We start from the raw sequence: 61,151 nt of genomic DNA on the forward strand, positions 1-61,151 counted from the left end.
TCCGCAACCAGCATACACTTTGGAATTAACAGCACTTGTGAAACTGTCAATTCCAAAGTTAAAGTACGGGGAGGATGGGGTTTATGCCATGTGATAGGCAATGAACGGACACGACTCAGCCCTGACAGTGAATGTGCTGAACTGCGAAATGAGGGTTATACTGTCAGGCCAAAGGTCAAAATACTAAAAAAAAAAATTAAAAAACACCAATAGAAGCATTGAGGCTTTACTCCATCTGCCTGTCCTCACATGACAAGTCTTTACTAACTGAGGACTGACTGAGACAAATGAATCAGTGAGCCTTATCTTAAAAGCAAGGAGCCCAGCAGTGCCTCGGACACTCACCTCCCCCACTGCTGAAGGCCTCGCACATGCTCATCAGTACGGGTGTGTGATGCTGTGCTGAGCAGAGCTCCAAAACTCCCTCTGTTTGTTCAGCTGTTTTAGGCCTGCCACAGAAGCCCTGGGAGGCCGGACAGAATTCATAACCCCTGCTCGGCACATGAAAGAACGAAGAAAACTCAGAGAGAGGGAGGAGGACGACAGGAAGATGGAGGAAAGAGGGAAGATGTTTTGTTTGATGGCAGAATAAGAGATGTGGCAGGGAAAAAAAAGGAAGACAAAAATATTGTAGATAAACAGTCTCTGCATGGAAACTATATCAGACCGGGCCATTCATAAAAGAATTTATGTTGGGTTCGGGTACAAAAGTCAACAAGTGCTGCTTCTAATAAAAACAGCACTTATCAAGTATAAATAGATTAAGTCTGGTTCTTAAAAATGTTTTTCATCAGTTCTTAATCCACGCTTAATATTAATCAGTGGCAGACCACTTTGCTGCTAAAATAAAAAACAGTCACCCCTACAAGACTTTTATATTACCGCACCTATAAGACTTTTATAGACCAGTGTTTTTAAAGCCTACTTTACCAATATGTCCAATATGTCACCACCTGCTGAAAAAAATACATCGGATTTATGTGTCGCTTTTTCTAGCAATAATGACAGATACATGTTTTAATAAGTGCTTAGAAGGCAATCTGTGTTTGGAAAAATGAGTCAGTGGATCCACTGAGTGTTGTTTTCTTTCTATGCTCTGAACCTTTCCCCAGTCAACCTGAAGGCCCATCCACAATCTTTCTCCATCCTGTTGTTGTCCATCCTCAAAAGCCAAGAGCGCTGCCTTACATAAGTGACTTGTCAGCAGTACTCACTTCCCAAAACATTTCCTTGTGCAAACATGATGGGATGGCTGACCCCAGATCAGGAAGAAATCACCTGGAGTCAGACGTTAATCACATCCATCTGCATGGCACACAGCTCTCAAACCAGCTCAGACCAGTCCACAAACCAGCCAACCACAAGGGGCAGTTTATACAGTTATGCGCCGTTTTCTGACTAATACATTTATATAAGCACATCATGTGGCATCAAGGCCGAAGTGTGAGTCTGCCCGAGTAATGGAGCAATAAAAAAAAAATCGCAAAATAAGGCGGGAAAACCCACATAGCGCAGTTGTTTCTCGAGAGCCAAATCATTTATTGGCCTCGATTTGTGAAGGGGTGAAATTTCAGCCTCTCTGAGCGTGGAAACTCGAACCCTGGGTCCAGCTGTCCGCAGGCTGCTGTCCCAGAGAGCGTGGCCGTTCTGCTCGCCCTCTCCTTCCACGCGCACATCCATCGGTCCTCTCCGCTCTCTGCCATCAAGGCAGGTGATCGATTGAAAGGCACACCCAAACAAAACACGGCCCTGACTGTTGGCCAGTTTGCCCAGGTCCTCATATTTCCCTCAACTCTTCCTGAACAGGCAGTTGTGACAAGCTGCCTCCACCAAACAAATCTGTCATCGAGGAGGAGAGCCCTGCTTGAGTCCCGCGACACCGAATGGAGGTCTTACACCACATGGTAATGCACACTAACATCTGTGGTGTTAGGTATTAGTGCAGTGCTCCAACAGTGGCATCAGGTAACTCTTCATTGCAGTAACTAAAAATCAACCAATCCCGACCATTACCATGGGAAGGCATGCAGGCACGATACTCTTGTACTGCCTAGAACCAAAGACCCCCCCGCGTGCACCACACCAAATGGACGGGCTAAAAAGAAGCAGCTATGTTTCCAGCGGCGCACAGAAGCAGAGTGCACGTATGCACCAAGGACAAGTGGCAGCCAAAAATGTACCACTTTGTCATTAGTGGAGTGCGCAGTTCCGAGTCAGCTGAGAAATTGGCGCATACTGACTCGCGGCTAATGTCACTAGTCACACTGATGTTATTATAGTGCCAAAACACTCAGCATCAACAAATAGTGTGCTTTCCATGAAACAACACTGCCGTGCAGAAGGCAAGGGTAAGCAGCAAATTATTGCAGGAGTGTGACATAAAACAAGGGGGAGAGTGAGGAAGAGAGGGAGGAAGGGAGAGAATGAACGAGGGAAAGTGAGGGGGAGGAAGAAAGAGTATATAGCGCTTTACCAAGCTAGTGTCTGTCATCTGCAGAAGCTGTTATGGCAGGTTTAGTGTGCACACATCTGTGTCTTGCATCCGTTTCCTCTTTCGTGTGCATATCATGGGTAACAGAACCCACTGCAGCATGGCTAAAATATCTCATACGAAACAGTTCGGGCTCCTCTAGCGCCTTAATGAATGTGGCCTTTTATACGCCGGGTTATTCTGACACAGAGTTAACTATGACAGAAATGAGGGCAACCGCAAATTAACCAAGATGCTGGAAAATATGGAAACTTTTGTTTCCAAAAAAGAAAAGAACAGAATCACACGCATGCCCTCTCTTTCTGTCTTCTTTATAGTGAACTCCAGGCTGGGAGAAGCATACAGTAGCTGCCTTATCAAGCAGTTAACTGGATTCTCACACTGCCCTCCCCTCTGTCACACGCACTGAATTAGGGACCTTGAGCAGGACAATGAGGAATTGTCTCTGAAGGTTTGGAATTGTCTGCAAAACCACTTGACAGTGAATCTCATCTGAGAGGCCAGAGTGAAAGAAAAAAAAAAAAAGAGAAGTGTTGATGGCAAAGACTTATCTAATCTTTAAGTGTGTGTGTGTGTGTGTGCATGACAGAGACACTAAATTTACTTATGACGTACATGAAAGACACCATATTTTTTCCACACTTTTTCATCAGCGTAGCATGACGACTAAAGCTGTCACTGGCATGACACACACACACACACACACACACACACACACACACACACACACACACACACACACACACACACACAAACATACTTTGAGACTCCCTCTCTCGTGTCTGAGCAGGGGCTCTTTCTCATGGTGGCTGGGTTTCTGTGATGCCCGACTGGCCACATTGCGAGAGGCCGGAGGACAGCAGAGATGAGAACCAGCAGATGTTTCAGTTTTAGGTTTGGCTGGAAAGGGCAATTAGGAAGGACTCTTAAACCTGCCGCCCCATAAACCTGGATCGGTGGAAGAGCTGCTCATTAGGGCGGCCTATGAAGAAAATAATAATAATATTAAATACTGCAACGTCTCCACATGCCCCATCATCACAGCAACAAGAAGCACAGGTCTGTGGAAGCTCTGAATACACAGGTCCTTGTGTGTGTGTGTGTGTGTGTGTGTGTGTGTGTGTGTGTGTGTGTGTGTGTGTGTGTGTGTGTGTGTGTGTGTGTGTGTGATTCAATTGGCAACTGTGGTATGATGCTGATGCAGATTTTCCACTCTGCAGGTCCTTGCATGAGGATACGGGTGTGTGTGTGTGTGTGTGTGTGTGTGTGTGCGTGTGTGTGTCTAGGCCAGACCAAAGCAAGGGAGAGAGAGAGGAAGAGATAGCAGCTGATGGGGGTACTGTGGACCTGGGCACATTTAAAAAACAGTTAAGAGCCCTAGACATCCTGTAACTTCCCCGTCTGATTTTCCTACCTGATACCGTACGGTCTATATTGTTCTCATCGGGTGTCTTAAACCCCTATTTAATGACTACGGCACCGGGCCGAGAGCAGGGCGCTGATCCGACTACCTCTGGAAGGATCTCTGGAGATGGCAGTTCCAATAAAACCCTGGGCAGTTCACAGGGCCCTTGCTTGGACCCTCTCTGACCATAAACCCACCCACCCACCCCCTTTCAGGCCTGAGTCCAGTCATTCTGGGTTAAACCGCTGGCACACAGGGGCTCTTGGCGTAGCTTTGGCTATTGAGTTTTCACGAAAGTGGGTCACTGCAAAGCTCCTGTTGGACGAGTGTGTGAGGAACAGAAAATAAACGAGCAGTTGACTGAGGGAAGAGTTGCGCTGCTGCGCCGTGGGGAGAGAAGACCCGAGCAGCTTTCTGTCCGCGGGACAGGATGTCGTGTGCTATCATAATATCCCTCTTATATACATCTGTAAGCTCTCTCTGACACTGAATAACATGCTTTTCTCAGTGCTTTACCGATTACTGATCGTGTTCACCCTACAGGTGGCCATACTTGGGATTAAAGCTTAGACTGCAAGGGCTGCACAATCTAGAATTTGTTGATCGTTATCTCATATCACAGAAAGTTCAACAGTGCAGTTGTCACGGCCCGAGTGCCGCAGGCCGTGGAGCAGGACGCACAGACTCCCTTGATGATATGAAACATTTAATGACAGGAAGCATAAAGGACACTCATGGCACATAATAACACTAATAGACAGGAACACACAAACAGTATAAACAGTGACAACGACAGCATAAAATGATACAAATGTGGGGTTATATTAACAGTGGCTGCACACTCCTTGACACTAACATTACAATAACAAGAACAATGAGGCTCACACTGACAGGGGTTTAAATAAACAGACATACGCAACGTTAACCCCCGTGCAGGTGCGTGCCATCATGCAGGGCGTGGCAACAAACCTAAAGTCCCCTGCACGAGGCGGGCCATACCACGTGACTCGTGGGGGGGAGCATTCCGTGATAGCAACTGAGTCTCTAAAATAATAATACATTTTTCTGTGCTCTGAGAATCCTTAGAATCCTGTGATTCCAAAACACATCAAAACCATTTAAAAATTCACAATATAGTGTTTCTAGATCTACTGTGAAACCCTTTGTCAAGTTTTCAATCAAATTGTGATAGTAATTGCTTTCAGTATCATGTAGTATTAAAGGTCTAATGGCCACCTGTAGAGTTGCGTGGTAGAGTTGAGGATTTTGAGCTCTCATCCAAGGTCATGGACTCCCTCATCAATGTTCCATGGCTCTGGTTCGACGTAATACTAGGAGCCTATTCAAATGCGTCTTTATAATGACCCTTTCGAAAGTGCTGATTAGCTTTAATCTGAAGATGTCAAATGTTTGAGTGTACTTAACACACTGCACATGTGAGCTGGGCTTTTGGCTTTTTTGTTTTTTTTGTTTTTTGATGAATGAGAATTAAGACCAAACGTTCTGCTCAACGTGTTTCTTGCGCAGATGCGTTCTTTTTGATGCGCTTGCTGAGGACAGATTTGTTGACTGTGAAACAGCAGTGCTTGATAAATTCATACCTACTGACAAACACAACTATGCATGCATGGTGCGAACATGCTCACACACACACACACACACACACACGCAATAACCTCCAGTTAAGAGGCCACTAGCAGTTAGCTCCTTGTTTTAGAGCCCTGGCAAGTGGAATTTTAGTTGAGCCCTTTCTAAAACTGAATGGCCTAGTCAGGCAGTTATACCAAACACAATCTGAGAGTTAAGCAGCGAGACACATGCCTACCACATGTCCAAGCGAAAAAGAATGAAAGGAGCCAAAAAGGCGTGATATATCTGCGAAAGCATTTTCATCACAGTCCAACACGGAACACGTGTCGTTCTACTGGTGTGGTTTATATAACACTTAATTTTCCTCTGTGTGATCTCGGCAGTGTGTGGAAGGTTTCCTAAATCACTCAGCAGTGATCAACAGGCCCCTGACGCAACATACTACTAACAGAATAAAGGTGCCGGGCAGGGCTAAGCAGCGGACTGAAGGCATTTCATCAAGCGCCACAGAAGGGCTATCTCCATGACATCCCACAATTCCCTTGTCAAGGCCATGACAGCAAACACGACGGCAGGGTTTGGTAATCAGGTGATGGCTGACATTATAACTAGCAGAACTGGATAGCACGTCGCCTTCGCCGAAAGCCGAGACCTGTGAAGAGAAGTGGAGGACCGCAAAAAGGTGCATGTGCAGATATTAATCGGATTATTTGATTACATCAAGACGTGAGCGCCGAACTGGATACAGCCTACTGTCAGCCTCACCCCACCGTGCCTCCCGTCCCAGGACAGATGGGCAGAGGGAGAAAACAGTGTTTTACATGACAGCTCCGTGGGCTTAGATTACACAGCACACACATGCTAACAGGTGTGCTAGATAATACAGTACAGAGATTCAATTATGTACTGGGCATGTGTACATACCCCAGTCCCAATCCCAAGCGTTCAAACGCATTTCTGACACAGAGACACTTGTTCTAGGCACTCATAACTATATACAGAAATTATGCATGTTGAAACAAGGTGTCCATCATAGTTTCAGTTCAACTGCAAAAAAAACCAAATACATATGAGCATTTGAACACATTTCTATCTGCACTCACGTAAATGATCATTTCCCCCTGCGCCTGCATGCACAAAAATAGGCCTCGATCTGAGCAGAGGAAGATCGCAGGCTGGTTGGGCGCTTGATTTAGAGCCGAAAAAAAAAAAAAAAATCCCCCAACCTTCACATGATTAAGGTTATGCACATAACATGAACACATGCCCTCTTAGCAAGGCACGTGTGCACATGTCGCGTGTTTGCCACTCTTGCTTAGCAGACAGGACTACCCATTAAATGGAGAGAGAGAGAGAGAGAGAGAGAGAGAGAGAGAGAGAGAGAGAGAGAGAGAGAGGGAGAGGGAGAGAGAGAGAGAGAGAGAGAGAGAGGGAGAGAGAGAGAGAGAGAGAGAGAGAGAGAGAGAGAGGGAGAGAGAGAGAGAGAGGGAGAGGGAGAGGGAGAGAGAGAGAGAGAGAGAGAGAGAGAGAGAGAGAGAGAGAGAGAGAGAGAGAGAGAGAGAGGGAGAGAGAGACAAACAGTGAGAAATTACAGCGCAATCTGTCCAGTTGAGTAAGGCATGAATAATAGGCAAAATCTGCACACCTACAGTAAAACTGCACCGGCCGAGTGTTCAAAACAAGCCCTCATCATTGTGACAGGGTACAAAAAGAAGAAGAGAAAGAAGAAGTGTGGTGACAGTGTGTCTGGTAGAAGGAAGTGAGAAAAGCACAGCACATCTGCTGCTTGACAAACCCGTCCAATCACTAACCTCTCTGTCTCTTCATCGAGAAGGCCAAAACAAGTAAACGCACACACACAAACATGCACAAACAAAAAAAAAACAAAAACACGTGTATTATTCACACGCACACGCCTACACACACACAAACACACACACACACTCATGGAAATGCACACTCATAGTGGGGTAAGTTAATAAGTAAATAGGCTAGACTCCATATCTGATTTGGCATCGGTGTGCCCTGCCTCGCAGAGAATAATAAATGGGAGTGACACAAATCAATATTATCTTTTCATTCACAGCAGAGAAGAAAAGAACTAAAGAGAGGCCACAAAAAGAGTGAGAAAGAGTGAAGCAAAGAGCGAGAGAGAGAGAGAGTAAGGGAGGGAGGGAGAGGACGCCCCCTTCGGACTCCCTCTAACCCATACACATCTCCCCTGCTTTGCCTGAACTCTAACTCTTGCTTGGCAACTGAAGGTCTCTCACAAAGAATGTCCGCGTTCAGCCAAACGCAAAGCCCAAAGGAGGGCCCCACCTTTGACGGATGACCGGTTGCCCCTGGAGACAGGGGTCCAATAGATTTCACCAGTTCTCTGATTGGGGTACACTATGCAAAATATTTGATGACTATATGAAGTGCTGATTAACGTTTAAGTTTAAATATGTGGACTGAGAATGAATGTGTGTGTATAAGTGTGGTTTTCAGTCACTAATGCTAATGGAGACTAAGATGCTTAAAAGGGCTCTATTGAGCACATTCATGTCCTCAGCTCATTAGTAGTCACAAAATCCCCTACTCCCGCTGCAGTGCTTTATATTCTACACACTCTCTGTTCCTCTCTCTCTCTCTCTCTCCCTCTCTCACACAAACATAGACACACACAGACACACATGCACACACTGACAGGATGAAGACAGATTCAAACAGATTCGACCTGGACTGCCTAAAGTGTACAGGCACAGAAACATCAGAGATTTACACACACACACACACACCTTTACGCAGACACATAGAGAGTGCTGCAGTGCTCACACTTTGTCTGTATTACCTAATAAAAATGATTGCTAAGGAGAAAAAAAAAACAAAGCGATATTTTATTCAAATGTGTGAGAAATCACAGGTTAATAAAGAGCTTACACTGGACATAGAGGGCTGCTGGATTGGTTAGCTGCCAAGCAGGCAGATATGCCCAACAGGCGAACCCTCGGGGCTGTGCTCCAGGGCAGGAGCCTTGAGTCCATTCACCTCTAAACAAGAGCATGCCACTTTGCCCAATTCAGAGCCAATCATACATATTCCACTGGCCAGTGCTGGCCCTGTGCCGGGGCAAAGCCGCAGCGGTGCGGGCGAACCCGATAGTTGTGGAAGCCGTGGCTCCCTCTCTCTCCCACATGGAATGCGTTTCTGCACCGCATTTCTGTTCCAGAACGATCAGCTTCCGTGTTCATTTGAACAAAACTGAGCAAACACCCACCCACACCCTCAAAACTGAGCAACCTCAGCAGATTGAATTAGCTGTAAAAAGTGACCGCACACTTGCAGAAGTCCACTGTTTTCAGATTTCTGACTTTCAGTTCTGCAAATCCTGGCAGTCTTACATTTCGAGAAAACAATTATGCTCACCTTACTTCTCTGTTCCATGAATGCAGTTTTTAAAATTAACCTTTATATAATTTTTTTTTTTTTTTACTATTTACTGCATAATATTCACAAAAAGCGTATTATCTACAGACCCTCACAGTACCTTTGCAATGGTCAAACAGTCGCCATGCTGATAACGAGGTACTGTGCGGCAGTTACACTACATACTTGCTTCATTATTTCACGATTAGCTACGGAAGAAACTTCCCTGTGATAGAGTGGATGCCCCAGTTATGACTAGCTTCTGCAGAAACTAGATTTACTGACGTTTCTCAGTGAAAGTGATCTGATATGCCCTCAACTGGCCATAGCCTCTAGCTGGGATGGCTGGAGAGCACTATCTATACCATATTTAGGTGAAACGTGAGGTGTTGCAAGAAGATTTGCTGAGGGATTCAAAAATGTCACATGTTGTGACAAATTTGCTCACTATTAATATTAAATTTATGTATGTAAGATGAAATGGACTTAGACCATCATCTGTATCACTATTGCAATGGTTCTGTCACAAAACATCTTAGTGTGCCACATGCTGTGAGTGTTTAATTCTCATTAATGGACCTTCAGTGTAGGACAGACTGATGGAGTTCACACACTGTGATATAGTGAGCTATAGGCCACTGTTGCTTCCCTAGTCCTTGTGAACTGACTAATCTGTGACTGTGTCTTACTCATACAGAGCCTGAAAACCCACTAATTTAGACTGACTGAAAACTAGTATGAAGACACTCCAATTATAATAATGTTGCTGTATGTAGGGAGAGGCACTGTGGACCCACAACTCTGCTTCACACATCCAATGCTCTATATCCATGACCAGAGGTTGGAGAGCTTGTGTGAAATATGTTCAGCCTCAGAATGCGTTTGGTGACACGTACGAGCAGCAAGCCAAATCCTCTTCTGACGGCTGTGGTGAAGTGAGTCCTGTGGTAGTTGTCCGCAGTGCCAGTACTGGAGGCCCGAGGCACTGCTGCCATTTCCTGCACTGCACTTTCTCCAGTTTCCTGGTTCTAGCACACCTGACTCAGCCCTTGTGCGGTTTAATAATTACCTGATGAGTTGAATCAGGGCTGGGAAGGCACAAAAATATGTAGCACACACCACTGGCCTGTCAAGAGTAACTCATTTCAAGTCCCTCAGGGAACCATCATACTGCCCCCTGCTGGAGGAATGGAGCTTAATTACTCCAGACAGAAGTCTTTCACCCTTTCCCTGAGTTCACTTTTATTACATTCTACCTGCTGAGTCTAATAACAATGTATTTCCCCCATTTCAATAAGTTGGAAAGTTAGTTGAAAACCTCTGAAGATTGTGTACCCTAGTTTCTCTATTAAAAGACAAAACTCTCTCACTGATAGATCGTTTTTCTATTTAATTATATTAACTCATTATAAAGGTAATAGAATATTTTAATGGGACAAAGAAAACACACATGGCTAGACCTGCATAAGAGATAAGAGATTATGATCAATGCATTGTTTTCCCTTTAAGTTCCCTTCACAGTTTGCTGAATATCCCGTTCAGGCTTTCCCTCGCTGTATATTTCACACCCTCGTTTTCCTCCGTCGCTGGCGAGGTAAACATGTGTAACGTACGCTACTCCCAGTTAAACTTTCACATTTTGACTCCTGACAGCAGTGGAGGGCAATGTTCATCATCGCATCATAAGACCAGGATAAATACAATTATCATAACAATATGGGGTAGAGCCATAGCAAGATAACCATTACCCAAATTATCTTAATTACCTCTCACAATTCTCAAATTTCCTTCAAGGCATAAAATATTGAAAGGTACTGTATCCAAAACATGAAAATCCAGTGACAAACCAATAGTCACATTTCTGCCTTTTGGGAAAGATGTGGCAACTTCACTCGCTGGCTGCTTGTTCTTACAATAGAAATGCTTTGTTTGTGCTTGCCAGTTAAGTGTTCTGTCTACATCCATGTCAAAAGAGAAGGCTACACCAGCCTGGGAGCAAGAAATCCATTATGGAATATACATTTTCCCCACCTAAATGAGCGCTACAGCTGGGGGAAAAAGGAAAAAAAAACTTCAATTCTTCATCATAAGCAAACAAATGTTCACATGAGAGGACTTAAATGGCTGATTTGAAGCGAGGTCAGAAGCATACATGTCCAGAAACCAAAGCATTTCAGCGGGGCTGTACTCCAGACTAACTGTCCAAAGGCTTATTGCACACGCCAGCTTTCATGGGCTGAGACGAATGTCAGGTTATGAAGCTGAGATGGGACGAAGACAGGGATTATGGAATTCTGTACTCTGGAAAAGTGGTCCTTTGCTGGCAGCTCTCCGCACTGGAGATCTCACCCTTTTTGAAAGTCTGGCTTCGTGCAGTTTACTGCCTGAAGCTCCAGTACATAAAGCTCAGAAGCAAACCCTCCGCAGGTCCTGCAGCTCTGTATAGAGACAAACTAATAGTAAAGGTTTTACAGGTCTAATTAAGAGCCATTAGGTAGGGGTAGAGGCTGTTACATGAGAGTCCCTATTTAGACTGGCTTCAACAGGAAACAGCGGAAAAACGAGCCCAGAGTCTGTTGGGGATTTTTCCCCCCTCTTAATATTGCATTCAGAAAGAAACATTATTACTGGCAAGTGTTGTGGAAAAGGCAATCACTAAGCTTTCTAACAAGCTAGCTTTTTCCCTCTTTAAACCCATATGTTTGTCAGCAGTAACTTGCTCGGAAGCGACCAAAGGCAGGTCCCCGGATGGCGCTCTCACACGAGCTGTGCGGATGACGATGTCGTTTGGCTTGATGGCTTTCTTGTTGAAAAGACGATAGGCGGCAGCGGAACCCTGGCAGTTTAGGTGGAAAGCGCTCGGAGACTTGTTTACCCCAAACTCTCCGAGTAGTGCTCATTCAGACAGTGAGCTGTTGCTCACAAAGACAAAATATTCTGTAAGACAGTCACAACAGATCAGGGGGGCAGGCGTGAGAAAATAAGTGAACTGGGAAAAAATTGTTGGTGAGATGAATGTTGTGTCTCGTCAAACAGAAAGGCCCATTTGAGCTACCTGCCAGACTGGGGTGCCATCTGAGACCATTAAGTCATCAGCCACAAACCCATAACCCTGTAGCACCCACATGCTACAGTACATAAAATGAGTGTATGTCTGTGTGTGTATGTGTGTGTGTGTGTGTGTGTGTGTGTGTGTGTGTGTGTGTGTGTGTGTGTGTGTGTGTGTGTGTGTGTGCGTGTGCGTGAGTTTGTAGGTTTTCCTGTGTTCACAGATGTCTTTTGGACTGTGACAGTCGTAGAATGCAAGCGCCGACAGGTTACACATTGACCATAATGAAATGGCACGCCTATTAAACATGCCAACTGAGGGTGTTATCTATGAGGCACACTGCCTCCACTACTGCCACTCACATCTGACACCTGCTCCAGGCGTCAATAAAGACTCCCATATACAAGTCAGGCATCGCAGCCGTCTGAAATCAGCAGCAGCTACTGCCATAGACCTTGACCTCTACGGGCTAATAGAGTGTGGTTCTAAAGTCCTTTAACTCTTTAAATAACAGACTGGGAAAGCACACTCATGCTCCTGAGGCCCTTTGCCATTGACCTATATTCCCCTGCAGAAATACAGTGTGCCGATTGGGCAATTTTGTGTGCCATTGTATTGTGACTAAAGCATGACAATGACTAGTGTACAATGCTCTTTTGCACAAACAATTAGGCCTAGCGTATTTTGTGTCCTGGATTTGTGTGCTTGTGTGCACGTGTGTGTGTGTGTGTGTGTGTGTGTGTAAAGAGAGAGAGAGCGAGATACTCCACTTTACAAGCTGATCTTATCTCTCTGCTGTGAGTTTGGTATTACATCAGGGTGTGTTTGTGTTTATCCTGACTCATACAGTCACACACACTGGTCAGTGCTTAGCGTCCTACTCGTTTTCAAAACTATAATCAGTGCTCACCATCATAACAGGCCTTTTACAGCTAACCTCAAAAATAAGCACTAAAAACCCTAATGTCTGGAACCCTAAACAGGATGAAACGAGGTCCTGAACTCTTTAATGAGGAGCAAGGGAATATTGTATGTCTGACACAGCTTTCTTTATCCAGACAGGAGATATTAGATAGCACAGATACAGTGTCCATAGTGTTATAGGGATCTGGCCACACACACATACACACATACACACAATATGTACCGTTCTGGCTGTGGAACGCAGTAGGTTAAAGGGAGTCCAGATGGGCCTCCGAGCAGAGGGCGAGGGGTGTAAGGGTGAGGCGCGCGGATCAGAGAGAGACCTGGACGGATGTCGCGGGAAAGCCGGGTGGTCCGAGACACGGGGCAAGGAATGCACGGATCGCAGAGGGAACAGACGGGCCAAATGTCAGGGAAACCGAGGAGCCAACATCAAATGTGCTAGCCAGGCTGGCCTGGTGCGTCGGGGCGACCCCGTATACTGCGTGCGTGCGTGTGTTTGCATGTGTGCGTGTGCTCAAGCTGCCGTCGCCAGGACAGATCCAAGCGATCGCGTCTCGGATCTGTTACAGGCTGTCAGGGGGACCCGCACACTGCCCGCACACAGAGCCGCAGTGCAGGCCAACCCCGCTTCTTCTATCTTGAGCAGAGCAGGAACCGGTGGCTCCACGGTGAACGAACGCTGAGGACATTCAAGGGAAAGACTGAGGGATGACTGATGCAAAGCTGACCGACTTCATTTAGCCTTGTAATAAATATGCACAAATATGCACGTCCGTCTCAGAAACTGGGTCAGTCACAGGCCTAACCGCGTCCAACTGGTTTCAGCCATATTCATTTTCGAGCTGCTTTGAGTTGACAAAGAGATGCATATTTACAGAGAGTGCGCAGTGAAAAGGAGGTGGTTTAAAACAATGGAGCTGATGACGGAATGACAGACTGTGATTATTCTGGCTTTAGTCCAGTATTGGTTAAAGCTTTTAAACTGTCAGCTCAGCCTAGTTACCTTTCATTGCCACTGAGCATAAGAGAAGCTGTGGGTGTCTTCATGTGTGTGCGTGTGTGTGTGTGTGGGTGTGTGTGTGTGTGTGTGTTTACACTCTCTAATACTTTAGTGACAATTGAAAGAAGGCTGAAACTGCGGAGACGGGGCCCTAGGGTAGTCCACTGAAAGACACGTCTCTGACATTACAATACTCGTGAACTCTGCCTTGTATCTGGTGATTGGCTCCCAGCCAATCAAAACAGAGCAGGACAAACCCTGTTGGGCAGGATAGAGCTCAAGGTATTATAGTTCAGATAGTGTGGAGGCCTAACCAGTGTCTTTTACAAGGGCAGAAGAGCTGAAAAGATATGTGTAGTTACCCGTTTTATTATCTCCTTTTCATATCATATACTGATCTGTTGTGAATTTCTCCATTATATACTTTATGGGCTTTGAGATTATACAACATCTGCAGACTAGTAACAAAGATTTTATCCTAATTTGTGGTGTGTGGACACTTTCTCCTGCAAAGCGGTGACTTACTCTCATCTCTGTTTGCTTCGCTTGAGTTCCATTTGAATATCTAAAGTCCCTTCCAGTTTTTATTGAATGATTTAAAAATCACTAGCTGAATGATGCATAATATGGATTGCTTTGCTCAGAACAAACCTGCCTCCAGAAAACATTTATTAGGCTAGACTTCTTTTCTAGTCCTGACTTTCTTGATTCCAGGCAACATGAAAATCTAATTACCAGTTTTGAAGGACCCAACCTGAGTAGCAGTTGTCAATGCAACTGTCACACAAACATCTGCAGGCTTATGTGACGGTACGAACAAACAGCGGTGCTTTCTATTGGATGCCTGTTGCTGCCTTGCTGTTCCTGACTGAGACACTATTCGGTCTCTACTGTTGTCTTATCAGATAATAAGACATAAGCACATAATCCATAATAAAAGGTTTTTAGAACCTAATGGAGAAGAGAAAATTGACTTTGGACTTTTTTTTACCATGTATACTAATGCCTTTCCTTTTGCCATCACACCTAATGTCAGGCAAACAAGATACATTATTTTAGGTATGAGTATATATATTTTTGGTACATTGCAGTCAAATACATGTAATTTTGTAATATTCTCAATTCTACCTATTGGCTTTTAGTGGGGCAAACACAGAAGAAAACCCTAGACATCCCAGATCAGACAATTTTTACATTTCATTATTCTATATTACACAACAGATCTGTCATAAGCAAAGGGAGTTCAGTGGGACCAAGTTGCTAATAAATCAATAAGATGTGAGTGCAACTCACAGGGCTCCCGCTCTAAGCCAAATGTCAAATTCCCTGGGTTTTCCCTGAATTTCCATGACATATAAAGTACAGACCAGCAGACAGCATTTGTTAAATGGGCACAAAAAATTAAGTATCCATAACAACCACTCAATACAGTAAATGTGTGAAAATATTTTGATAAATGGCAACTAAAATTTTAAAATGTTATAAACTAAAACTTGGCCAAATTTTTATTTTTTTTTAAATCAAGATCCCTGACTTTCCAGGTCTGGAATAGAGTTTTTAAAATTCCATGATATTCCAGAAATTCCATGACCAGTGGGAACCCGTCAATCCATAAGCACCCCTCTGCCTCAATTCAGTAAGTACCCATCGGCCAAACCACCTTAACAAATGTGGTTATCTGCACTGTTCCCATACATTAAAACTTCTTCACATCCTAACCTTGGAGTGCAAACCACGACTTTCTTAATGACCAGGATAGAGGTCGGGAGTTGCTGAAATGTTTCGGAGTGTGGATATGATGCAAAATGACTTGTTCATGAGAAGCAGAGCAGCAAAGGTGAAAGATCCTCCCCAGAGGACAATAAGCCGACCTGGGGCCAGTTCAGAGTTCAGATCCAAAGACAAACATGCCAAATATCCCCACTAAAGTGTATTTTTTACTATCCGACTCTTTTTATAGAAAGCCAAATGGCCTAGCTCTTAGGCTTATGTGGCCGTGTTAGCTTTTACAGGTCCTCAGAGAACACTATGAGCTCTTTGTTGTGCACTTGGATTCAGGGGCCCTGGGGACAAAATTTCGCAGACCGTATGGGAATTGGCCATGGTCTTGTTTTGCTGTCAAATATGCTTCGTTCTATATTCATACACTGACGATTTGTCCTTCCTGATATATTGCAATCCTATGTGGGTCATTCCGATATCGGGGGTGCATACAATGTTTTAGTCATACATTTACCAGTGAATGAGATGTTCATTCGCTTACATAGACACCCTTTAAAAAGATATAAGCTTAGTTTAAAGATATCGTGTGTATCTCATGTGTGACTTGGTGTTGATCACAAATCACACTGGTGACAAAAGCTATGAGTAAGCATATATTTCTTTAAATAAAGTCCTATATCTTTTACTACTCTCTCTCCTTCTCTCTACAGGAAATCACACTGTTTTTCTAAAACCTCAAAAGGCCACTCTAACACCATCCAAGCGGTTGAGAAAATAAAGGTAGTGAATGTCTCGCATATTTCATAATCAGACGTAATATGCACACACACCTGTAATAACACAGGTCACACTGTACTGTACACCCCAGTGGAGTGCTGTTTCACCAAACACCATGGCCAGGGCAGACATACAGAAATACACTCCTCAACCCTCAAGATCTGCGACTGCTTAACTGAAAATCTGGCTTAAATCAGGCACTAATCAGCACGACCAGTGGAATAATGCAACAGCAGGGCTCCGCCTGGGCTCCACCAGGGCATTGACACTGACGCACAGCTTAATAAACAGAGTGCACAACAGAGCTAATGAAATACATGCTGGGTCAGTTTAGTCCATTATATTTAAATATAAATATGTCTTACATATAGTAAGTCATTCTAGTTTCCAGAAACCCCCTCATGCATGCAAGGTCTCACACACACACACACACACACACACACACACACAAAGATAGCACTCACTAATAATAAAGCTCATGCACCTGTCACTGCATGGCCCTTGTCTCACAACACTTCATTCATAAGTACATTCATATGGCTACATTACATCATAAGCACATTACACAACATACATAACAAATAACACTGGAATGAGGCTTTGCTTTGTAAAATCCAATACTGGTGAGTATAATAAGTGTAAAACCATTCCACAAATCACTAACATACAATGACCACAGAGGCTGCTTCAGTCTGATTTAAATGTTAACTTTAGCCAACTGCACAAAACAAAAGCAAGAAATTTAGATGCAAAGCACCAACAGTGGGCTGAATTCCTATAGCTGCACCTTGGACAAACAAAGAAAGAACTCTGGCAGCAAAATCCTACTGTTTGGCCAGCCTCTGCCCTGCTCTGCCTTATAGACTGCCAATGACAAACAGAATAAAGTAATATGATTTGCAGCCCTCAATCCCACAGTCGCAGTAATGATGGTCTAACTGGACACAGGCCTTGTGGCTTGAATCAGTCATGAAAGCGAGAGAAGTGGAGTGTGACAAGAGCTGGAAATGGGAGGAAGAAAGGGGCATTTGTGAAAGACCAAAGAGTATGTCTCAAAAGGCCAGGAAGGCAGGTCCACCCAGCACGCTGGCCTTTTGGGCTTTCACAGGCAGCTATGACATCAGGCCGTGCTAGGTTTCCCACTTCACAGGGCACAGCCAGAGGGGAAGCTTCGGAACTGAGATGGGTCTGTCTGCAGCCCAGAGGACCTTGTTAATGATGGAGGCAAAGGAGGCTGAATCACTGTCAAGTGCTTCATGATGCCAATTCACAGGCCAAAGCATGCAAAGGAACGTCCAGCAAAGGAGGGCTGTGAAATGTAACTGGAAGACAAGCGTGCGCGCACACACACACGCACACACACACACACACACACACACACACACACACGCACGCACGCATGCACACGCATGCGCACGCACACTCACACTCACACACACACACTCACACACACACTCACACTCACACACACACACACACACACACATGCTGAAGGAGGTACTGGTGAGGGGGGTCTCGGAGGTCTGGCTACCCAGGCCTCTCCTCCCCTCCCTGGGGTCTGGACCGCAAGACGAGCAGCAAGCATTAATTTTAATAACGGCACTTATTTTCTCTCCTGCCAGGAACCATTACCATTATTCACACTCGGCACAGTACCTGGCTGCGGTGGGGTTTAAGGAACTGGATCTGATGCTGAAAGGGAGAACGGAAAGTAATGAGGGGCGTGAGCTCCAGCGGAAAGCCTCAACGTTGGGCTGAAGATAGTGAAAGTATTAGAATGGAAGTTCAGTGGAGACAGTTCAACCCAAGCCAGTGAAAGCTTTTCCATGAAGCTTAGGCCTTTGAAAATAGTTGTGTGAGATAACGCTTAGAACCACGTTTCCCTGTATCGCAGAGAGCACAGATAAAGTATGGTTTGCATTCCTGCTTATCCCCATCCCCACACACACACACACACACACACACACTCACTCACACGCACAGTGATACATCCTGGATTCCACATCTGCAGTCCTGGCATGGGACAGCTCCAACAGATCTCCACCACGCTATGCCTTCTGTGCTGAAATGCTCAAAGACACCCAGATGGGAGAAAATGGAGAGAAAACCAGCTCCTCCTCTCGAGGCCAGTGATAGGATGACCCACCGCTCAAACGCTCCTGTTAAAATGCAAAGCAGTGTGGGAAACCTCCATGGTACGTTATGCAAAGCCGGCTGAGAGATAAGCTGCAGCAGTTTACATAACGGCAATGGGCTACCCAGTCGGGAGGTACAGCTGGCCACTGGTTAAAAACTGTCATAACACATATGCAGGCTCATGTTTGTTTTGGCTTTCAAAATGAAGATCGTTGAGGAAGCGTGCTGCTACCGTGTGCGAAGAGGCAGAGAACATACCAATAAACCTATCAGTTAGATATCATCAGGAGACAGATTGAGGACCCAAATCATAAAATCAAAACGGAACGTAAAGAGACATGTTCCTGTTGGGTAGGTTGTTTACATTCTTAGGCCAAGGACCATCAATTCAGCCACAATCAGAGGTACAGGAACATTAACATAGCTAGTAGTCCCAACTTTGACAATATACTCAAGAAAGACAGTGAGTCTTAATGGTCCCCTAAAGATCACAGACAGAGATTAACATTCACATTTAGAGCATTTAGCAGATGCTCTTGTCCAGACTTACCTACCATAGCGCTTCGTTGTCTCCAGGGAAGAAACACTTATGTTAATACATTAGGCCAGAGTCTAAGGACACCACTAAGCTAGAATCCTGTCTGGGTAAATGCACACAGTGAAAACACATACAAGGCTTTTTGTTTTGTTTTGACTTTAATGTTCAGATATGTAAGGATGTGAGTGAAGGATTGGTGGTCATTCAAGTGCTTCTTGAAGAGATGAGCCTTCAGTGGATGTTTGAAGACAGTTGTATGGACAGGAGAGTCTTGAGGTGTCTTCCCTGTCTCCAGAGGGAACACGATTCAAGACATGCTTCCCTTGGGTGTGAGATATAGTGCGGAGTGAGACAAGAGCTTTCAGGTAGGAGGGGGAAGGACCATTTTGGACTTTCTGTGCAAGTGCCAAGGGTTTTAAATGTGATGCAAGCAACTAGAGGATGCCAGTGGAGGAAACGCAGCAGTTGAGAGAGGTGTGGGAGCTTGGGAAGACTGAGTCATCCAGCTGCATTCTGGATCTATTGACGTGTGCAGGGAAGCCTTGCCAACAGTGAGCTCCAGTAGTCCAGTCTAGAGGAAAGACTAGGCGGACCGGACGAGCAACCGAGCGGCATCTCTGCAAAGGACTGGCCGAGTCCTCTGATGTTATATAAATGAAACCTGCCTGTCCGGGTCATGTTAGTAACATGGGCAGAGAAAAGATTAAAGAACAAACAGTTAATCACACACAAAGTAAGATCCGTACCTAAAATCAGAGACGACGTGGCTGTGTTACTGTATTAGTCCTGTGACTTGCACGTACATTGATTGTAGCCCCATGTACGCATAGTGGAGTATTTATAGGTCTGCTCCAGGCGATCGCCTGCAGGCCCAGTCAGAGCACTGCGCTCAAGCTTCTCCCGCCAGTGAGCCCTTATGCAGCGCACTCCCTCAGTGGAACATCCAGGACAGCATAACAACACCTGCACTCTCCCTGCATGGGTCCAGCGCTCCACTCAGAGCCTGTTGTGCAGAGGGGGCATTTTGTAGGAGGGACATGGGCATCGGGGAGTCCCGGTACTTGCACAGCCTCTTCTGGCTTCCCGGGTGCCCGCGCCTCTGGGCGTCTGCCCCCTCGTCACATCACTTTTACCTCTTTGTGTGTTGGTCTTCTTGCCCGTTTTGTCTTTTTAAACTGCTTTCTGGGAGGCCATTCAGAGGCTCTGGGCCTTGACGCGAGGGGCTTTCACCTCGGCCTGCTCGACACTCCCTTCAAATGCAGCATGACGCCATCCTTTGCTCGGTCGCTTTGCATTGACAGCACAGCAGCTCTGATGGCTGACGCGTTTGAAGGCTGCCGTGCACTGCTGTGCCTAGTCCAGCCCCAAACCAAAGACGCAGATGCAGCCTGTTCCCATGTGCCTCCATTCTCCTCATTCATGCAGTCCAAACCCCTTGTGGTCAGGGAGAAAAGTACCCTGTTAGTGCCGGGTTGGCTGTAGCAGGGGTCTCCAATTGTGTTTCACTGCTGCTTCATTAAGTTGGAATGGATTCAATGAAAGCATAGAAATCAGAGAGGAAACAAAAAAACTACAAAGAAGACACGCACGCGCACACACACACACACACAAACACGCACACACACACTTTTGTTTTTGGAAAACAAAAAGTCCCCCTCTGGGAATGATCTCTATGATTCAAGAGTTGTTGGATTACAAGAAAGTAGCCTGTCCATATTTGGAGCACAGGCACCTGATAGGTTGTCACACACCACAGGAAATGGGTGGGGCCTATGTAGTCTTCACAGGTGCTGTGGTGTACTGTACTGAGAGCCACGCCCACAATCAGGTGAGCTCATAGGAGTGGACTCACTGCCATGAAGCAATGAGAAAAAAAAAAAAAGCACTGTGACAAGTAATAAAGGATTTGAGGTAATAAATGAACCAGATCATACTGATAAGAGAGGAAGGAATTGAGCTACTGAAAATGGGGAAAAGAGAATGATTAATAAGAATTAGAGGCTGTTTAAATATCTAGATATAAATATCTGAAGGTTTATTAAATGAATATGGGAAGAGACTCTTAGGCAGAAGCTAAAATGGGTTAATAATGTGTAACATCGACGTTTACCTTTACACGATGGTCCATCTACGATGTATATAAATGTTATAAAGTGAAATAAAAGTTCTTTCAATAGATAGATAGATAGATAGATAGATAGATAGATAGATAGATAGATAGATAGATAGATAGATAGATAGATAATCTATCTATCGTGAATAGATTCAAAGGCGCTTAAATAGTTCATTTCCAAGGCGAGCTGAGCGCCCTGCCTGACTCTGGGGTTTGGTGGTGAGCTAAGGACACCTAGTGGACAAATGACAGTGGTGCAGCCTAAAAAGCTCCAGTTATCCAAAAAAGATTTTTCGCCCCAAAAATGCCCAAGTGAAAAAAAACTAACAGTTAGACGTGATACACCTAATACACTTACACTTAAATGGGAATGTCCAGCACGCTACTCAGTCAGCCTACACCACGAACGCGTTAACAGGACTTCAAGAAAAGGTCATCTTTAAAAATGGCTCCTTGCCAAATAATTATGCGCATACAATCACGTGGTAATATCTTTATTTAACTACTAATTTGATCTTTGCAATGTGGTTTAAGAAAAGAGGGTTTTTAAGTAAATTGTTTTTTTTTTAATTTTGCAAATGTTTAGCACTGTAAAGCTGATATATGACGTGCTTATTGTCCGGTCCTGGTCGAATCTGAAATCAGCAAGGGTTATTTTTTTCTGTGCACGGTGCTCTTGGAGTACTAATGGGTCACGGGTATGGGTGCAGCATGGGTGTAGTAGTTAGGCTGGAGGTTGTGTTGGGGAAAATGCAACGATAGCCCACACAGCCTCCAAGTGGTTTTTAATCCAGAGACTGCAATTCAGATGGAGATTGTATCATTGACTGTATCATATCATATTTATCCTATTTGCACAAGTAATACGTTTAGTGTCGTGGGAGATTTGAAAGAATTCCAAGAAGAATTTTGAGAGGCAGTGGACAAACAGTACAAAACACTGATGATAAAGAGGCGTCTAAAATGTATCACTTGATCTGCTGCTAAGGGGGCCACAAAATCCTGTGATCTCATCACGCAGGACACAACTGTCCAGCAGGTGGCAGTAAATTGCATACATAACAGCCACGTTAATTAACAGCTCTTATTCGAGGACACCGTTTTGAATAAATGACACGTGCACACGTACACTCTTTTTGTTGTTGCGGCTAACAGGTCACAGATAGGCACGTGGTGCCAAATAAACGACCTAGCATATCAAACTGGTGCAAAGTTTTTATTTAACACATTGGGGGATTCTGATACAAAATTGAGCATCAGACACTTTCATCATAATCAACTGTTCCAAGCTTTCTGGTATTAGCAACCATAATGTTTTATCATGCACTTGCCAAGTCTTTAATGAATGGTTAGAACAGGTACTTGTTAACTGAAGAGTTCTCCACATGTTTACACTGTTCATTGTAGCCACTGCCACAGTATTTTTCTAAGTATCAGTTTATTTTCCATTTGTGGGACTGAAGGTGTCTGGACCCTTCTCCATCCATGCAGAGATATTTGTTTGTTTGTTTGTGTGTGTGTGTGTGGTCAGGGTGATAACTTAGCACCAGATCACATTTTTCCATGCTTCTTTCACCACACTCTCCTGTGTACTTACAGGATTTTTTTTGTCCCATATATCTAATGATCATCAGTATAAGTGAAAACTATACAGTACTCTGTTGAGTGTTAGTTTATGTGGTTGGATTAAAACAGAATACAGAATACATTTCAGATCTGCCTTTTTATGAAAAAACCTGGAAGACACTCTTTTCATGCAAGTTCAAGCACTGGGATCTTTTATATCAGTATAAAAACACTAGATTCAAGTACAATGCATTGCTTTAGGGCACAGTATACAGTATTCTCTAAGCCTATACTATACTTAAGTTACTTATCTAACTTCAGATAAATATTAATAAATAACGCAAACTTCAAAAGGTAAGTTCATATTTCATAAGTTATTTTCTCTTGCTACTACACACTGTTGACTTTGTTAATATGCTAAAACAAAGCCTAAACTTTTTAATAGCTTTTCATGTTTTCTGTGAACATATTCTTTTTAAGATATCATTTCCTCGGCTCAACACCCTGTTTTATTCTCTCCTTCCTCCATCACCTCGTTGTCTGAGCTGGACGGGCTGGTCTGGGAGGTAATGATACAGTGACGCGTGACTCCACTTGCCCCAACACACTCCTCTCATCAATCATCTCTCGACAAGACTGCAGCTGGAGGAGGCACGCCAGGCCCGGGGCACTATTGGCGACACCGCACACTCCTCTGGGTGAGCAGAGGACTACGGTCAGATGGGCAGATAAAACCGCACAACTCTTCGTGGTTGTATTCCTTGTTGGAGTGGTTTTTAATTTTTTTTTTATTTTTTTTTTATTTTTTTTTTAAGTTTTGGTTTGTTTTTCTTCATTGATCCACACCACCTGTGTTTGAAAGAAATCTCTCTGCTAGAGAGCAGGGCAGAAGAGAGCTGGAGAGAAGTGTGGGGACAGAGTCAGGGTAAAAGAGGAAAGATAAAGGGGAAACACACCTTCCACACCGAAAAGAAGGGGGGGCTGGACATCATTCTTAACTCAGTCCACCTTCACGTAGCCATTAGCGTTGGTGGCCACTGCTCTGGCTCCTCTCCCCCTCCACGCACCTTCACCCCCCTCTCCCCTGCCAGCGTAGGCGTCCTCCCCGCCCCGCCCAGGCTCCGCCCCCTCGTCAAAGCGCAGCCGCAGCGTGTTCCGGATCACAAGGCGCTCCACGATGAAGGAGGCGCAGAACCAGGGCACGGCGTACTCGGCGGTGATCAGCCCCATGAAATTGTACCTGAAGCCGGAGTAGTCCCAGGGGCAAGCGTCGAACTGCCGCAAGAGGAGGCCCGTGCCGAACTCCCACAGGTAGGTCCACAGCGTGTAGATGGTGCAGCGCAGCAGCACCCTACAGCGGCGCCGCAGCAGCAGGTACATGCGCTCCACGATGAGGATGCACGTGCCGTAGATGAAGAGCGCCCACACGCTGGTCACGCCCGGGAACTTCCAGTTGCAGTGCACCACGAACTCCCACGCCGCCGTGAACATGACCTCGCAGAAGTAGCCGTGGATGGCGTACAGGTACCACCGCGACAGGGCGGTAAGCGGCTCGGGGGGCATGCCGGGCACTGCTCTTACGAGCGGTGGGCTTGGGAGATGCGGGGGTTGGCTGAAGAGGAGGGAAAAATTGGACAATGTTTATGTAGGTTGCGTGTGTGGAACCTTAAACACATTAATAAAGGGCTTTTTTCAGCTCAAATGATACTACATTTTATACAGGCAGTTTTGTAAATCCACATTAGGCATAAAATTAGATTAAAAGGAATTTCCAATGTTGCAAGTTACACCAAGACCAGGTTTAATCCATGAACAGGAAACCGATCCTCAGTGATTAGGAAATACGAGTCTATCAAGGTAAAGAATCTTAAAAGAAAGACAGAAAACATTTTTGATACATGCCTGAGACTGAGTAAAGGATTAGAATTCTGCTTTGAGACTGAAAACTGACTCGTTATCTGTAAATCACTTCCATACGCACATCTACACACACGCACGCACGCGCACACCCCTGCACACACACCCCTACACACACACCCCTACACGCACGCACGCGCACACCCCTACACGCACGCACGCGCACACCCTTACACACACACACACACACACACACACACACCCCTCTACACACACGCACACCCACGCACACCCCTACACACACGCACACCCACGCACACCCCACACACACACACACTGAACATACTGTGTGTCAGAAGACCAATAGAGGGCTGTGTACTTCAAACAGCTCAAAGCAGAAAGGAACAGCGAGGCCCTTTATAGACTGTCAGTCAATTCTAATTGAATCTCAAAAGACAATTAAGGATTCGGCTGTGTCAGGAGAAGTCTGGCGAACTGCATTAGGGCTGAATGTGGTAGCGGGATCGCGTTCCACACTACCAGTTGCGTCTAGAAATGTAACTGTGCCCTGTGCCTGCTTCTTTTACCTCCCTTTTTCGAGAACAAAAAACTTCTTCAGCCGGCTAGAAGAGGCATCGGGCCAGATCACGGAGTACTGGCCCCTTTCTCTAAACCAAGGCAGAAGAGTTTCCTATGAGTAGCCAAGCCAAGAGCCTGGCCACCATAACCATCTGCCAGCCTGAGCACCCTCAGCACTGGGCGGAGGCGCCGCAGTTGGGCTGCGTTCGGAGAGAAGATGGAAAGCAGCAGTTACTGCAGTAGTTTTAATTAAAGTGGACTGTATTTACAAAGATGTTCTTGCTCTGCTGTGTAAAAAAAAAAAAAAAAAAAGCTACAAGCAGCTGACTAGATGTCATAACCTCATTCATTGATTTATTTCTGAAGCAATATTTTGTTTTGCCTCCCATTTCAGTGAAAGTTATGTCGAAGCTGCAAAAAAAACCTATCGTCAGGGGAAAAAAAAGAAATTATTTCAGCCAGTTTAACAAAAATAAAAATGTGCAACTAATCTTGTTTTACCAAATTACAAACTGACCCAATAATGGCTATCATGCCTATTCACTCATTCACAAAAAAAGAAAAACTATTTTATAGGTCATACACAGTAGATATATCAGATTTCGTACAGAATCATAATGTCAAGGGAACCCAGAATTTGACACAACAATTTCAGAAATACCCAGGACTTCCTTCTTTTGTTTTTTATGCAGAGGGTGAACTGTAACATCAAATTACATTAATGTATGTCACATAATTACAACCACCACCCACCTGACTACATTCTACCTACAATCAATGACCACTTTATAGATCCCCTATCTTATAGAGGCATTTTATTCAATGACAAATTGTATCTCATCTGTTGTTATGCACAATTTGTCCATCACCCCCGACCCCAGAGGCATGCTGTGGTATCAACACAGCAGTGAGACTGACATAAATCTTGCGCTGGTACAAATATTAAGCACAGCATTCCTGCTGCAGTTTACAGATGTCAAAGTTACTGATGGTCTCAGAGTGGTCTAACAGTGATCACATGGTCAAGAGGAAGGCTAACAAGCTACATGGCAACAGACACAAAGTGTATCCAAATAATAAATACTTCTAATAAAAATGGATAGTGAGCAAAAATTATAGTTGGAAGAAAATATTGCATCCTTGTGAACCCCTGAGTTCACAAGGATGCAGAAAACAAAAGTTAAGTCTTTTATTAAGTCTTTAACAAAAGTCTCACATATGTGATGTGACTAATGAACAGTTTTAACAAAAGGTTGTCTGTGGCTAAAGTATGGGAGTTTCTTCTGGTACTGGCAGTAACTTCAACCATAAGCTTGAGAAAAAGATAATTGCTCCTGTTCAGCAGTTGTGACACAGCAACGCACATGATCTGATCTTTCTGGAACATGCACACCTAGGCAGAAGAGCAACAGTCTACCTGACTGTGAACTGATGGATGTTTACTTCTGTTGAACGCCTTTTGAAATTTATTCTGGTGTTCTTAACTTCAACAACAGCAGAATATTGCACACATCAGAACAGAAGTCTGTAGTGAAGAGCTGGAAACTAAAGCCGTGTGGCAGAGCAGATCAAATGCATGCCTGAACCAAATGGAACACCTAACACCAAACCCTCTTTTAAATAGATACGTGTACATTTACCAAAGCCTTTGTTTTTTAATTTTCAATAAATATATTAAAGATATAGTATTTTTGTCTTTATTCATTATTATGACTACTTAGAAGATTAAAGCCTATCATTTGGGTACCAATCATGTAGAAATTCAAGTAGTTCACAGAGGTTGACTAACATTACATTGCAACTATGTGTTGATCATGAAAGCTGTATGGCATGGAACCAAACCCGCTGTTATGTCATTGACCTATACCCAGCAGCTAAATACTGATACCTACAGAAACACAAGAATAAGACAGAATATCATCCTTTGAATTTTGCACCGTGTGCTTTTCAAACAGAACACTGACAGCATACATGTAATTTACAAGCAATTTAAAAAGAAAACACGATGCTAAATCAGTCAGTTAAAATTATGAGAGAATGTTACATTGAGTAAAACTCATTCTACACAAAAACTCCTGCACTTTAACTTATTATAGGCATATTGTAAAAAGTAATGTCCATCACGTGACCACGCGCAGGACCAAGCGTTCGTGACTTTCATTTATGGCCACTACAATTAAGAGGTAGTTGTTTGTCTTTGCGAGTGGTTCTTGTGTTCCATCCTCTAGCCAGCGGCTCTTTATTCAACATGTGTATTGATCTGGACTCAGTTATGCCTTCATTGGTCTGGAACCTGCGAGCGTCAGGGTCAGATGTGAACACTTTCTCCACAACAAGTCATAGAAGAGACAGCTGAGTGGGCAACCCAAGCCCAGCCAATGGGCAGGGTGCATCATAATTAAGGTATTATCTTGGAATCGACAGAGGGCTGCTAAAAGCTCAAAGTGCTTCAATATTGTGTTGTAAATAATATTCAGGGTCATTATGAGAGTGCACTGCTTGACCCTACTGCCAAACTGTCTGTTCAAGTACAGCAATTTCAGCACAAACCTTCTTTCAGAAGTGCTGGCTGCTACGCTGCATATAAATTAATTGTGCGAACCTCATCAACTTGCCGTTTTTAAATAACAAAAAGGACAAGACTTTCAAACCCGCTTATAATGGGCAAATCAAAAGGGTGTGACCCAAACATTTATAATTTTAATGAACTCTTCTGTGGTCCCCAGAGATTTATTTTCATCACGTCCTGTTGCACTAGTATAGAGTTCCACTGAGAAGAGCAAGTAACTAAACTTGGAAATGTATTTATATGAAAGGGCAGGTGAAAGCCACACCTGTAGTGATTGAAACACCTACTCCAATTACCCTCATTTCAAGAGGTCATCACTCTAGAATTTCAAAGTTTCCAGCACTGAACATTGTCTGAACCATTTGCTCAATAAAGATATAGCAGTGTGTTGTGCTATGTATTTGGGGTTTTCTTGTTGTTGTTGTTGTTTTTACTGCTTATTTGAGTTTTGTTTATTGTTAAATAAGTTCATTTTTATATATTATGACTTACATGAAAAAAAATACAAATTATGATGAACACTTTAAGAACTGAAATGAGAGGAAACACCTGGAGAAAACTGAGAACTGAAATAAGTGCAATTAAACGGAAAAATCTGAAGACAATTTGGAGAGGTAACTCTATTCAGTGCTAAACAGGTTAATCATGGACCTGAAAATGAAAAACTTAAAACATGTTCCACTGCGTCCTAAAGTAGGGCCTACAATCTGATATATAACGCGGTGGCATTTTGTGATGCTTGGGAGTTACAAGCGAGAAGGAATTCTAAAGTAGATACAGTATGACCATTTCCCTGTGAACTAGAGGTTTTCTCAGGGAGATATCATCAAAAAACCCTTTTCTCTTCCTCTAAGAAAGAAGCAGATGAGCCTTTATTGAATGTTACCTGATCTATGACTCACAAGAAAGTGCAAATAATATTTTACATAAGTATGTCACCACCCATAATAATTTGCTAAGTATTCTCCATATCAAAGATGCACCTGCCAAGCATGCACAATACCCATGACAAGAACAATATAACCACCTTTTTACTGCTTTCGAGTACCAGAAGTATCGACTCACTTTATTTTATGCTGTTAGTTCACTCCACTCTGCACAAAATAAATGGCAGCGGATCAATAGCACAGACAGCTCAGTTACTTCACAGTTCCATCTTGGCTCCCAAGACCAGAGCCCTTATTCTTCTCAGCAGGTATTACGATCACTGATTGGTCTCTGGAGTAGGAAGCCAAGATCTAATGGGCATCGGGATCAGATGTCAAATGGGACAGGAAGTGTTCCCATTTCTCACTGAAATACCAGCATTCATAATCCATCAGTATTTGGAAGGTGACAAATTTCATTTAAAGTGAAATTTCGTTGCTTTGTAGTTATAAATCCATTACATTACATTTATTTCATATTCTCCACATATAACCAAACTGTTTACTTTGGCTGAAAAAGTAAATGTAGTTCTTGTAATGGAATTCAGTCCCCAGAATGTTTTCTTTAAATAGTTTTAATTTAATTTTGAAACAGTACTTAAATGTATATCTTATAGCCCGAGTAACTACTTATGCTAGCAAGAAATGTACCCCCTTTAGTTTTTAATCTTTATAAGCACATTTCAGGATGTGAGGCATTCATTTATGTCATTTCAGGATATGATCATTTTGTGGAAAAATGGGACCTGACACGTTAGACAAAAAGCGTGATTCAAAAGAAAGAAAGAGCTCAAAGAGGCACCTGAGGTCTCTGGGACAATCTTTCTACCAGCCTCGCTTTTCGCAGTCCTGTGACTGCTTGTGCCAAAATGTGTGGGCAAGTAAAGTCAAAAATAAAAGTACGTTTTTGTGAGCGCTTTAAATTCCGCCACACAGCCTGACCTCAACAAATCTTGCCCACCATAAAAGGTTCAATTCAAACCAGCGCAATAATTTACTCTAATATATTTTAGCATTGATGCGTCCATTTCTTTCTTATTTTTAAGCTTTAGGCTACATGTGGACACTTCTATTAATCACAGTGAAAAATCGCATTCAAAGACGTCTGTTAGTTTTCTCTGCCAGCCCCTCTTAGCTTGAGCGAAAGACCCTGAGAATGTCCCAAGCTTCCTGAACTGCATAAGATATGTATAACAATGAGGGGATTAGGACTTTGGGAAGTTTTAAAAAGGCAAGGTTTAGCAACACGGCTGTGATCAGCTACATAATAAACACAACGGCATGATATGGCAGGCGTTCCTGGGTTTAGAGGGATCCATGCGGAGTGTAATATCAGCCGCTTTAGCCCTGCGCCGGAGACCTACTGCTGAGCGACTCCTGCGCGCTGCGCTAACACACCACTGTCCAGCGTTCAAGACAATTTATATCGGACTAAATTAGTAGTCATTGCAGATCAGCCACAGTCTAGGTTTAGCTTAACGTCCAGGTTTAATTAAGATCTAGACAATGGGCCATAAAAACGTTTTGAATCATTATTCAAAGAAACAATATTTGGACTGTTAATACCGCCTGCAATGCAGAGGGATGTATTCAACTCGCGCCAAATCCCCCGTTTTAATCAGCTGTGTTCATACTCTACTAAACTACTGGAGTCTAGCGGGGAGACGGACTTGGCTGTACTGGGGAAGCTGTTGGCACATACCGCTTCTTGAGGATTCACGCACTTCGCGAACACCATATCACTCTTGTTCGGAATCACCTCCTTTGGCATTAACTTTGTGGACACCCTTTGGTATCGAGATGCTTTGCGGATATACTTTTGTGTCGCGAATCCAGTTTCAACTGACCGTCCACTTATATGCCTTTTTAGCTTTCCTGCACTCGGTTGACAGCGCCGTGTCCACCTATATCATCTGCATCGCCAAAAACCCTGGCTTCAGTTTGGGATTTAACGCTGCGGTCGTGGCGGCACCTGTCACCACGCACAGGCCTCGATTGAACAGTTCTGCACCTAACACTGAGCAGCCTCTGCCATCCCCATCACCAGGCAGTTGGGATGCGCAGACAACCTATGCAGCAGCCACCGTGACCTCTGGAAACAGGCTTAAAAGCATGCACAGACTATCCTATCGTACGACAGCCCATGCGCAAGCCCATGCGCTGCCTAAAGTGATTTGTTAGTTAAGACGTGCGTACGCCGTTTAGATTGAATAAATCCGTAAGTACCGACCCTTAGCGTAGCGTAGAAAACGAAGGCTACACCACGTAAGCAGTTCGTGTGTGGTCGGGGGGGAAAAAAAGTATTTGCTAAAGGATGCAGCGTAAATCCAACACGGCCGACGGAGACCAGACGAATTAGTTTGGATAGCGCGCCGGGGATGAAGGCGGAACAAAAACGACATGCCCGACTGCTGCTTAGGTTAAAACATCTCAGCCAGGCTCGTTTCACGATAACACAGCACAAAGCAAGTGAAAGAAAAGCGCATTATAATATGTATACGGTCACAGGTTCTAATAACAAGGAGCAAATATCATCCTAATGCAGTCTTGAAGACGTTAACGTCGCCAGCTCGCATTTCTCCGCGCTGTTCCCGAAGTGGGCGACGCTTACCGTGCGTTTGGGCTTGGAGCGCTCAGTGAGTAGGGTCAGGCCTCTGAAAATCCATCGTGGTCTGCGGTAGGACGGGCTACAAAACAGGGAAATGGTCGTGCCGGTTCCCTCTCACGGTGTATTTCCTGCAGCTGACCTCGCTCTCCTCCCTCTCTCCGATGGTAACTGACACGTTTGACTTCACTGCAGCAGCAGCACATGCTCAGAGACGCGTTTGGCCAGGCGACGCTGCGCTCCGGAATTAACCGTTTCCTTTCTATCCCCTTTTTTTTGGGGGGGGGGGGGTTGTTTTGGTTATGTATTAACTCGGTATAAGTATTAACTCAGTATAAGCTGAGTATGAATTCGTATAAGCTTAAGTATTAACTGCAAGTATTTTTAACCAAACCACCCAACAGAACAAGGATAACACTGTAAAGCGAAACTATTATGAGGCTGAACACTGCATTTACTCCACGGGTCTGCGCGAACCAGTAAGCTGTACATGCAAAGTTTCTTATGTGAAATGTTAATGAATTTGGCAGTTATTCTATCCCTTTTTTTTAATAAAGCTCTGTCTTTGAACTAAAAGTACAAGAAAGTACAACTTTCGGAAAAGATCGCACTTTTTAGGGGGGGCGATAACAGGATGCTCACTTTCCTTTGTGAACATGGACTATGTAAGCTTTTGAGGCAACTTAAACGTGAACGGAGCATTTCTGTTGCTATATGTTCTCTGCAGGTTTCAATATTTAATAAGCCAACTGTGGTGTAAACTCGGATGTATCGTGTGTCAAGCTGAAAAGCTGCTTGGTGTTAAGTGTTATTTCTGGCAAGAGAAGTGTGAATGTGAAGAAATGGATCTACACAACACGTATATGGTATAACTCTTAAGAAGGTGCACTGTATTCAGGGAGCAGTACCGTTGTAGAACTCCAGTCATCTCTGAACAATTCTCCATTTATGTAAGAGCGTTTCCTTACAAAAAGGATATGCTGTACATGGCAAATTCATTATAACAAGCATCAATAAACACCAGAGGCCCAAAATGCACCACTGTACAATAATGCCTCCATGTTTTCATTTACATATTCACAAAAGAGAAACAACTTATTTTAATTACATCATAGAAGCATAGATGCAATACTTGTGAAAAAGTAGAAAAAGAGCATATTCCGTCATCTTTATCAATAAGTTAAACGCCGACGGCGTCAGGGCAGGACGGACTAATGGAAATGAGTACAAGCATCCAATCCAACACAAACAAAAGCAAAAATAATAGTACTGAAAGAAACCACCAATCTTTTTTCTTTTCTTTTTTTTTCTGAGCAGTTATTACATGTTAGAAAATAATGCAAGAGGCAAACATGTCTGGCCACGTTTTCCTCCTTGGGCTCATGAGCAAGCTGTAACAAGAAACATTTCAATTTCTTTGTTTTATCAATGTTTAACTAAAAAGCAAATGATTACATTTGGTTAAAAAAATAACAAGACTTGTAATAATAATAATAATAATAATAATCAGAAGTAGCAATATATGGTAAATATTGAACACAGTCCTGTACAGTCAGGTCAGTTCCATCATTGGCCAAAGCCTGTTCTAGCCCATAAGGCTTTGTTTTTGTTTCAAGTCTTTAAGCGACCCAAGCCCTAACAGAGCCCTAGTTGAGCACAGATCCTCTCCTAGATCCTTCAACACTGAGGGCTGGAATACCACCTCTCTATGCACCTGCAGATTAAAAGACAAAAAAAAAAAAAAAAAAAGATGTAAATCTGTGGGTTTTTTTATCCTTCTTTTTTAAACATGTTTTTACACAACACAGCCAACAGTCATAGGACATAGTTTAAGCAAACAAAGTAAACATCAACTTGACAATTAAGGAGTTGAGTGCACTGTAAACTAGCTGTACCTGTTCTGCATTCTGAAGCACAGTTGGGAGAGACCACAAAGGGGGTCAGTCAAGTTCATGAACCTCATTGTCCTGCATGGCAGGGGGTGGGCGGCCCTGCTCGGACAAACGCTTGGACATGATGTCCCACTGGGGGCCCAGCGCTTTGGGTTTGGATCCTGTACAAGGCAAGGGCAGAATGAGATGGAAGGGTAGAAATTAACTCACAAATCCCATCACATACACAGGTCTCACAGAGTCGCCCAATCCCACAAAACGGAAGCTGCCTCAGTATCCAGAGAAAGAAGCCTTTTCACCTAGGCAACTGGACTGGAGCTGAATTCCCATCTCTGCAGTATATGGTCATTATAAGCTGCCCAATGTTTCCCCCTGTTGGCTGTACAAGTAACTGCACACGTTTACACATCACGCGCCTTCTGTAGTTACTTTTTTGTCTGAAAACTTCAAATGCAGCACATTTACAGACAGCCGTACATGGAGATTTAACGGTGATCAATGCTCAGAAGGCAATTGTAATAAGAGTATTAAATCCCAGAAGCAGAGATAAATCTGATAAATGAGAGCGAGAGAAGTAAGAGGAGCAGTGCTTCTCAGAGCTAAATGGTGCCATGCTCATCAGGGAATTATATAACCATGGAACATTGGTTTCCTTCCAGATCCTTGGATAGAGTTTATAGGTTAGCGTAACAAAAACGTGACAACACGTAGGTTTCCTGACAGTAGTACAACAAGCATGCAGACAGTGTCCATGTGCGTGGTGAGCTTTGATCAGGCGTACTCGTGTATGACTGAAAATGTCTGAGTGTTGGATGGTGCGTGTCTCTCTTCAGGGCCTGATCCTTGTGAGTCATTGCTGATCTGTTACCATGACAACACTGACAGCCATTCAGAGATTAGAGATAGACAGTGCAGTGTGTGTGTGTGCGCGCGCGCGCGCGCGCGAGTGCGTGCGGATGTTTGTGTGAGAACGAGAGAGTGACAGAGTAAGAGAGTGAGAGATAAAGACAGAGAGAGGAAGAGATGGGGGAGTGGATGGGGTTAGGAAAAAAAAAACAAAAAAAAAAAAACACCCCAAAAAACAAGTAGCAACACAACTGTGCAAGACAAAGAGCACCATGTAAAAGCAAGAGAGCCACGTAAAACACTTGACAGAAAGGCAATCAGACATTTTAATCCCGAGTATACATCCTATAATATCTCAACCAACAGAACGTATGCGATGACGGAAAGCTCATACGCATAGAAGCCAAGCTAACGGCTCACGATCGTCACGAACAGAAGCGGCGCAGCGAGCCCCCGCCCTGTCCTTCCCTCACCATCCAGGCCGTTGTGCTGCTCATAGGTGCGCTTGCCCAGAATGGTGGGCGAGCCGTTGTTGAGGATGGGTGTGGACTTGATGGGCGTCAGGCTGCCCGTGGATATGGAGGCTCCTCGAGGGGGCTCTGGTTTCGGAGGGCACGGGTGGGCCTCTGGAGGGAGAAGCCAGAGAAACAGGGTCACTGTACTGACTTAGTGGAGCACACAGATGGACTGAGTGGGACTGGTTTACCAGAGTGTTTTAGAATAGATACTCTGAGCTTAGCAATATCTAGACTGTTCGCAGGCACCGAGAGGGAATATATACTGTACATTCAAATGAAGGGGGGGGGGAAACAAAACCAAGCGAGAGTACAGATGTCACCTCCACCCACCCAGATATCTAACCACAGACTCCAGAGGCTTCCGTACTGCCTGCTTCAAAGATATGGGTTTTTTGGACATATCTGGCAACCGCACTGCGCCTACAAAACACACAACAAGTATACTGTGAAATTTCACAGCATTTCAGCATAACGCAGAGCGAAGACAGAAGAATCCCGTGCACAATGGAAGAATTTTTCTGCAGAGCAGAATGCAAATGCTACCATTAACCTCCAGCTGTTTTGTCTAGAAACTGCATTGGTACCGCTTACAAGACTGTGAAGCCGTGCCAGGTGGACGGTGAAGGGGCAGGCGCGCGCTCACTCACACTCCGCTTTGATGGCCGTCGTATTGACAGGAGTGTAGGGATGGCGGGCCAGGTAGCGGGCGCGGAGCAGGTCCTGGCACACGCGCCGGGCCATGCGGGTCAGCTGGGTGGTCTGCAGATAGAATGCCTGCCTAGTCTTCACTGCGAACTTCGGACTTCCACTGTGTCTCACCGGCACACCGTGAGGACTCTGCCGACCGGACAGAGGATGCAGGTTGCCAGTGATTGCAGCAATGCAGGTGGTATAAGACCGTGGGTTAAATTCAGAAAACGTACGGCCAGATGGAAACGTGCAGTTAACATCCATTAGCTGTGCGGTAGCATGTTGCCTCAATTATAAATCTGGACCACTGGCATATTTAACGTTTGTGTAATATAAGGCGCTACCCAATTTTGACCCCATTTGCATACATTAGCTATTCATAAAAGAACACCTCTCTGCAAGAAATACCCCCCAAACCTGCCCAACAGTGACTGCCCTGGTAAGGCACAAGTGTGGATTGGATGTTTTTTCTCCAACAACATTTGGTCACACGTGCAAGTCACCAACACAGTTCTTCACGCGCACCACATTTAGCTGATTGACAATTTTCTTTAAAAGGAATATTTTTGGTCAATTTGGAGTGAGCATGATGGCAAACTTTTCTTCATACACATACTGTTGTAGTTGCAGTCCCTGACTTGCTGGAGCAGGATCTCAGAATGTCATGAACCTTTGCCATAAGAAATGCAAATTCAGGTGTTATAAGACTATAAATAAATATAGACAGATTTTTCTGCTGTGCCATGATTTAGAAGTGGTATTGAATACAACAACTCAGTGCAACCACGCAGTTCCCATCTTGGTGAAAGAAATGCTTGACATTTTTATGTAATTGGCTGTTTTCAGCATGCCACTGGTCTGACAACTGGGGTTAGCCCATCACCAGTCTGTTGGTGTGGGTCTGTTTAGCCTCAGTTACATGTCAATCGGTTTGATCAGCTTTCACCTCAGCAGCGTTGACAACAGTGCACTAATCATTGCCGTGGTAACTTTATGCATAGGAATTGGGCCCAGTTTCTCTTATCCCTCAGTCTTTTGGGACCTGCCAGACGGTGAGTCTCAAACCTTGCTTCCAGGGTGTTAGCTGACCTATTAAAAAGTTGGTAATCTGCTATGGCAACACGTTTCAAGTTCCACTAACTGGCCTTGAAGTCTCTGAGTGCACTGTGAAAAAAAGAGTGAGGAAACTCAGGAACCGAGCACAAGAAGGTAAACTAGCATGAGATCCCCTTCCATCAGAGAGCGCCCTCTGCTGGACAAGTCACACGTCCAGCAGAGGTGAAAGTCACACCCACCACGTTACTGCGGTTGGGCCCGGGCCGCTCTCCGTCCAGTCTCGTAGGCATTTTCAAGCCGCCATACTTCTTCCAGTAGGTCCAGCAGGAGGCGCATAACCTACACTGCATGTTTGACGGCCCCCATGAGTACCACTGATAAGAGTTTGTGGCTGGACACACACAAACAAACACACGCAATTGACACACAGAGGAGAGAGAGAGAGAGAGAGAGAGAGAGAGAGAGAGACAAAGGAGAGAAGACGCTGTAAGAATTCTCTTCAGTACCTACTCCTTTCTCCATAAACTATTCAAACCATCACCCAAAACTAGGGCCAGCGAGAGGGTGTCGCTGGTACGCTGCAGGGAAGAGACTCACTGTAGCAGCTCTCGCAAGCACGGCCCAGCCCAGGCGGCTGGCCTGCTGTCCCCGGCGCCACCCCGGCACCATTCACCAGTCCCGGCTTCACGCTGTTCGCACTCAGCTGGTTGGGGTTTGGCTTGTTGCTGCAGGCACAGGACATGGTCACAGAGGGCAGCAAGGATTACACTTGATCAAAAGAGCGACTTAGTCAAGCTTAGGGTGCACCTCTGGCAAATCCCCTGGCCTGCACACAGCGGCACTCACTAGTTAGGGATGTAGACTTGCTTCAGCTTGCTCTCAGCCTCAGCTGCTTTTAACCGCTTCTGTACCAGGAAGGAGAGGCAGGGTGTCACTTGGTGGATCGTGGTCATTGTTTCCTAGCAGTGGTGTCTGTGTGGCTTAATGACTTGATTTGCAAGAGACGTTCGACAGAGAGCCATACCTGCTGAACATATCTGTCTGTAGTTTTCCACATGTAGTAGTACTCGATTATGCTAGTCAGAGACTTCCAGGGCAACTGAAACAAACAGCATTCAGACATGCTTTCAGTGCAAGCTGAAATAACGTATCAGGGCGGCTTGTTCGCATTCTGCAATGAAATGCACATTCGGGGACAAATGTGCTACATGGTTTCTAAACACAGTGTTTTAAACTGGGCAATCTATTAAACCTTTGCTGCAGCATTACAGAAGCGAAATCTGAAGCAGAAAACCACTTCTTAGTCTTCCTTTGTCTGGTTAAATAAGATGGCTTTACTTTTTCTGTAAAAGTGGGTGTGAGTATTTTCCATGAGTGGCTCCTCCCTGTCTACGAGAGTTGGGTTGTCTGGGTTAAATCCCTGCACTACCAAATCGCACATACATAAAGTCACCAGCAGGTGGCAGAGTTAAACATGCACTTCCGCACTGAGACACACTACCGCAAATGGCAATTTATTTCTACACCATCTAGGTTATTACAACGATTTTATTCACAGTAAAAATTGCTTTTACTGTTTTCCAGGTTGGCCGGCTCATGTTATCTGTATTTCATTTGTGTCACGCATCTCCTACTCAAACTCTCTCTTCGGTTGACTGGACTCACAAAGTCCTGCTGGATGTCGGCGAAGTCTTTGCCGTATTTCTCCAGCGCCTCCTCGAACAGGTTGGCCTCGGAGGCGCTCCACTCCTCCATCTCATCGCGGCAGAGCACAGGCCCGCCCTGAGGCACCAGCGCCGCGATGGCTCGCGTCATGTCGTAGCCGTTCTTGTGTAGCGTATCCATGGCATGGAACTGGGGAGGCAAGGCAAAGACTCCTTCTCAGGGCCTCTGGTCCTTCACACCACACCAGGGCTGAGGTTATTTTTTAAAAATGTTGCCACTGCATGCCATTTGCATTTGCACAGTCATAACACACTTGCCGAAAAAGCCCTGAATGTACGTGAGCACCCATCCAATGTGATTTATCGGAAGCATGACAGACCACTCAGCAAAAACCGGCGAGCTTCATTAAATGGGCGTACAGTGCAAACAGGCAGGAAGGTCTGCCCGAGGTACAGCCAACAGGCTGCTCAGTACCTCTGCCCTTTGCTATTAACTAAATGTGTAAGACAAAAATTAATTGTGTACAAATTGTGGTTTCCAGCCTTGACATCACACGTCAAAGGACATGTGAAAACTCACAAGGCAACACACCCCTTGTGTAGAGTGCGTGTTTTGTAGTAGCCGAACACAGTTGCACGGTCCATCATTCTTCTTTCTGTTACATTAAAAAGCTCGCGATGTATTGTCTGGTGCGACAGCTGTCATACAATGAGGGCAGCAGTAACATTTTGCACAAAGACGTGCATCTCCCTCCCTTTCCTTTATCAAACTAAACACGTCTGTAAAAAATTCATTTGCATTTCCTCCATGTAATACCACTATGCCAACAGCAACAGCTGCACTTAAGACTTAAAGGATGTTTACTACAGGTTTAACAACAACAGCAATCAGCAAAAGTTGTCATGAAGCCATCATGAAAATCAGTCATGTTAATGACAAAAATCCCCAAACCACAACACAAGTCTGCCAAACTCCATATAAATCAGTCACACATGGTCACGTGACAAATTTCGCAGACAACTTTTGGTCTAGAAAATAATCTCATTTCACACCGGCATCCCCTACACAGCCCGAGGCAGCGCGCGTGTGCTTATGCATATGTTGTGCTTCCTGTAGTGTATGTTTTATAGATGAGCAGCAGGCAGAAAGGGCTGTGGGTGAGCAGCTCTCCTCAGCTGGGACTCCACGGGGGCCCAGAGGGAGAACCAGGCCTGCAACCTGCTTCCATTCAGCCCAGAACACAATGTGACTTCAGCTCTCCGCCAGGAAGCCGTTGCTAAGGATTGGGTCCTGAAATGCTTTTTTTTTTTTTTTTTTTTCCTTTTTAAAGAAGGTTGAAGGCAAGACCCAAAATATTAGCCTAAATATAAACGATACTCACAGGCAGCACTACAGAAGCCAGCAGTGAAAGTGCCACACATATAGAACACGAGACATTTCTGCGAGTGATATTCATTCATTTAAAAAGCTTAAAAGTCTTCTTTAAATACCCATAGTGCTGCAACACCATGACTAATCCAGCATGGTCAATCAGCAAGGCACTGCTGATTATTAGAGCGAGCGAGAGCACGTGTGCGGTGTGAAGTGGCGCTGTGGCAGGATGTCACGTGTAGCGAGGGCGCGGGTGGGTGTGGGTGGTGCCGTACCAGCGTGATGTCCCTGGAGGCTGCCGCAGCACTCATGTGCAAGCTGGGCTGCCGAACAGAACTACTGCAGTCCAGAGCCCGCGCAAACGTCCCCACAGACCTGCCCACAGAGCGCGGGGGGGGACAGAAGAGAGAGAGAGAGAGAGAGAGAAAGAAAAAAAAAGTGAGGGTTAGAGCTTCAAAGAACATGAGAGATGGAAAGAGGGAGAGAGACAAGACAAAGGAGGGACGAGGGGGGAAAAAAATGAACAAGCTCGGTACGTGGTTCCCATGAAACAGCTGCTTATGTTCATGAGGTCTTTCAGTTGTCACTGTGCTGGACGCTCCAGCCCTAAAGCGTCCATGGAGGAGAAAGTGGGGTCCTCGAGACCTCCCTTACCGAGCCACGACGAGGAACTGGTCGATCTGCTTCTCTGTGACGGGGCTGCTGGGATCCCACACCTTCTCCTCCAGTTTGGCCTGCTCCCGGCCATCCTCCTCACCTGATACAGCGGGGGTCACAAAGACAGCAGTCAGCATAAGAGCAAGCTGGAGGTCGAGATAAGCCCCTCCCCCTCGCTCCTACTAAAGAGAAACCCGTGAGTGGTAAAGCTGAAATCTCGTCTCCACCTCAGGCTATTTATCTGTGTCCGTCAGACCTCTCAATGAGCCGGACTGAATACATAAAGCATTAGCAGCCACATAAAATGTTCAGGTTTGAAAAAGGTAAGGACAGAATGTGCCTGTTCCAGAGCTGCCTTCACCCTGTTACAGGATTGCAGACAGTAGATAGAGACCTGAATAAATGAGAGAGCGCATGAGAGAGAAGAAAGAAGGGGGGGAGGAAAAGAGAAAGAGACTGAAGAGAGAGAGAGAGAGAGAGAGAGAGAAAACCACAACTAAGATAGAGAAGGCACAAGCCCTATCCCTGGCCTGGGTTTGACACTGAATGCCCAGTGGTGGTATGTTTTAGACTGTGAAGTAGGCATGAAAGTCCATCAGCGCTTGGCCAAGGCTGCGCTGAGGCAGTTCAAAAGGTAGGCCTACCCTCTTTGAGGAGATCGGCGATTTCTGCCTGGTACTTATTTCCCACTCTGATCTCTCCCTTATCAGCCAGCAGGGTCTTCTGCTGAGGGTCATACACCAGTGAGTAGAAAAACGCATCCTGTAGCCCCCCCACAACAGAAAAACACAGAAAACAAGTCAGACACACAGCCTAGGTATATTGATAGAGACCTGTGTGTGTGTTGGGTGGGAGTGCTTGACAGTGAGTGGAGTCTCCAGTCTCCTCATTACTAAATGCGTAGAGAACATTCTGGGTCAACACACTGAATTATTCATTCAGAATGGTGCTCAAAACTAGCTCTCATACACAAGCACACACAAACATCCGTCATGGGTCTCTATCTTGTAAAAGCAACACACACACACAAACGAGATCTTGATGCGCACACACAGACTCAATATTGTACATGAACACACAATACACTTCTCTCACCTCTCTGTCAAGGTAGGATTTGAGGGTCTCTGTCTCATTCAGAAGGGTCACACAGCACTTTCCCCTGAAATCAAGCACAGGCGCGCACACACACACACACACACACACACACACACACACACACACACACACACACACACACACACACACACACACACACACACACACACACACACACACACACACACACACACACACACACACACCTCAGCCAAACCTTACCAAAAAAAAAAAAAAAACAGTATTTGGCTGTAGTTTGCAGCATTGTCAGAGGCCTTTCAAAATGGCATGAATCATAAGGATGCAATTTAAGCAGATGTGGGATGAGGCATGTGTGTCAGATGGCCAAAGACAGCAGTGAGGGTGAGCCCTGCAGCCAGCCTCTGTGCAGAGCCAGAGCGAGGCAACTGTGCCTTTTAAAAAGACGGAGAAATGCATTGACTGGGTCCTGAGAGCACTCTGAAAATGTCGAGAGTTCGAGTCAGCATTAGCGGTCAGTCTAATTCCACACGACTTGCTTCCCAAGGTCCGTTCAGTGAACTGACCCCATCATTGCCAGAGTTGTCACTTTACACTTCAAGGCTGTTTATACAGCGTCTGACGTTCAGAAAAACCTCGGTGCGCCCGGCTGTCGCTGCTGCAACTCTCTCCCACGCGCAGGACAGGTTCTCAGGACTGTCCGGGATCAAAGAATTCCCCAAAAAAACCCTGAATGGTGCCGTGAGACACCGGAGTTGCAGAGAGGTCCAGGAGGGCGCTAGAGCTCCTACCTGATGTGCGTAGCTGGCAGAGACTCCAGCTGTCTTGAGAGGAAGAGCTCTCTGTGTCTCAGCTGGTGCTTCTGTTTCTCAGGGAGGTCCATCATCTCAGGATTTTCCATCTCCTCTTCCAGCTCGCCTGAGGATCAAAAGGCCAAAAGGTCAAAACACAGCTTTGTTGAAACATCTTTGGACAAGTACTGAGGGTAAGTGTTAAAAAGATGAGTCAACCAGCCGATTTTGTTAATTAATTCTACTGTGACCCAAGACGCAAAGCCATGTGGATAAAGTTCAGCTGAAGGGACAGACAGGATCATTGATGCAAAGCAACACTGTGACATTGTAACCCTGTTGTATTATATTTCCTAAAAATGCCACCTAATGGAAAATTGACTGATTGCTAACCATGACTGAGTGACAATCCAATACCATGAGGTGCATCACATCTAAAGACACACTTCGTCCGCTTAAGCTTTGTTACAACAGAAAAGCATAAGAATTACACAGCTAATGTGCACTTAAATCAACAACGTACTAATATAATAGAGAATATTCAAAGAAATTGGAGTATTACAGATTTGCAGCCAGAAACTAACTCAAACCAACCACTCTGCTCTAAAGAGAATGAATACGTAAGAATGGCTGTGTAAAAGAAATGATAAAAACTTGGACCGTGTCCCCAGAGGTGGCAGTCTCCTCATTCAGTTTACATCCTCCATCCCCACTCCCAGCCATCGCTGCTTTTCGGAAGCGCGAGAAGAAAATTCTTCCCTCACCAAATCCTACATATATGTGGTGTATGGAGTGAGAGAGCGAGAGAGAGGCCAGCAAGTGTGCGCCAATTCATTTGGAGTTTCATTAGAAAGAGAGGTAGACCGACAGCAAGAGAAAGACAGAATCCTAGACATAAACAGAGAGGAGAGCGTGAGCAAAAGTAAGAGAGAACAAAAGCAATCGAGGGATTTTCGGTTGGGGGGGTGGTAAGGTGTGTCTTAAATCAATACATATTCCCTCCTCTTCTTCAACCACCCTAGTATTCTGTGCACATACTTGCAAACACACACACGCACTCTTTCTGTTCCTCTCGTGTTCAATTCCATCTTCCTTTGCAAGACACAAACACCACCATACACACAAACATGTGCCAAGTTACAGAACTCCCCAGCCATTGCATCCAGTGGGCAAGTAAGTGGTTTGTTATAGTTATAACTGTGTGCTGATATTCACCATAGAGAAGCATGAAGGGGAGAGAGAGAGAGAGAGAATGAATGGAATAAGAGAGATTAAGATGGCAGAGTGATGGGAGATGCAGAGCCCCCTGGCTATGAATGGTCCATCGTGTCCTTGAGAGAGCTGGAGAGATGAGAAGAACTCGCTTACCTACAGCCTCAGTCTTCAAAACACACACAGAGAGAGAGAGAGAGAGAGAGAGAGAGAGAGAGAGAGAGAGAGAGAGAGAGAGAGAGAGAGAGAGAGAGACAGAGAGAGAGAGAGAGAGAGAGAGAGAGAGAGACAGAGAGAGAGAGAGAGAGAGATGGGGGGGTAGAAGGGACAGGTGGTAGGAGAGGTAGAAGAGAGGAGATAGGAGCTAGAGAAAGAGAACAGAACACCGCAGCCAATCTACTGGTACTGCACCCAGCCTATACTCTCCACAAATTGCCTCTCCATCTCACCTGTCCCAAGCGATTATCAATTATTGATGAACGAGTTGCCTTACCAAGAAGGGAGAGGAGAGGAGAGGAAGAGGGGGCCTGCTCCCCGACTCAGGAGCCAGGGACGAAGAGGGCTCATGAGAGCGAGGAGGAAGAGGAACAGATGGAGGATTCATCCTTCGGTTGCACATGCACAAACGCAAGCAGAACAGCGCATCACGAAGCCGTTTATAGAGAGGCCTTTCATCTGTGGGTAACTGGTCACACATCCCTCCGACAGACAGACACACAAATAAATACACTCAACCACATAGTCCAGGGATGTCAAACTCATGTCCCGGACTGACAGAGCATTGCACGTTTAACATCATCTATGCTCCGACTTCTAAAACCGGCCTGGTAAGCTGCCGGGTTAAATCAGGTGTGTTCTAGCAGGGTAAACATCAAATCCCGCAGCGTGGTGGGCCTCGGCACCTGAGAGCGACAACCCTGAGGCAGCCTGACCTTACACAAAACATCATCGTATGCCATCATGATAAAGTCCTCTTTCGTGTATGCCATTATAATAAAGTCCCCCCAATATCAGATCATCAAGCAATCACAACATGCAGACATAAAGACTGCTGACAGTATGGAAAGAGAGCAGTGGGAACTTCAGTGAGTCATTCTGTTTCTGGTGCTCCTGTGGGACGTGTCTATTTGCCTATACCATCTCAAGAAGCACGTATCAAAAAAACTGTGCACGCATACACACACACACACAACACACACACACACACACACACTCATTCTGAAAGTCGTGACTCAAAGCTTTTTGTCTTCGAACAGAGAGGTGGAGCATGAGACAGAGTGCAATCTGCGAGTCAGGGCGAGGCAGCTGTGGAAGGAGTGGTCAGTTCAGCGCGAGGCCACGGCTCTTGCACTCTTGCACTTTGAACACATGACGGCGGAGACGCGGTGCAGGTCCCAAAACCGCACGCCCCGGCAAGGAGGAGCCAGCGTCACAGAGAGCAAAAATATTTAATGTGCGAGTCACCACAAAGACAGACACATACACACTCAAGAGTCTCACACAGCCGACTGACAACGGGCAACTTCGAGGGCAGGACGAGAAAAGTTTACGCGGAACAACCTCAGCCTGACTGAGTCAGTGAGGGTCAGATGGCTCAGAAAAAAAAGCAGGCGGGGGCTCGGGCTCACACAAGAAGCCGCGCTCCCGCCCAACTCCCTCTGCGGTCGTAGGAGCGCCATCTCTCCTAAAGCCACTGCCTCCGTGCCCTTTATCATCACCGCACTTCTCCTCCTACTCCCCGCGCGCCGCTCTGCTCTTCCTTTCTGCTGTGCGTCTTCGCGCTCCGTTTAATTTCTCCCCTGCTATCCTCATCTCTCCTTTCCTCTCCGGAGCGCGGTCAGGATGTAGACCGCGCCCGTGTGGTCCGTAGCCATTCCTGCTCTGCATTTTTCACATATTGCAAATGTCTGAGAATCCACGAAGAGACTGCTGGCAGTGCAAAGAGGCCCACAAACCCTCCACGCCCCCATGCCCCCACTGCACATGCGCTCAAACTTTCTCCTAGCTGCTTCTGTGTGGTCCACTTGAACAAACAGTCCCACTGCCTCACCTTCAGACTTCATGGTGCAGTGTGGGCTAAAGCTGTACCTCTCATGCACACATGTTCTACCTCTTTTTCTCTTCTCCTACACACACACACACACACACATCTTCTAAATTCAAACATTGGCATCCTGCTTTCACACCAGTGCTGCTGACAACCACACACACACACACACACACACCATGCCTAACCGCCACACGTATGAACCACACACTGACAATTCTATGGCTCGATGGCAGCCATTTTGGGGACAGGACAGATTGGATATTCTCAATCAGCTCACAGCTACAACCATGCCACTCCAACATAGTTCACACTGTGTACGTCAGGCCAAGGGTATGTATAGATGTACCCACTGCAGTTTGACTATACCATCAGCTATGTAAAAGCACAATAGTATGTAAATACCTTTAAAGAAGAATAAAAGCCACTGACAGCTACTGTACCTAACTATAACAGCTCCTGTTACTAGAACAGCTACCCCTTGGAAACAATGGTGGGTGTATTGTAATCTAAGAAAGAAAGACAAAACAAAACACACAAAATTCCAAAAACAGCTAAAACAGCACAGTCAGCAGTTTGGAGGTGATGCAATGAAGATCCTTGGACTCTAGTGAGGCGCACAATGCATAACTCCCTCTACTCATCAGACCACAGAGCCAAAGCTACAGAAAACACCCTTACACACACCCCCCCCCCCCCACACACACACACACCCACACCCACACACACACACACACACATGGAATGCAGTCTGGGAGTAAAAGTGGACAGGGGCATGTTAGAGTCTTGGTCCTTTTTGAAACCCAATGCTAAATGTCTGCTGTCTGAAGCGTCCCTGCCCATGTGAACTATGGGGAACACAGAACACCGGTAGCCTCGGTACTTACGTGCATGTTTGTCTGCTAGGGCGATGAGCGTGGCGGAGATGTCCCTGCGTCTGTAGAAACATACTACTTTGGCCTCCACGTTCCCATTCGCTGTCTGCAAACAGGAGTCATAGTTGTCACAGCAACAGCAATACCTGATCACCAATCAACTCTGCGTAAATCCCAGACGTGCGGACGACATGGCTAGAGGCGGAAGGGACAGGGTGCTGGACGTAGAGGCAGCAGGCAAGAGGAGGGAAAGATGTGCAGGAAGTGCGGGAGTGGTTACGGAAGAAGGAAGAACGAAAGCTGCAGCACTGTTGCTGGCATCGGAGGCAGGCAGAAAGCATGACGTACAAAAGCAGTCAACTAATTTTTTTGGAGACGGTCTGGCAACACACACACCATCCCCCCCTTCTCCCATGCACACGCAGGCACTCGCATCACTCACCTTGTTGAGTTCCTCTATTCTCCTGATCAGTAGCGGGTTACTGGAGGAGTTCTCAAAGTAAACATAGTCTGCAAGGAGGGAGAGAGAGCAGACATCAGTGTGCGCGCACAGCCGGAGCGCCAGTGCCGAGATGACAGCCTGCTGGTGGCATGCTGAGAGCTGCAAGCCATTTTCAACGCTCGCCTCAGAGTCCCGAGAGCGTTTCCAATCATCATTAAAACGTGCACGGCGGCGCAGACCTCTCAGAGTACAAGGCGGGGCCAAAGCGAGGGGATTTCCAGTTCAGATACCAGCAGCGCAACACGTGCCACCAGGGGCCGCCAAGCAGGCCATGGTCATTAAGGCATCCAGCAATGCGTGGACACAGGCCAATGATCCACTGGTTGGTTTCATACACATCTAAACACTTTCTAGATGGGCTATACAGATAAACATTGGGAACGTACCTAATACACTGGGACCCGCCAAATACATGGGACCAAAAAAGGCCACATTAAAAAAATTCTCACAAAACAATCAAAGCCCGGCCTGCTCAGTTACTCTACACATCTGATCTGAAACCTCTGAACCACTAGGACCCAATTTTAGCCTATTTTATTCATATCCTTTTGCTTCTGTCCCTTTATTGATCCTTATTCTTATTCTCATTGCTCTTGGCCAGGCTCCAGGCTGAGTGGGCCGAGCGCAGGCTCATGGCTCAGCGGGGCGTCCCTGCAGGCCTCCGGCTTGGTGGGGTGCCTGGTCTTAGCCCTGCTTGTGCCACGGCCTTTGGCAGATTACACCCCACACATGGTGGGCTGTGTGCACCGTCTCAGCATTAATCACCCCACCCCACCCCACTCCATCCACCCCGGAGAGAGAGAACGAGGGGTCCGGGGACTCAGCCAATCGCACGTATCCAAACACACCGCCTGCTTGGCTCATGGGCCTGATGAGTCTTTTTATTCAGCCGAGTAGAAAGACTGAGTAGAAAGACAGCCAGCATCGAAGATGTTATGCGGTGAATAGGAATGTAAGCGAGCTCTATACAGGTCTGTACAGCGTGCTCTATGACTGCCAAATCAATCAGATCTCTGAAGCATTAGGACTCAGTTTGGTTAGCTCCCTCGATCAGCTAAAAGGCCTGTAAGCACGTGGGCTGCTATCCAAACACAGCCAGTGTGATCCACTTCCAAAGAGGAAAAAAAAAAACAAGGAGACATACTGACCAACGCGCTCAGTTTCAGCCCGTATATCCACTAGGAGTGCATTATGGTTAAACATTCTCTGTACAAATACACCATACAACAAACGAGGACATGTGTACGCACACACGCGCATGCACGCACATTGCCTGTTTCGTCTCAGATGGCCATCCCACGTGCATGTCTGAGAGACTGGGACACTGTGCAGACCGCACCTCTTTTTTAATAAGCACAAGTTCTAACTGAGGCGTCCCGGACCTGGGCAAAATCCGGCATGGAGTAGCGCCAGTTGGAGCTTCGTCACGGCCCACGTGGAAGACCCAGAGGCAATACCACTCTGTCTCATGGCTCATCATGCCAGCCCGCCTGCCTGCTGCCTGCTTGCACCCATAGCACTGACTGCCCCCACCCCCCCAACCCCATCTTGCACCACCAATCAGCAAGCTGTACAGTCTGTGACATCACAGTGCAGTTAAATTTCCTGTGATCCAATCCGTGCATGTTTCTGAGTCCTACTGAGAGAGAGAGAGAGAGAGAGAGACACACGAGTGGAACCTAACCAGGCCAGAGGTGTGGAGTACAGGGAGAGGAAAAAGCAAAAGACAGACAGGCAAGAGAAGAGAAACAAGGAAGAACTGGACAGTTTGGTAGGAAGCGAGAATTTAAGTCAACAACACATTCCCCATTGAAAAGAAGAGAGACACAGCAAAGAGGCACAATAAGAGGAGAGAGGGAGAAAGGAAAAGAGCAATGGAGCAAAACAGACAGAATATAAGAAACACACAGCTTTCCTGACCCAGCTACAGAGGCCAAAGCCTGTGCAAGTCTAAGTGCAGAGAGTGCATTCAATCCCTACCTCAGGACATTCAGACTGGGACCCATGGGACATCCGTTACTATGGCAATATCAGTCCATTTAAGCTTATGTTCCCAGCACAGACACACACAGACAGACACGCACACAAACACACAGAGCTTCTCTTAATTTGTCTACTTTTAAACCTTATTCTTGAACTCCACCAGATGAGCTTGCTACATCTCTCCTCAGAAACAACTTTCTCTTGGTTAACCATGTCCATGTAGGAGCAGGGTATTTAGCCTTATACAGCACTGTATTTCACACACGCATGGACCAAATAGCTTATTAAGAGTCTCAGCCTGCCGAATAAACATTGAATAAATGATAAAGAGGCTGTTTCAACCGCCAATCACCCAAGTGTACAGTCGAGATAACCACAGTTAGGGAGGAGATGGGGACTACAGGCACTGGGCAGAGTATCCTGGCCTGATGCTTCTCTTGGCAGCCAATAGCCTACAATTTCTCACGCAGCATGCCAGTCATCACCCTAGCACTTACACTTAATCAGAATACAAATCCCAACGCACACCGCTTCGCATGGGCCCTGGAACACCCTGGCTGCCATATGACTGGATCACCCCCATGGGACGTTTAACAATGGATTTTTCTTCCTAAACAAGACAATCCAACGCACTTCGCCATGGAGCGCCTCAAAGTAACAGCAACTCCTCTGCAGTTCAGAGAGAGTGCAACGTATAAAACAATGAACCCCAGGCTAAAGTCACTGAATGTGCGATTAACAGCTGATGGTGTAGATGGAGAGGCAGCGGAGGTAGCAAGGTGCACCACTTTTGAGATATTCATGCTCCTCAGTGTGCGGAGGGGCAGCACAGTTCAAGGCGCCTCAAGTACAGGATGGATCATCAGTGACTGCGATGCCAGCCCACTGGCCATGTGGCCTTGCCCTTGTGGCATACGATCCTTTCCATCTGATCTGCGGTTGAGTGCAGTGGTCTGCTCCCCCCCCCCCCCCCCCCCCAACTCCTAGATTTACTTTGCACGTTCAGGTCAGCTCACAAGTCTGGGGAGGGGATGGTGCCAATGGCGCCAAGGCAGCACGGTGAGGTCCGTAAGAGGAAATTCCGCGAGGCTACCTTTGGTAGCAGGCTGGGGAGACAAAGAAGAAAAGGGAGCACTCAAGCAGGCTTTGTCTCTCTAATCCGTGAGGCATTGTTTTCCAATGATGGCTCCGCATTCAAACGCAAAGCCTTGCTGTTCACAAGGGGGAAACTGGCTTTGTGCTGCTGATGGTACAATGTCTCAGCTTCACCTTAGGCATCGCCACTAAAAGGGGCGGGGGGTTGGTGGGGAGAGAACTGTGTTGCTGTGACTAGAATCAAGCACTCGCTTCATTGAGGGCTGTACAATTAGATGTGTATTATTCATTATTAGCAATTTCAGGCCCGGAGATATGCTAATCGCAAAAGGCCGCAATTAATGCGTCCATTTAGCGGTACGCCCGCTGCATCAAAATCAGGCGCTCCTGGTGGTAAACAGCATTACCGACAAGGCTTTAAGGAATTGAGCACTAATGTCCAATCTTCACCGGTTCCACAGAGTGTTCTGTCTGAAACCTGACAAGCTGCAGGAATCCCTGCAGTGTGCACCGAGACTATTAAAATGTGCCCTGTATATATCTTAATGGGAAAAAACAAGGATGGAGCGGGAAATTGGCCAATATTGTCCTCACAAATGCTACATCTTCAGCACAGTTCTCAATGCAATTCTCAGTCTCAGGCATTTGCTTGATGTCTGAGAGTCAGCGCATCAGAAAATACGGTCTGATCAGTGACTAGTATAAAATAGCTTCAAGACATTTCGAGGTTAAACCCGACATGCCACTTGGGTCCATGGAAGGTCAAGTGGGAGATAGAAAGCAGCCGTCGATGCAGACCAGGTGCTGCAGTGGTTGGAGGTAAGGCGGACCATGGAGGTTCTCCGCTGGTGTGAAAGCCTGAGGCCATTTTCAAGCTCAGCAGCGACAGATGCAGCAAATGCCATGTGAAGAGTGCAACCGAGATCCTAAAATCTACACCACCACCTTTCCCAAGCCTTCACTCAAAGTCCACGCCTACAGAGGTATGATGTGTCACCGTCGCCACGACAACATTAGACAATATAAAGAGAGGTAAAACACCCGATATTGCCAGGATGGTGCTTTTATGCATGATGATAATGCTCTGGAGTTTGGGGGTCTTTCGTTCCTCGTTCAGGGAGGGGTCGCCAAACTTTGTGTGTCAGTCCTCCTCCTTAACCAAGTCATGATGATGACACACTTATTCAGCAGACTGGAGTAAACATGATGTAGGCCGAATGCGAATTCAAATGCTGTCTCAAGATACGTCTTAACACAGTGGTTCTCCTTCCCAGTTCCTGGGAGCAGCCAATGCTGTACAATTTAGTTCGCTTGGCCTCTACTCAGTCATAACTGATATCACTCCACCTCTGCTAATTAACACGCAATGCATGAGACACACCAAGCAGACACAAAACACTGGGCAGTGTAAGAGGTCCCTCAGGGATGAGGCTGAAAACCACTGTTTTGACTGATATATACTCACACACACAACTAGGTGAACCGTCTTAACCGCCTGTTAATGGTCAGGATATCTGACAGGAATTAAACCAGCGATATTATGGTTTTAAAAAATAAAACAAAAAGCATTTTCACTTCACCATTTAAAACTAGCTCGATGACAGGTTGAAGACCAACCGGTTCTTTTCTTTTATTAATTATCAATTTCCCTATCCAAGGTTGGTCGAACCTAATTTACTAGCTAGGTTGGGTTAGCCGGCTAAATGGACTAACTGGAGATGGCTAGCTAGCCATTTCAGGGACAGGTTAACGCGACCCCACTCCCCAGTTTAGATGAGCTCCGTCGGGTTACAACTCTCCCATGCGTTTCTTCCAGTGATTTAAAAGTCTCAAGCGAGACGTCAAGCGCAGTTCCTGTACCCCTACCCTTCTACACTTCAGGTCAGCTCGCAGTCAGCCATCGAAGCCCAGCAGTCCGAGCACGGTAGTGTGGCATGAGCCAAACTTAACTTTACAACGCTGATAGGGGGTTTGCCCACCGGGCAGAAAACAAACATAGCTTCCCTGCTAAAAGGTAAATGAAACTCCGGCTTGCTACATTGCGCTAACGCAGACGAGTCCGCGCGAAAGTAAAAAAGGGTCCCGAAAACTGGTCTTCGTCTTCCTCTTCATCCTCCACAGTCACCATCATCATCCTCTAGTCACACGGCATAAGGCACTTAAGCTTTAGAAAATAAAGAGGAAGGACGGACCAAGCTGCTAGGCTCACGTGCATGAAAGATATAAACGAGGCGGACCCAGAAGGCACAAAGAATACACGAGACGTGCTCCCTACCTCCGACCCGGTACATATTCGCTGCCATGGCTGGCCCCGGTCCTGGTGTCTCCAGGTAGGGGTTTCTCTCGCCGCCGTCGCTAACGCCGCCGCCGCTGACTGTGTTGGAAAATGGTGGATTGATCAATACGAAGCGGACCAGTCAAGGGATCTTAAAGAGACAGTGCACACATTTATTTTTTTTAATTCTGCCTTTTTCACCGAACAATTAAAAAAGAAAAGAGCTGTGGAAAACCTGCCTAAAAAAATGGGGAGGCGGGGGTACGCCTTCCTAACAAAAAAAAAAAAGCGTTTTGGCCGGTAAGCGACGCCAGCGGTGACTCGAATGAGAGAGAGAGAGAGAGAGAGAGAGAGGGGAGGCAAAGCAGCGAGAGCATCACCATCCGCTCCCCCAATCTCCGCCTCCCTGAAAAAAAGACCCAAACAATTGCTGTGCTACTTTAGACCCACTAGAGGCAAAATAACAAAGTAAACAACTGTTGCTTTCAGAGCGAACACCCCCACTACCAAAGGGAAAGAATAGATAGATAGATAGATAGATAGATAGATAGATAGATAGATAGATAGATAGATAGATAGATAGATAGATAGATAGATAGATAGATAGATAGATAGATAGATAGATAGATGTATATATAGGATGAATATATATATGGGATGAATATATATATATATATATATGGGATACATATATGTATGTGTATATGTGGGATGAATATATATATATATGTATGTATATATATATATGTATATGTGGGATGAATATATATGTGTGTGTGTGTGTGTGTGTGTGTGTGTTGTGTGTGTGTGTATATATATATATATATATATATATATATATATATATATATATATATATATATAGGTGGACTACTATAACCAGAATCCAGAATATAAAGACTACTATAGCTGACTGGATCTAATGGAACAGTGATGGAGTTGAAGGAATGCTAAAGCTCACCTGAGACCTAATGATGTCTGATATTTGTATTTCAGGGAGGATGACCATAGTGAAAAAAAAAATCACTGAATGAAATTCTAACAATAACTACAAAATACAGGCCTACATAATCTCTTTCATGAAATGATTTCTAGCGTCTCTAGATTACATAATCGATTTCATGATATGACTTTATAGCTTTGCATGTCAGATGTGGTCTTAAACCCAGAATGTTCAAGTGTCTGACAAAGTTAAAAAGGTAAAGCTTTTAATTTCCAACAGGCCAGTTTCTAAAATTACTTAGATTAACACCAAGTCTCCCCTTTAAGTCAAGGGAAACTTGAATCGGTATTTTTCAAAAACTGCCGTTGTGGGTGGCACAAGTTCCAGAGTTTTTTTGTGTTGTGAATGAGTCAGCATGTGAATAAGCCAAGCAGTGGAGCTGAGGGCGCCAGCAGGAAACACTTAGCTGTGTATTACCATAAGACCAGCATCTCTTCTTACCACTAGCAGAAAACAGTACCGCACAAACAGGGTCTGGACCCAGTGAGAGAAGGCTAATATCAATCATTGAGTTTTTAAGAGGTTCAAATAATGATCTACAAACAATAGTACTCACACATTCGTTCACACAGTTTTGGTGATCATTGTGTTCTTCAAAAAAGTTACACATGAACATACATGAAATCTTTTTGGAAGAAGTACCTCTATTAAGGTGCAAAAATAAGCATTTGTTGCACACTGTATATTGTGCTTGTGTAGCGTCACACTTTATTCTTCTGATGTTTACTATTAACATCATAATTAAATATTTGGAGTAGTTAACATGACAATAAATGATAAATGCTCTCAACTGTACTAGTCAAGACTTGCAAGCACTTTAGGCAAGCCAAAAGGTGCTAAGGATGTGATCTGGGGAGGTGGAGTTCTTTGAGGATCCTGGTTAGGAGACCAAAGAGCTTGTTTGGTGGTTATCATTAGCGTAGGCTGAGAGGAATGCTGTGGTGTGTGTCTGATATACACCATATGAAACCACAACAAACATAGCTCTGCCACCAGCTGTAAGCTGCAGTCATGTGACCTGCCTCAGCCAATGGCCGGCCTTGACCCACAGTCTGTGCAGACTCAAAATGAAGTCAGTTCCATACTGCTGATCTGCAAGAGTGTGTATGTGTGTGTATGTGCGCATGTGTTAGTGTTTGAACCATATCTTTCATTTTAGTGAAATCCTTGCTATTTATGCAAGCCACTGGCCTTTCTTTTGGAACATAGCCTACTTCAAACTTCATTGTTGCACCACTTAACTGGAATTAGCCATCTCACTTTAGAGAATGAATAATATACTGTATTTCAGATATAAGTCAGTTATCCTCAAATGAATATAGTAAGTGGTGAGCTGGGATTTGCAGTCAGCTTATTGCACAACCAGCCAAACTCATTCCACTCAGTTCCACTTCGATATTTCCTTAGCTGCACACACACACACACACACACACACACACACACACACACACACACACACACACACACACACACACACACACACAGACAGACAGAGAGAGAGAGCAAGAGAGAGAGAGAGCATCTCAGGTTTTTCTCCCTGTGCTCCTTTACAGCAGGAAACCGATAGTTTTAAGAAACAGAAGGTGTCAAGAAACAGAAGATTTTATGTAGGACTTGATTAAGCTCTTTCCCCTTCTGTTTTTTAATAATTCATGATTGTATACAAGCAGAATGTGCTGAAAAGGCATATGTTTGCTGCCTTTCCTGTTATTATTTTCAAAGGCAAAATCTGCCCAGAAAATAAACTCACCTAGAATGACTTGACTGGGAGACGAAATATGATTCATAGAAAGAATTATGGACAAATGTTCAGAAGGTGTCACTCTCAATGTGCTGAGTAAAATACATTTGAAAGGTAACTTGTCTTACTATGAAAAAAAATAATGTCCCGAGTGATTGGAAGGGTTATCTGAGGAAATAAACCATGACTCTTGCTTAGGAAGCATCTCAGGAGTCATCCTAAAATATTAAAGTTTACAAAGCAGTTGAATCATATTTAGTTTTTATAAACTAATTGTTTATAAATAATTTGTCTTTTTGTAATGAAATAGGACTATGAGATATAGCCTAGTTTTTGCAAGCTTTTTTATTTTATTTTTAAGATTTGATGAGTAGAATTTTGAAGTCAACAGTTTCCAAAAATGTATAAAACATATGACATGTTAAACTGATGTAACCTACAGTTTAAGGCTGTCTAAAAGCATAAAATAACCAAGAGTGTTATTATCCAACCTGCTGAAGGTGTACTTCTGGAAAACAAACAAAAAGCCATAAAGTAGACGCGAAGCTGACCCTATCACACGTTTAATAATATTAAGCTTTGTCAGCAGGTGGCAGTATTGGCCTGTAATAGCATAGCATACACTACAAATAGCATAGACATGGAGAATCATAGTTGAAAAGATGTCTTTAATAAACTAAGAATTCCATGCATAAGAACATAATCTGGTATGTATGTCACTGCTTATAACTGAATGGGCGCATTGCTGAATCACTAATGGGCCAATAGAAATGTATTATACATCTAGGTGTGGGTTATACCTATGACCAATAGGTGGCACTGAAAATCCATTTCTAATTACTGAACTGGCCATTGTCCCTTCCTATACAGCTCAAAGCTGGCTCACACAGTAACCGGTGGCCTGCCCTCTTTGATCGCTAACAGGCTGCCACTGAAGTAATTGGTTCATCATTCCTGTTTCGTCTTTCACCTCAACAGATTAGAGACTAACTAAAACGTTGCCACTGAGACTCTAACGCAAACAATGACATCATGTTTTTCTGAGCATTTGTTTCCCCAACCACTATCGCCTTCCCTTTCCTGTTTTGCATTGTGTTCTATTAGATTAAGAAAAAGATATCTGAATGGGAATGGCTCTGTGTGTGTGTGTGTGTGTGTGTGCGTGCGTGCGTGTGCGTGTGTGTGTGTGTGCGTGTGTGTGCGTGTGTGTGTGTGTGTGCGTGTGTGTGTGTGTGCTTGAGTTTCATCAAAACTTTACAGAAATTAAAATATTCCAGTCCAATGCAAATGTCAGTCTGTTATCATGTCATGTCTTGCTGTAATATAGTCTATGCCTGTACAGTCACACTTTAAATTCACAACTGAGATGTGCTCTGAGACATTAGTTTTGGGTGCAGAGACAGTATTAAATCATAAAAGCCACCTATCAACTGCTACGTTCAGAGCAACTGCCAGGAGCAAACTGCCATGGGTTTCTGATAAACATGCATACCTTTCACTGACAAACATGCTGTGTGCTGCTATTTCTTTCATCTTCTGGTGTAGTCAGATGGCCAAGCTCTCAGCTGTCTCAGTCGAGCAGCAACTCTGCCTCTAGTCTCCCAGCCCTGTTGGGGAATTCTACCCCTCTGCTCCTCCAGGAACAGGGATGGTGCCAGGAACCCCAGGAAGCCACAGGGTGGTGTGGGCACACCAAAGGGACAGCTGTCCCTCCCTGCTTTGTGTTCTCCAATCTGCAGCGCAGGGCTGAGACCGTTTCCAGGGAGACAGCAGAGTGGTAGATAGAGAAGCGGGGACTAGGGACAGCAGCTAGCTGGACAGACCAAAGCAGTTGTCAGGAACCAAATCTACAGCCCCCTGTGTTCTGTGCCACTTTTGCTCATCACATTTTATAGACGAGTAGTATAATTGTGTTCATGTTTGTGTTTGTGTGTGTGTTAGTGGTAAAATTTGGAGGATTGACGTGGTAGTTGATTTACACTGTTTACAACTGCATTGTCAAGCAGCCTGGACAATTATATGTGTGTATACTGTACGTGTATACTGTGCATATGTGTGTATACAGTATGTCTGGGTAAATATGGTTGCTTGTACAAACACTGTACACACACAAACTGAAATAAACACAAATCAGACATTACTGATACCAATTATTCATTAAAAGAGCATAGTTGTCATGTGCTGTAGTTATCTAAATAATTACCTGTGCAGGATCTAAATCATACACATAAAAAATATAACAGCAGATACAGAAGTGATGTGATATATATCACGTGTGAGATGCTAGTGATTTTAAACAACAGGAAGAAATGGAAGAATACGGATAAAAGAGACAGCTGTGAAACCACTACTTAAAGCTTTGGTTCCAGATTTTAAGGGAAGAGAATGATTTCTAAGCTTTTATTTTCATTGGAGATGGACAGTGGTTAGGTTTGAATGCAGATGTCAATAGTGAACAGGGTACAGGAGGCAGAAAAGGATTCATCATTAATACAAAGACAGCAGGCGTTCCTTTGTCCCCAGTGGTCGTCCTCTGAGTGCAGGGTGCTTATGCAATCTGTGGTCAACAAAAGCCCATTTGGCTTTCAGTGTTTCTTGAGTGACAAAAACATCAGCTGTGGTGATACACTTGACTGAGACTCTGTGTTTGTGGTTTGTGCTGTGTTGCGGAGATGAGTTGTGTTGGCGCGCTCAGTGTTTGTGTTTGTAGAGATGAGTTGTGTTGGAGCTCTCAGTTTGTGTTTGTAGAGATGGGTTGTGTTGGCGCTCTCAGAGTTTGTGTTTGTAGAGATGAGTTGTGTTGGAGCTCTCAGAGTTTGTGTTTGTAGAGATGGGTTGTGTTGGCGCTCTCAGAGTTTGTGTTTGTAGAGATGAGTTGTGTTGGAGCTCTCAGAGTTTGTGTTTGTAGAGATGAGTTGTGTTGGAGCTCTCAGAGTTTGTGTTTGTAGAGATGAGTTGTGTTGGAGCTCTCAGAGTTTGTGTTTGTAGAGATGAGTTGTGTTGGAGCTCTCGGTTTGTGTTTGTAGAGATGGGTTGTGTTGGCGCTCTCAGAGTTTGTGTTTGTAGAGATGAGTTGTGTTGGAGCTCTCAGAGTTTGTGTTTGTAGAGATGAGTTGTGTTGGAGCTCTCAGTTTGTGTTTGTAGAGATGGGTTGTGTTGGCGCTCTCAGAGTTTGTGTTTGTAGAGATGAGTTGTGTTGGAGCTCTCAGTTTGTGTTTGTAGAGATGGGTTGTGTTGGCGATCTCAGAGTTTGTGTTTGTAGAGATGAGTTGTGTTGGAGCTCTCAGTTTGTGTTTGTAGAGATGGGTTGTGTTGGCGCTCTCAGAGTTTGTGTTTGTAGAGATGAGTTGTGTTGGAGCTCTCAGAGTTTGTGTTTGTAGAGATGAGTTGTGTTGGAGCTCTCAGTTTGTGTTTGTAGAGATGGGTTGTGTTGGAGCTCTCAGAGTTTGTGTTTGTAGAGATGGGCTGTGTTGGAGCTCTCAGAGTTTGTGTTTGTAGAGATTAGTTGTGTTGGAGCTCTCAGAGTTTGTGTTTGTAGAGATGGGTTGTGTTGGAGCTCTCAGTTTGTGTGGACGTCCCTGTTTTGTTGAAGCTAAATCAGTCTCCACACATTCAGCTTGTGTCTTCCAAATGATATGATGGGATATAATTTCATAGGTTTATCTGGTATCTCAATTAAAAGATATAATCAGTCATGTATCATAAGCGATGTTAGCTAAACAGTGTTGCATTTTTCTTTACATTTGTCTCAGATTTACAGTCAGGACTGGATGAAAAATTATATAACAGCTAAGCATCTATATATATATATATATATATATATATATATATATATATATATATACACACACACACACACACACACACACACACACACACACACACACACACACATATATATATATATATATATATATATATATAAATTAATTAGGAGTTAATTATTCCATTGAAAAGTTTACAAATAGATACAGCTGCATAAGGGACCCATAAAATGGTAAGCAATGTAAATACAAAGAGTTATCTGCTGTATCTTAGCAAACTGAGCCATGACTATCCGAATCAAAGAGGTTATTAATAAACCACTAAATCCATCACTTCTTTACTGATTAGAATTACCTAGCAGACACACACACACACATACAATGACATACATCCCCCACAGAGAGACAGAGAGAAGAGAAAACATTACAGATCTTAAAGTATGCTTCCTACATGACCAGATTTAAACAAAACAGCACATTCAGCTGTCACACAGAGCTGACAGCTGACATAAAGAGATAAAAGCATCTGTGTCACAATAGCAATACTGATGTTCCATGGCATCTTGTATGTGTTTAGGCATTACAGTTTAGACAGAGCTGGTGCGCTTGCTGTTAGGTGTCAACTGGCTTGGGGGACCTTTTCTAAATCAATGAGATCAACTGACTTTCATATATGTTTAGGTATATCTTAAATATGATGGTGTCTCGTGATGGACAAAATGGTCTCCACTGCATGACAGATTGGATTCAGGCTCCACATATCTACCCCATGGTACTCAGTCACATGTACAAATCAGTCTAATAGTTTCTATTTAGACAGACACTAGATGCAGTCTGACAAAAAACACTTAATTATCAGCAGAACACTGAAATTCAGCACCACTGTTATTTTGACCTGTTGTGAGTCTTTCAACAGTCCAAAAGCTTCACAGTGAAACCTTTGGGCCTCTCATGAACCTACTCATGACCTGTCACGGCTGCCCACACCCTGCTGGTTGGCCATTCGAAAAGCATTTACTTCTCCTCTTGTACTTAGGCAAACAAATAGCTGACAATGACATGACAGATTTGTAAATATCTTGGTTAAATATAGTGGCTCCGATTAGTCAAGAGAGAGAGAGATAGCGAGGTTCTGGAGGAGAGGGCAACTCCCAGAGGAGGTCCAGAACGACGTGTGCTGAGAGAGTAGCCATGTCTCCCAAGCTACTGAGAGGGTAATGGAATGAAAAGTGAGACAAAGTGGTGTGGTTCGTTCAGTCGAGGGGGAGACTTTCACTCTCTGAGCAGTTTCATGTGGCAGCCAAGGACTCAGACAACCATGGGTGGAGTTCACTTCAGGACTTTCATTTCTCTGGAGGATTTTAATTTGGTGCTCTGATGGTTGCATTTCTGTGTGTTGGAATAAGACAATAGTCCTTTTTAAGACAGAAATCTCTTGTTGCTGCTCCCAAGAGCACACAGGCAGTAGGAATCTTTGCTGGGGCAGTCTTATCATCCAACGCAGACACCTGCTGCTCTGCCAGAGGCCGTTGGTCTCTAACGCTCTTTTAAAGACCCGATAAGAACCCATCTATTTTTAGCCTTATTTAGCGACTACCATGGTGAGTGCTCTCTTACACAGAGCATCAGAGTTCTGCTTCTCAACCCTGCTGAGGACTTCATTTGGGATTAAAAGAATTTAAACTAGGAATCAAAGGCAATTCAGTCTCTCTCTCTCTTTCGCTCTCTCCAACTCCCTTTTTTTTTATACCTCACTCTCACTCTCTCATTTTAGTGCATGGACACATGCAGACTACCACACCCTTCAAATTCCACTGCTATTTGTGGCATCCCTGTGAAAACATACACGTATCCACTAAGGATGCAGATGTTCCGAATGCCACATGAAACATAACGTGACCCTGCTGTTGCAGTGCTGGGCAATGTCATGTGGGTATAGGTGGGGCACACGGACGGCCATGCATATCACTCACTGCCACAAGTGCTCACTTGCTGTGGGCCTCGGTATGCGTATGGGGAGGTATGGGGCGTAAACGAAGGGAACATGCAGGCATTTAGGACAGAGCGGCTTTGGCACCTGGTTGGCACTTAAACCCTGAGAATTAGAACACAGATGGGGAGAGGCTTCAGCGACGCATGTAATGAGTGTTTCACACAAATGAATTCACATCATTGCTATTCTTTTAGCTGCAGCCTAGATATTTCCGCTGTAGCACATTGTGAGGTTTTCTATGTCCCAAATCAATATTTATTGTCAGCCTGGGTTAAGATATTTCCCCAGAGTGCTTATACTGTGGCTCCCACAAAGCTTCCGTTGCAGCAAGCTTATTGGCTCGGGAAAACTAGCACTGAAAGCTGTAAACAGAGGCTTTACTGTTGACAGCCAAAGAAAGACAGTGCTCAGAAAAAGGTTCTGGGAGAACTTCTTAAAACAATGACTGGCTTGAAAGATAAGATTCACTGGTCTCATAGACTGCTGTTGCTACTGACTGGGAAAATTGTGCTGTGGGAATTAAATACATGATGCTGTTCTCTAAACTGGAACCTGCTCTCAATGTCACACAATAATAACAGTGTGTGTGTGTGTGTGTGTGTGTGAGGGAGAGAGAGAGAGAGAGAGAGAGAGAACATGGTGAATGGTAAAAGCAGTGAGGGGTGTAGGTCAGGGGTGGTGCGAGTGTGGGAGCAAACTATGTCTAAAAATAAAATTAAAAACAGGAAAAATGTGGATGGTCATTTTTGACTAGAAGAAAATTGTGTAAGGGACAAACTGGTAAAAAAAAAAAAAAACATTCAAATTGCAGTATGATCTAAGGAAACCAAGAAAGGAAATGCG

At 44.9% G+C, this 61,151-nt stretch overlaps 2 protein-coding genes across 3 annotated transcripts; both read right to left on the reverse strand.

Annotated features, from left to right (window-relative positions):
• Positions 1 to 22,353: 22,353 nt before the first annotated feature.
• tmem229b (transmembrane protein 229B) lies at positions 22,354 to 31,486 on the reverse strand. The gene is made up of 2 exons (XM_027027307.2): positions 31,265 to 31,486; positions 22,354 to 24,334 (listed from the first exon to the last, which is right to left on the reverse strand). Exon 2 carries the CDS (start codon positions 24,283 to 24,285, stop codon positions 23,722 to 23,724), a length of 564 nt encoding a protein of 187 aa, XP_026883108.2. The 5' UTR covers positions 24,286 to 24,334; positions 31,265 to 31,486; the 3' UTR covers positions 22,354 to 23,721.
• Positions 31,487 to 32,120: 634 nt separating this feature from the next.
• Positions 32,121 to 52,126, reverse strand: mta1 (metastasis associated 1). Of its 2 annotated transcripts, XM_027027314.2 has the most exons (18): positions 51,808 to 52,126; positions 46,395 to 46,462; positions 45,965 to 46,058; positions 41,819 to 41,945; positions 41,049 to 41,112; positions 40,598 to 40,715; positions 39,951 to 40,053; positions 39,572 to 39,671; positions 37,926 to 38,114; positions 37,285 to 37,359; positions 37,107 to 37,165; positions 36,858 to 36,985; positions 36,500 to 36,651; positions 35,162 to 35,351; positions 34,845 to 34,934; positions 34,470 to 34,622; positions 33,154 to 33,311; positions 32,121 to 32,972 (listed from the first exon to the last, which is right to left on the reverse strand). In XM_027027314.2, the coding sequence occupies exons 1-17, from the start codon at positions 51,833 to 51,835 to the stop codon at positions 33,199 to 33,201; spliced, it is 1,851 nt and encodes a 616-aa protein (XP_026883115.1). In that variant the 5' UTR covers positions 51,836 to 52,126; the 3' UTR covers positions 32,121 to 32,972; positions 33,154 to 33,198. The 2 variants fall into 2 exon arrangements, with proteins under 2 accessions (XP_026883115.1, XP_026883116.1); XM_027027315.2 differs by lacking the exons at positions 45,965 to 46,058; positions 46,395 to 46,462; positions 51,808 to 52,126 and adding an exon at positions 43,524 to 43,652.
• Between the last annotated feature and the right edge of the window lie 9,025 nt (positions 52,127 to 61,151).

Source organism: Electrophorus electricus, chromosome 13 (genome assembly GCF_013358815.1).
Source record: "Electrophorus electricus isolate fEleEle1 chromosome 13, fEleEle1.pri, whole genome shotgun sequence".
Lineage (NCBI taxonomy): Eukaryota > Metazoa > Chordata > Actinopteri > Gymnotiformes > Gymnotidae > Electrophorus > Electrophorus electricus.

Coding starts and splice junctions, on each gene's coding strand:
- mta1 (XM_027027314.2), bottom strand. CDS start 51,835: ATGGCAGCGAATATGTACCGGGTCGGAG. Junction 36,652..36,857: donor TGCTTGCGAGAGCTGCTACA/GTGAGTCTCTTC, acceptor GTGTGTGTCCAG/CCACAAACTCTTATCAGTGG. Junction 34,623..34,844: donor GTCTGTGGTTAGATATCTGG/GTGGGTGGAGGT, acceptor TTCTCCCTCCAG/AGGCCCACCCGTGCCCTCCG.
- tmem229b (XM_027027307.2), bottom strand. CDS start 24,285: ATGCCCCCCGAGCCGCTTACCGCCCTGTCGCGGTGGTACCTGTACGCC.